At 33.2% G+C, this 72,089-nt stretch overlaps 3 protein-coding genes and 1 pseudogene across 4 annotated transcripts in view; 3 read left to right on the forward strand and 1 right to left on the reverse strand.

Annotated features, from left to right (window-relative positions):
* LOC136271695 (uncharacterized) overlaps positions 1-5,372 on the forward strand; it is a 20,880-nt gene extending 15,508 nt beyond the window's left edge. The window contains exons 5-8 of one of the 2 annotated variants that reach the window (XM_066072120.1): positions 911-1,032; positions 2,185-2,247; positions 3,537-3,599; positions 4,339-5,372. In XM_066072120.1, coding sequence (XP_065928192.1) covers positions 911-1,032; positions 2,185-2,247; positions 3,537-3,599; positions 4,339-4,400 — 310 coding nt within the window. In that variant the 3' untranslated portion in view covers positions 4,401-5,372. The remainder of the gene's footprint in view (positions 1-910; positions 1,033-2,184; positions 2,248-3,536; positions 3,600-4,338) is intronic. The other variant, XM_066072121.1, reaches the window with a different exon arrangement.
* Positions 5,373-25,394: 20,022 nt separating this feature from the next.
* LOC136271886 (uncharacterized) lies at positions 25,395-29,365 on the reverse strand (annotated as a pseudogene).
* A 2,645-nt stretch (positions 29,366-32,010) lies between these two features.
* On the forward strand, positions 32,011-32,679 carry LOC136271887 (uncharacterized). The gene has a single exon (XM_066072463.1). The coding sequence runs from the start codon at positions 32,011-32,013 to the stop codon at positions 32,677-32,679; it is 669 nt and encodes a 222-aa protein (XP_065928535.1).
* A 391-nt stretch (positions 32,680-33,070) lies between these two features.
* Positions 33,071-34,402, forward strand: LOC136271888 (uncharacterized). Its single transcript, XM_066072464.1, has one exon. The coding sequence runs from the start codon at positions 33,071-33,073 to the stop codon at positions 34,400-34,402; it is 1,332 nt and encodes a 443-aa protein (XP_065928536.1).
* The last annotated feature ends 37,687 nt before the right edge of the window (positions 34,403-72,089 follow it).

Raw genomic sequence — 72,089 nt, forward strand, 5'->3', positions numbered from 1 at the left:
CTACCCAGAGGATCCTTGATTTGAACAAAATTTAATCTACACTACCTGAGAATGCTTCCATTTTAATTTTAGCTTTTCTGGCCTGATAGATTTTGAGAAGAAGAGTTTTAAAGATTTTCTCTATATATTCCTATGTAAAACTTGATCCCCCTATTGTGGCCCCACCCTACCCCCAGGGACTATGATTTGAACAAACTTGAATCTACACTACCCGATAATGCTTCCATTTAAATGTGAGCTTTCCAGGCCTAATTGTTTCTGAGAAGAAGATTTTTAAAGATTTTCTCTATATATTCCTATGTAAAACTTGATCTTCCAATTGTGGCCCCACCCTACCCCCAGGGACTATGATTTGAACAAACTTGAATCTACACTACCTGAGAATGCTTCCATTTTAATTTTAGCTTTTCTGGCCTGATAGATTTTGAGAAGAAGAGTTTTAAAGATTTTCTCTATATATTCCTATGTAAAACTTGACCCCCCTATTGTGGCCCCTCCCTACCCCCGGGGACCATGATATGAACAAACTTGAATCTACACTACCTGAGAATGAATCTACACAAGTTTAAGCTTTTCAGGCCTAATAGTTTTTGAGAAGAAGATTTTTGAAAAATACCAACACATTTTCAATAATTCTAAATCATCTCCCCTTTAAAAAGGGCGTGGCCCTTCATTTAAACAATCGTGAATCCCCTTCACCTATTGGTGCTTTGTGCCAAATTTGGTGAAATCAGCCCAGTGGTTCTTGAGAAGAAGATGGAAATGTGAAAAGTTTACAACGACGATGACAACGCCGACGACGACGACAACGACGACGACGACGACAGACAACGGACAAATTGTAATCAGAAAAGCTCATATAATATATTGTCTCTTAATCTTGAAAAAAAACGTGCATTTACCTTTCTAGATTCAAAAATGAAGATAGGATTGGGACCCCTCTTGGGCTAATAATTCCAATTATCATCATATCTGTCTTGATTTGTGCGAGTCTACTGATTTACTTCAGGCACAAAAGAAACAAAAATAAAGGTGATTTTAAGAAATGTCAATTTTAACTTTTAAAGACTCGGAAAATACTTAAGATTAAAATTTTACCAAAATATTTCCAAATAAACATTTACTTTTTATTTATCAGTTTCATTAAGTAGTATTTTACTATTATTTTTTTTTAATTATGTGTTGTGGAGATCTTGACAATTCAATTGGTTAAATAACCTAGACATTATTTAAATCATGAATTTTATACTTGTTATTGACATATCGACGCATGGTTAACGTGTATTATTGTTACTCTCAAATTGTCATGTTGTGGATTTTGAATCACCTTTTCCATATGTTTGTCTTTCTATACTCTGTTCAATTGATATAATCTAGACACACATAAAAAAAACTAATGCATCAGTTGCTTATGTCATCTTTTAATGCAAGCGTTTATGGACCAGCTACAATGTATCGTAACAAACTTGCAGAGATCCCCATTTGCTACAAATTTGCTGTAGACTCTCTATAACTTTGATAAAATAATGCGTCGCCTGAAAAGCTGTAAAATTTATATATCCTTGCTGTGTTAACATATGCGCACTTAACGTTACACATTTTGTTTGAATAACTTTTAGTTTGCACTTTTTACTTGTATTGATCATTATTTAATCGTATATGATCACGTTAACGTTTATAGTGACATTAAAACAGATTTTCAGTGGATGATTGAGAATTGAAGTAGTACAAAATGAAATAGCATTTGTTTCTAATTTGAATTTGATATATTTTGATATTAAGCGCTATCTAACCAATGCAAGCATTTGTATTTGGCTGCACAGCAAAGAAATAGAGGATTTATTTTTAGCGCTTTGTTTTTTTTTTGGTACTAGACAAACATTTTTATGTTAATATCCACTTACAAAATTTAGTCACTCGCTGACGATTTGGCGACTTGAAAGGACTTGCCAGCCTTTAATTCACAAAATGCATAAATGCACATCAAAAGAGTTCGGCTTTCAGTACCTCAGTTGTTTGCTTAAACTTAAGTTTTCTATTAAAATGTTACTTAACATTTATGATTTAACAAAATGTTAGAATATTTTCCTTGTTCAGATAAAGACAAGATGTAATAAATCTTAAGCTAGTAACTAACATTACTTCATTGTGTTAATAATTCTTTTGTTTACTTTGATTTGAAAGATGAAATTCCAGTAAAAGCAAGGGCTGAAAAAATTTCACCGAATGGAATGGACCAAGAAAAAGGTTAAATATATGTATCAAAAATCTATTTTATGTTCTTTTTGTTAACCATATTGTCATCACAAAGGTTACCCTATCAACCGATTTGTTGTTTTTTTGTTGTTTTTTACTCCAATGCGTAATGATGTATGGAATATTCATGAAGTACAAAGCAATTTAGTGACTATACGTGATCAGACCACTATGTACATGTAAATCTTTGATTCTTACATAATTATAAATATTGCGGAAAAATAATAATAAATAAAAACCCGATGGTTCAAGTTAGCTTGTATGATCACTTAAATTTTGTCCGTCAGTATGTCTGTATGTACATTTAAGGTCTTCTTTTAGTAACTTCGATTTTACAAATTGTTATAAAACCATTTAAACATGGATCCTTAAGTTGCTACAAATGTAACTCATTGATGCAACTACTATTGAAATAAGCTATTTAAGGGTTGAACATGTATTTCATTATAGGAATCACTTTTAATTCCCTTTTAAAATACAACCATTTTTTAAAACTATTTGTTTTTGAAGAAAATAGTAATAAATTATAAATAAAACTTTTAAATCACTATTAAAGCACAGGTAGAAAGAAACAAAAATGCATGTCACCTTAATTTGTTTGCAAACGATTTTTGAATAAAAAATTAAAAGGATTCATATAAAGTACACGATCTATGCATTGATATAGACTCGCGTTTTTTACAATAAAGTATGACAACTAAGATTGTGAAACGAATGTAAGAATTTTCACTGCTGAGCAAGAGAAAAAAATGTTTCTCGCAAATTTACATGTACATACGGAATATTTTTTTAAAGATTTCATGATTTCTTAAAACACACACACACACACACACACACACACACACACACACACACACACACACACACACACACACACACACATATGAAATATTTCTTGCATTCAAAAATCGCTGCAAACAACAGCTTTTGATTCTTTTGAAATGTTGTTCAATAATGAGTAAAAAGTAATATTTATAACGTTAATAATAACCCCTAACTCATAATAATTAATAAGTTATAATAAAATAATAAATAGTTTTCAATTCTCAAGAACTACATCATTTTATAACACAATGTACTAGTTTCATATACCTTATATTAGTTTTTTCAATATTCGAGGAAAGATTAATTTTGAATTTATATTGCTTTAATCAGTTAACGTTAAACCAGCTGCTAACATTGGTTTTAAATAAGTAAATAAACTGCATTCATTATCAGCATCAAATATGTGAGTATTTATCATTTTTTATAAGACATGTGATTTCATATGTATATTGAAGATATTGATCCTTACAAAAATGAGAGTGAAAGTCTTCAACTGAAAGAAACATACACAGAAGAAGGTAAGATATGGACCATTTAGTAAAATAAAATCTAGGTTATGGCATCCATGAATCATGCCAAAGGCACAAAGAAACCCCGAAAATAACAAACAAGAACTGAGAAAGAAACAACACTAAATCTTGAGATTCTTTGGTTAATAACAACTGTATTCATAACCTCATAGTCAATGCAACTTATTTAAAGTTGAATCTAACAATTTAAAATTGCCATAATGTTAGATAAATATGATAACATCGTGTGTTTTTTTTTTGAAAATTCACTAGCGACGTATTTGTAATGTACGTACTTTTGAAGACTAAACATGAATCATAAACATAGTATCAGGAGTATGGCATATTTTCTGATATATACATTACCAATTAATCGGTAAATCGGGAATAATTAATAAGGCAATAGCAATGTGTGTTTTAGATTTCTAGTTTCGTATATATAGAAACTCGATCCCTTGGACTCAATGTCTCGTAACATCACAGTTTGAGAAAGTTGATAGCAAGTTTATTCAACTATTTGGTATAGAGCATGGCAACTTAGAAGTGTGGGTTGTACAGCATGAGCTTATTTCGTGTACTTTTAATGCATCAGGTTATTTGTGAATATCTTGGTTTTATCAGTTAAAATAGAGAAGTTAAAATTGTTACTTAGGGACTTCTTCACAACATTTGTTTTTCATTTGTTATTGGTTTCATTATCGATACATATATTTAATAATATAATGTATGTTTTATTTAAATTCTATAGATGATGCTCCAGAAATAAATGAAACAGAAATAATCTTAACAATGAAAACAGCTAAGGAATGATCCTAGCTATTGATGAGAGGTACAGCAACCCCTTGCTACTTTTCAGTGGATCCAATGCGAAGATGAACAAAGAATCTGAATATTTTAGATCTTTCATTAACAAATATTTTAAAAGGTTGCGGAATACTACTACCAAATAATTCAAACTTACACGTAAAAATGAACATTTGGGTATTGTGTACATCATTTTCTGTCCCGACCATACGAGTTTAACTTGCGGTTTACTTTACGTGCATTGCTGTGTTGAAAATAAGCCTAATTCTTTAATGGTGTATATATGAAACAAGTGAAAAGCTGTCAATGTGACAGCAAACCCGGTTTTCTTTTATGTGAACTGTATCCACAATCCATGTCAACCATGAATTGATAAACACTACCTACCGTATCCAGTGAAATGGAGAACCCTATATGTATAATTGATCTGCAAAAGAACAACATCTTATCTTGAAAACTTTATGAGGAGTTATCCGTACTATAGGGGTACCCTATATGCAATATTTTGCTAAAAATGACTAAGTTCAACAGTTGGTATTTTATTTATAAATTACCAGAAATCAAAATCCTAGCAATATGCACACCTCCAATATAGGTACAATTGATCTGCAAAAGAACAACTTCCTATCTTGAAAACTGCAGAAGGAGTTATTCGTACAATAAGGGTACCCTTTTGGCAGCCGTCCGCCCACCTGCCCGCCATTTTCACCATTTTAATAACCGGATTGGAAACCAGGTTTAAAAAAAGACTAAAGTTTTGTTCACTTAACTTTATTTTTGTAAATAGGTATGAATTGTAGCACCTGCTAATGTTGCATTTCGTAAATGTTATATTGTGCATATAATAACATGTTCATGCTTTTAGTTATATTCATTTGTTTCTTGTTTTTATTTTCACCTCTTTATACTTTTGTGGTTAAATTTCATGTACATTCATTTACTAAAATAAAACAAAATAATCTTCACATATCTGACTTACATGTTGGATTTTTCAAATTTATTCATTGAGTGTCTAAGTTTAGAGTTGGAATTTTTAACTTTAAAGGGGAATTTTTAACCTTTAAGTTGGAATTACCAGCTCTAGTTTTGTATTTTCTAATTTTAAAATTGGATTTTCCAGCTTTTTAATTTTTACTGATTTCCTGTAAATAAAACAAGTGGTCAATTGCAGGTAAACAGTGCATTAAACTCACAGCTGTATTCGTCTAAACTAGAAGTTTTCACATAAATAAGATTAAACCGTATACATGTATAGTATCAGACATCATAAAAAAGAAAATAATGAAAAACAACGTTTGTTTAATGGGTGATACCCCAATGAACCCCAATGATACCTCAATGAACCCCAATGATACCCCAATGAACCCCAATGATACCCCAATGAACTTTGAAATACCCAAATGATACTAAGTATGTTCATAATTGATACACTTAATGAATTTTATGTAACAACATGTTACACAAATGAAATTTCAACTACGTGCCGTTTTTTCACCGATAGGGCCATATCTTGTAATGGGAAATGATTAGAATATTTTAAGCTAAAATTTGACTCAAAGATTGTGACCTATAATTATGTCCTGATGTGAGCTTTGGTCATTTGTGCTAGTTCAACATAACTTTAAGAAAAAAAAGACGTATCGATTCTTTTCCATTAGAGAAAGACTTCAGTTTTGATATTTTCATTTGTGACCTTGCTCGCAGTACCTCAAGTTTCGTAAAAAAAAACACCAAACATGATCAAAGTACGTTGTATAGATGTATTAAATTATACAAAACATATCCCCAATATTAATAACACAAGGCACCTTTAACGTGTCGGGTCTAATGTATAGATACTAAGCCAGTAAATTGAATAAATAGAGCACTGAAAATGGTTAACAACGCGGATTTTCACAATTTCAATTTTTCGTGTCGCTAGCCATTTTTAGTGCTTTATATACGAGCGGACCCATATACGAGGGTTTTTCAGTAATTATTGAGACATGTTCTCTTATTCGTTTAGGAACAAAGATTAACCCTTGAAATTTCACAAAAATCGAAATAAGGATAAAGTTTATTGATGTGAAAAGTTTTCTGTCTACGGCATGATAAGATCATCCCTAGTTAGCTGTTCAACGTGCCTTGGACCAGTGACCCGGCGCAAGTTCTGCAAATTTTTCGCAACGTCATTTTAACGCTTCTCATTGCTCCTGTGTTTTAAACACCTTACAAACGAACAGAAAGAAGACTTGTTCTTTATTTCTCATCTTTTGTTTTCATTTCAAGATGTCATCATTTACATTTTCTCTCATTCTTGAATTTTTGTGGAAAAAATTTCGGGTTATTTTTAAACAAAAGTCAAATTACTGTAAATGTCTCCTTCAGTCATTTTGTACATACATGCAATTATTTTAGAACTGTTGACAAAGGTTATCGTGTAAAAATGCTTGATATTTAGTCCCTTTGTTTTAATTCTATTAAAACCATCAGGAAAAAAAATATATGACGAACTGAAGCTCTCTATCCCTTGTCATCGTATAGTTTTTGTTTAAAGCCTGTCTCACACAGAACACACGGCTTATACGGTTGGCCACCCGTGTAAACCGTACATACAACCGAACCAACCGTGGCCTTATCCGACTTACACTCGGGCCATTCGAGTGTATCCGTGAAAGCCGTGTATGATTTTTTAAACTTTTAAAAAACTGGCACGGGTGCCATGTCCGTGTATGATCATATTAGCGATCGTACAAGACCGTGTGAGACCGTACAAGACCGTATATACAACCGCACATGAATCTCCATTCCACGAGTGAGCTCAACCGGGTCAATATCGTATATAAATCGCATGGAATCGTGTGAAACCGTTCCCAAGTCCTACAATCAACACCCGGATTAACACTCGAATGTCACACGATCACCGTACGATTCACACGAGTGTACACACGGTTTTATACGACCAATACGGTTTCATACGATTGCCATACGACCAATACGGTTCAAGTACGAATTATACATGGTCAAGTACGACCAGACACGGCCTCTACGTCTGTACAAAGCTCGTGTATGATCATACAGCACTCGAACACAACAGAAAACACAACTACCTGCTGACACCTTAAAACAACAGAGTACTTGCTACGTAATGCCTTCAAAGAAGAAGAAGGTCCCCAAAAGAATCCCCACCATGGAAGATTCTCCAAGAGAGAATACAAAAAGGGCCACCAAGGCCCTCCGACCACTTCAACCTGTTGACCCTGTCGACCCTGATGAGCTGAAGGACCCACTGACACTACCTGACGAGATACCCAAAGATGCAGACCTGGCCAAAATAATCTCAATGTCTATCAGTCTTATCATGATTTCTAATTCCCTTATTCTGTCATCTGCCATTTTTATAACTTCTCTGTTGAAAATTCGAAAATATATGAAGCCAAGCCACCAAAACGAGTCAATTTATATCAAAACATACACAACTGTGTGATAATTCGAGCATAACTCGAACAAAAGTCGGTGGGACCGTATGTAAACCCTGTAAATGTCCAGTTAATCGAGTAAAAGTCGTGTTTAATTGTACTAGGCCGTAACAGACCGTACTAGACCGTACTTGGAACCGTACAACAATCGTATGAAAATCGTTTGCAAATCGTGTTCAAACCGTGACAAACCTTGCTTGACCGAGTATATCCGTGCTTTGTTCGTACATACTCGTGCTACATTCGAGTCTAAATCGTACCAACTCATCCCCAGGCACGGTTGGAGCTCAATACTCGTACCAGTCAACCCGTGTATAACCGAGTATACCGTATTGGAACCGTGTGCCCAACCATGTTCTGTGTGAGACAGGCTTAAGCAATTGCTTGGCCTTAAAAGGTCTTCTTCTGATATTTCAACCAGTTTGAAGTATATTCGCTGCGCCGCCTTGACGTCAAAATTCAATGTAAAGTCGTCAGATTTCTATTGCTTGGTAAATATATTTGTACCATATTCCTATTTCAACTCAAACATCAGTGAAACTTGGTCAAAAGGTAGTCGCAAAAATTGTAAAATAACATATATTATTTGATTTCTTATAACATTAACTGTAGGTGTACGGTCACTTAGAAAGGGGATGTTCAAGTTTTTAATCTTCAAATCCTGGATCCGCCCGGCCATGGAAGTTGACGTCGACTTTTAAGGTCAAGATATTAATATAGTAAATGATTCCCGAGAATCTTTTTTGGTGCTGGAACCATTATGACGTCATAATTGATTTGAGGAATCTTTTCCCGGATTTTACGGCTTTAAAGTAATTATGTAGAAAATAAAATTTTGACATTCAATATTAAATCACGGGAAAAGTAATCCCGGTACCTATATTCAATTTGACATCATTTTAAAGAGGAGGTCAAGAGCTCGTTCAATGCCGTTTTTGGAGAGACTGTAGGCATTCTATATATAAATGGACAAAACTCCTAGATATGTTGCTTTTATCCTTCATACTTCATAGAAAATGGTTGTTTAAAACAAGATGTTTATTGCGCTTACCAAAAATCTAAGCCCCGGTACACCCTATGAAACAAAGATATTGTTATGAAGCATCATTAAAAGAATTTATATCTTGAATTTCATGAACCTGTAGGCACCTTTCATTTACTAGATCTTGACCTTAAAAAAATTTTACGACATGCAGTCGGAGATCGGAGTTGAACGTCGCATACCGAACTGTACGTCATAATAGCCAATGCTTAGTGGAAAGGGGTGCGTAATAACAATTGAAGATTGTCGGTGGGGTGTGTATAAATTTTCATGAACGCGGATGTTTAAGGCGAGCTAACAATTGGACTGATACTTTTGATCAAGCAAATCTGATGCAAATAAACACGCATACGCTAGCGTTTAATAATTTCATTTTTATACCATTACAGACATCGTCCCAATTCAAGAGTTTCTGATCCGCTCCGCTATAATTGATTGCGCCCATGAGAAAAGGGTGCTTATGGCATTTTTCCACATTTTTAGATTTTTACAAAATTGAATTAAACACATCTCAAAGTTGTCAAATCTAAAATTTTATGGCTATACGCTAATTCTTAGTAGAGTTTTTTCCCATTTAGAGTGATGCTATTTCATAAGGAAAATCACGACGTCGTGTTTCACATACGCAACGTCAACAGTTTTCAAAGTAAAGGTTATCGATCATTACTGTGAATTAGTCATTTAATAAACGTAAAATACAGCACTTTGTTATCAGAATCTTATCACATTGTTGCATATAGTTATATGCTTGCATCTATGTTATTCATTTATTTTAAAAACAAAGGTTTGTTTTTATTGTTTTTTTAAAATCATAAATACCCCGGTAAAATGTTTCTACTGACAGCGTAGTTGTCTGCCAGTGAAAAGCGATTTTTCAAAAAGAAAAGAAAAAAAGAAACGGCGGTTGTTTAGTTTCAGTTTCTTTTGGGATATCAACGAGAAACCATTAAGTGGAGTAATCTATGTGAACGTATTTCATTTACATAAACACTGTCGTTTCCATATAAACAATGAATAGCTAAAACAGAATAGTCGCTTTTGTTCCTTTAAATAAACAACATATACGATTTTCGTGACATTATTAAATATGTCATCTTTTAAACTTGAACTTTGAAAACAATATCAGAAGTCCCGTATCATACAATTGTGTTTATTCATGATCCATTGTACAATTATACATGTAGTAGCAGCATTGAACTATTCTTCTGAAGTTTTAGAAATTATTTTAGAAGTAACTAGACTTTAACCTGTGCATTCACATATAAACACAATTAAAAAGTAGTTAATCTACCACTGCCGGGACCATGCCCTTTACACCACCCTTTCTGTTCAAAAGATTTTTCCATTCGACCTAATGCAGAATTTATGGAAAAGAGTGCCCTTTCCCTGGATCGGATGGTATTCACCCCCTTCCAATACTGATAAATTTCACATAATACAAAATGGTTTTGTGTGTATGTGGAATATTTTTACTTTCGATTCGATCACTTCTAGACACATTTTTAAAGCGCTAAGCATAGCTGCAGCGCTTTTTTGTCGCCAGATTTCTAAACATACTTTCACTTTCGTTTTCGCGTTTCCTATATACCGCCACCTACTGGCGGATGCTGGAGAAGTCGTATCATGGAGAAGTGGTACTCTGGAAATATCATAACTATGCAGTAGGGAGAACTTAATTATCTTCAAGTTATCCTGCATGCAGATGCATTTGTTCTACCAGTATTAAATTAAAAAAACAAATGATCTCGATTCCCTGAAATTGCTAGAAGTTTAATATCAAGCATTTTTAAACATGTTTTAAGGCAGATTGTTATATTGTAAATTGTAAATTTTGACTTTACAGTCAAATGGATAAATCATTCTATGCTTCAAAATAAAGATACACTTACATTTATTGCGAAATGCTTTTATCATGTTTATTATGATTTTTTAAAAAGTCATCAGCGTTTTGTTTTTACTGTAACACGACAGCATGCATTAATCATTAAAAAAAATTACGCATTCTATAACCGAGACATATCCAAATTCTACATCATTTCAGATTTCTGAGTAAGTGCATTTTTCTCAGTTACTAACAATATGATTCTTTACATGTATTTTCATATCAATCGATATATTTTTAACACTTTCTTCCCGACTTAGCGCTTTTCAGTACTTTAAGTACTTTGATTTCAAACTACCGTGATTGTTTTTCCACAACAGTTAATAAGCCCCCCCCCCCCCCCCGTGCTTACACATTTCGGGCGTGCCCACACATGAAAAACAACATCCGGACACTTACTATTCCACGGCAAATATGTAGATTAGTATTATAGAGAAAACACGCAGTTTGCAGAGATTGATTCCGTGTTTTGAATGTACACATGTATATTTCACCTTTAGTTTTAGATAACTCTCAACCGTTCATTACCCATAACCCAAAGCTTCTGCATGCATTTAAATACACCGTCAGTGCGCTGTGATTAGTCTCTAAGTATCCTACATTCCAAAATCATTTGTAAATCTTACACACTTATATTTACATTCTACTGTGTTTTTCCATTAAATTCCGTGATATTTAAATGCCTCTAAATGCAACACCTATTCACTGCGTATGAATTTACGAGTAATTTACATAAGTAGTTCTCAAACAGTGATTTCTATGTTATCAGTTAAAAAATGTATTTCATGAATGTTGTAAAAACACCATGTTTTATAATTATTCAACAAAAAAGTTGACTTTATTGTTAAAAGCAACATTTCAAGAGTTATTAATCATGAATTATATTTTCATGCTCGTCGATCTTATGGCAACAGTCTATGTGAAAACCAGTTTAAACCGGTTTTACAAACAGCTGTTCTTGCTGTTACTTATTCACTCCCTCCGTGATCTGCAATTTATATCGATTTATTTAAGTAAACAAATGATTTCTTCAGTAAGGGAATGTAAATATAAGCATTAAATGATTTATCTTTGACGTCGTCGTGTCAATAACTGCCGTCAGGTGAGCAGACAAATTATCATAACGCGCTAACGCGCGTTATTCAATTTGTCTGCACACCTGACGGCAATTATTGACACGACGACGTCAAAAATAAGTCATTCAATGCTATAAAATCAGTAAAATAATTTTATGAATCCACTCCATCGACTAAAATAAATGTGAAAATAAAATTCAGGTTCGGACGGGATCGTGAAACTGTCTGAATTCTCAAGTTCTTCAGTAATGGTCAGAAGAAAATGTCCGTCATCAAGTTTTAAGATTTGTCTTGACGATTGCAAAGTTATTGATTTATTAATGCTAATTGAATTAAAAAATAAGTCCCGATATAAAACATGAGGTAGGTTCAACGTTTTTGATATTAAACATTTTCGATCATGATTTATCGGTATTAAAGTAGAAAAGAGCGAGTTGTTAATTTTATATATGGTAGTAAAAATATGTTTTAATTATGATGTCAAACATTTTTTGCAATACATTATCACTAAATACCTATGTTTGGAAAAATATTCCGAACTCTTGTTTCACCGTAGGTACCGACAAGAAAACATTTCCCCCTTTTTTAAGCATACTGCGTGCGTCGTCGTAAAGAATCTTGGTTTTTTTAAATTTTTATTTAGAAATCAGGTTGGAGTTAACCTGTAATTATATAATAGGAGTCACGTCATGACTATTTTGTTGTTCTGTCTCTTTATTTAAATTTATAACTTGAAATAGGAAGTTTTAATTTGAGTATGATTACATCATTTCTGAATCATTCGACTGTTTAACACCTTTTAAACATATACAACAGTATTAAAAACAAAATCGACGTAATAAGGACAGAATTACAATCAAAATTTAATATTAACATAGCAATTTTCAATTTAAAAAAATAGAATAAATCGTCTGTTTAAAGCATCCTTTTTAACAAAAACACGGCCGATAGGAACATTAAGTGGTGTTTTGATTAAGTTGTACATTGAGTTAACTTCTCTGTTTTTATTTACATCCACCAAGTATGATTCCCTCTATTTCTGAAGAAAATTAATTGTAATTCAAATCTCTGTAGAAACTGACAGGACTGAAATCTACATTCGATTATCGATTGGTCGAAACATTAATCGACTAGCTTTAGAAAAATCCTCGACTACACGAAAGATTCATGATGATTTTAGACTCAACCTCCCACTTAATATGACGTAGCGTTTCCGTTTATTTAACGTATTGATGTACATTAACAATAATAAAGTTAATTTTACTTTTTCTTTACGACCAATTCATTAATCTGTAAAAAGAAGGATGTAAATATAAACAATAAAATACTTTCATTGATGATTCATGTAGGTTATGACGGTAGCGATCATCACAGAAAAAAATTACATAACCCGCTAGGGCGTGTTATGTTAATTTTTATTTATTTATTTATTGCAATGTTGCCATCTTCACATCGTGCATTACTTACCAGAGAAAGCATTTCATTGTTTGATTCGCGATAATTACACACACCCATTTTTGCCCCTCCAATTCATTAAAAAACCAGGAGTAAATCATACTTGTAGCTCTATAGAAACGTACAGAGCTGAAATCCTCACGATCTACTTCTAGACATTAAATCAATCGGTCGAAAAAAAATCGTGGACAGAGGTACAAATAATATGAGGGGAAAATAAGATTTAGCGCCTTTTCAACAAATTCCCATATGGACTTCTAAAGAAAATTGATAACATTGAAGACTATTGAAGGAACATTGAAGGAAATCGGGGACGCTAATTTTTTTATTTAAAGATAATTGATATACCAGTAAAACTTCATGCAGGAAATTTCATCAAAATAAATAGGGTAGAGATAATTAGACCTGGTCTCGTTAAGAATTAAAACAATGAATTGAGTTTTTTATGGGCATATCAGATTCATTTTGTACATGTAAATGCAGCGTTCCTAACATTAAGATGTGCAAGGAAACACAAACACATGTTATCTAAACTAAGGACAAATTAAACAATACAAGTGTTTACCGGATCGGTGACATGGGTGCAGAACTGCAGACTTTAATTCTCTTATTTCTAAAAAGTTTTTTTTACTGTGATATTTTCAGCTAGCTGGTTCAACCAGAAATTTTTCTAGTTACTGCATTTGTGTAATCTATCAGGAAGAGTGTTTATTGTACATGCAGCGTACATTAAAAAGTCGTACATCGTTAAAACAATACCGACAACGGTACTTACTGAATAAAGACGATACAAATACATGTATTTGTTAGGTTCATTTTTTTTTTGCTTTCTTAATCCACGCACTTTAAGCGTAGATTCCTATTTAAACACGATGAATTAATATCCGTGTCAAATCGCGAGAAGTGCATCTTGCGAATTTTACAATCTCGCTTTTATTTCTGGACATATGTATTAACCTAATAATTAAACGTGTACTATGATAAAAAATCGACATTCGCGATTTTATGTTCTAGCGATTTGATGGAAAACTGCTGAATTGCGGAATTAATTAAGAACCTGCGTAAAAAAAGGAATAAACAGTATGTGCATGGTCTGAATATTTGAAATAAGATTTTTTTAAATTAGATGTAATTGGTGTAAATATGTTAATATCAATGCGCTGTATAAAAAAAAAAGAAAAGAAAAAGGTGAAGCACCTAAAATTTATAAAATATTTCTATAATTCTTCTCCAAATCATAGCCAAGTTGGAGCATTAAGCTCAGATCGGGAAAAACAGAAATGCATGTAGTTCATTAAATTTGTGTTCAAAGGAAGTATGATAAGAGATGATTTATAATGATGTGAAAATTAGATTTAAAAAAAAGGTATAAAAACTAAACGCGATGAAAATGACGCGTTATAAAATTTACGCTTTTCAGACGACGTTATGACGTAACGTCATATGTTTGTGACGTTATTTCTCTGTTTTGTAAAAAATGCCATTAGCAACCTTTTCTCATGGGCGCAATCATATATAAACCGATTTTTGAGAAGCTTTGCGGATCAGAAACCCTTGAATTGGGAAGATGCACGGCAGATTGGTAGTTAATACTTATACTTTAGTTGTAAACAATGAACAGATTGTATTCTACGTCTTCACGAATAAATGATGAATGGAGAAAAAGGAAAGTTGAATGAGATAACCCCCTCTCTCCCCAATTGCTTTTTAATTTTGCTCCCCAATTGCTTTAAATTCTTATTTGGGACAGTAATAAATAATTATAGAGAAATTTGACATTGGAACAAATTGTATATATCATCCATTTCAGTGTTTAAAACCCTGCCAGCTCCTCTAAATATTCAGCCATGGTTTGGATTTTTTATTTTAATTGTAAAGAATAGTTTTTAAAAAAGAATTAAGAAAACTTTCGGTCAAAAGTGAACAAAAACAAAAAGGAAAAAAAGCCCCTTGATATTAATTATATACATGTCCGGTGTTTATTCACATGCTTGCGCGGAAGATCTTTTAACTATGCACACATTTAGTTTCATTGGGGTATTAATGTTTCAAAGTTCATTAGGGTATCATTGGGATATCATTTGGTATCATAGGGGTATCATTAGGTGTATTTGGGTATCATTGGGGTAACATTGGGGTATCATTGGGGTTCATTGGGGTATCATTGGGGTTCATTGGGGTAAAAAGACGCACCCAACAAACACCGTTGTTTAATATGTAAAGCAAGAGGTAGTCATAAATAAATTGCAGTATAAAAATAAAACCTCAAAAGACAACTTAGTCAAAACAAAGCTTTGCAGTTGGCATATTTTATTCGTATCTTTATTATTCAAATGGCATCCATAAAAATCAATTGCTAGCATTAAACAACATCAGTCTGAAAAAAAAACAAAAAAAAAACAAACTATTGTTTTACCGAGAGAAAAAAAAATTAAAAAATCGAACTTAAAAGTAAAAATATATATATATATATATATACCTAATGATGCAAATAAACCAAATGATGCCTGCACCAGAGTTACTGCTTACATCTACACTACTATATTAAAATGATAGAATCGAATTTTTGGGCTTTAATACAGAGAAATTGTAAGAGTACTGTCTTTTGTTTTCCATATTTTAAACATAGTTGGTATCTGAAGATTACCAATTTTTTTTTCATAGTCAAGCTTCGCTAATTAAAAATCAACGAAAATTCTTTAAAAAAATCCGGAAATCATCTGGATTTTTTGGATTTTACAATCTTGCGCATGCGCATCACATTCACGCTAAATCACGGGAGGCTCTTTAGTTTATGGTTTTTACATTATCACATTTGGATGGATAACCTCAGAAACGGTGTTACAAATACGTGTAAATTTTGATTGAAAAGTTACAAATTATGTTCATCAAAGGAAATAAGGGAGATAGCTCTAACTCAATGCTTTTAATATGAAACATCCCGAGGGTTCCGAATGTCAACATGATGTGTAAATTCGAAGCGAGTAGAAATCGTTGGTGAAACAGTGTTGAAATCTTCATTAATATAAATTAAATATTTAGATGAAAGGTATTTACAGCCTCAAAATAGTTTGTAATGAATAAAGTAACTGTCATTTTCAATGCAGCTTCATTAATTAATTAAGTTTTAACTGTGATGAAGGTCTGTTCCGAGACACAGGTTATTCTAACTAAGCAGAGTGTAGTGAAATTAATAGCATTATTGTAAGCTTAAAGCTTAGGTGTGTCAACACAAAACGGTGTGTCGATGTATCTATTTCGTAAATGGCCGATATCATATGCAATGTCAACCCGTGCAAAGTCTAGTTTTTGGTATTTCAATACGTGTGATTTGATGTCCATAAAATATAATTGAATTTTATTTGATTTGTAATAAACGAAACACTAAAAGCGTACATTCATTTTTGATAAACTAGTCCGAAATAGCAAAAATTGAGAGTTAGGTGGTACACGTTTTGGCGGATCCAAGTAGGTGGGAATTTACATTAAAATGACATTGAACGATTGCGTAAAGACTGAATAAATAATCTGGGAACTTATAAAGATATGACAAACGTTCAATAAATAAATTCAGCAATTAATTTGTTTCTTCAATGCGCCATTTTATTTTTGATGGATATATTGAACTCATTCGCTTCCGTAGCACGAACTCTGGTGATATAATTTAATAGTACTCTCCAAAACAGGGTACATGTAACTACGAACGCAGGTTTACTAATGCATTCATCATGCATCGAGCAGACACCTTGGATCAAACATCTTGGTTTACATATACTACAAAAAAATTTGATTCGATTTTAGATTTGATAGGAACGCATATTGACTATAACAGCAGGGCGGAAACAGTATGGCGAGTCGACAATCGGGCACATACTTTGGATCAGACAACTTGGTTTAAAATATGCAAATAAATATGCGTACACAAGCGTTTTTATTTTGATTCATTTTTATACCACGGTAGATTGGTAGTAAATTAAACATTTTTATATTAATTAGTATATGAAATCAATGATCTAAGCAGACCGTGTTCTACGTCTATATTTCACACAGAGACTTTCTCTGTTTGTGAATATGATTAAGTTGGGGAATAGCTTGGTAGGATGCCACTCGGCTTTCTACTGGTTGCTAATGGAAAAGAGAAACAATTCCGTAAAATTAAAACAAGTTCTTTATTCTTTAGACGTCGGATGGAAAGTGAATTAAGTAAATTCACCAACCATCCGGCTTAATTTGGAATTGCTCTCATTGACCAATCAGGATACTTGATTTAAATGCTAGCGGGCTAATTTCACAGAATTTCTTCTACGAGCTGACACTGATTACTAAAGGCCAAAAAGGTGATATAGTCAATTAGATGAATTTCGATGTACGTATGATAACAAAGAGAAGATTAAGTAAAGCCGAAATGAGTAAATAAGTTTTCTGACGTAATGAAAATAGAATAATCTTCGCGAGTCGCTAAAGTGTCGCTCTGATAACACCAAGAATTTATCTTCAAAGGTTTGCCTGAACGAGGAATTTGTCAGTTTATTTAACAAATTAACTTATTGTCCGACAATCTGTCGTAACTAAATAATTTCCAGAAAAGTGTCAAATTGTTTAGATGCCATGGTTATACAATTAAAAAGTAAAACGCTACCAATAAATTTCCTCGATTAAGAAATAAAGTTTAACTTTTAACAGTGAGAAAAAAAACAAAGCATTTAAAATAAGTAAAATTTAAATGATTTTGAAAGAAAAATTGTAACTCTAAAATGCTAAAAATAGAAAAATTAACTTGTGCTGAGTTAACACTCAGAAATTATAACCTGTTACATTAAAGTTTTAAAATTCAGAGAATTTAAAACTATCTATAACAATTTCCCCCCTTGCCTAAATTGTTATAGATAGTTTTAAATTCTCTGAATTTTAAAACTTTAATGTAACATATATAATCAAATGATGTAGGCATAAAAGCGTAAAACGGGGAAATTGAACGGAGGGATGACTCCTTACTAATTTCTTTTCAAAAGTCTTTTATCTGAAAACCATATTTAGGACTGATTCAAATTTTAGCGAAATTTGGCATAAAGGACATTATTTAGAAATACAAGGACTAAATACACTCTAACTGGTGAGATGAGATACAAAATAGTATGTTATTTTTCCACTCAGCTGCAAGAATAAGGGCCATGTATATATCGTATATATCATTAATTTCAGTCTGCTTGTTCCTCTAAATATACAGCCTTGTAGTTGTTTTTTTTTTAACTTTAAAGAGACCAAGACACGACTTAAAATGACAGTTATAGATTTAACTTTTTATGTTGAAAATTGTTTACTTGTGCATTTTGAATAGCTGAGCATTTAAATGTTAAAAGTCAAGTTACATGCGTTACAGAGGTCAGAATCATTGTTATGTAAACAAATAATCAAAAATATAGAAATTTTTCATTTGTTTGACAAAACGATTCGTGTCAAACAGACAAACTCATTTAATTTGTACATAAATAATATAATTAAAAGCAGCATTTGATTAAAACGAATACCATTACCACACATATGTAAACAATGACAAGACTTGGGCTTTATTTACAATTACAAGACTCTGGCTTTGTTTACAATGACCAGACTCGGGCTTTGTTTACAATGACAATACTCTGGCATTACAATAATAAGACTCGGGCTTTGTTTACTATGACCAGATTTGGGCTTTGTTTACAATGACAAGACTCGGGCTTTGTTTACAATGACCAGACTCGGGCTTTGTTTACATGACAAAGAATTTTGAACTTTGTGTCATGTTTGTAACTCAATAATTGACTTTCAAATTTTGATGAATCATTAGAAATACCTATAGTAAAGTGCAAAACAAATCCGGATTTTTCTTGTTATATCGTATGCATGCATATTATTTAAAACATATAATTTCTTTCAAAAAATTTTCACATCGACAAATGAATAGGGTGCTTTTAGAGTTATTCCCCTTGTATCTATGTGATGTCACGTGAAGACGATTTCAGCAGACGATAAGCTTCCGGGCTTCAGTGATGTCAGAAATTGACAACAGAAAACGTCTTCTTAATCTTTATGAAAGCGGAATCACTTCAGCACAAAAACTGTGTGAAATAACAAACATACCAAGGACTACAGTGTATGACAATTTGAAAAGATTTTGTGAAGGGAAGTTCGAGATACGGTGTCCGGGATCTGGCAGGAGGAACATTTTTGACGTGAATGACAACAGACGGGCTGAACAACTTGCTGCTTCTCATCTGCAATGGTCAGCACAGCAAATTGCCAATGAATGTGCAAGAAGAGGATCAGCTTTAGTGTCAAAATGGACTATGGGCCGGACTCTTGCTCGCAGTAATTATTTTAAATCTGTGCCGTAAAAGGTACCACTAACGACCGCAGAGCACAAGCGTAAAAGAGTGGCATGGTGTATCGCTCATTAGAATTACAATTTTGATAATGTGATTTTTACGGACGAAAGTCGATTTCAGTTCTACATATGTACTCGGAAAAGGTGGGCAAAATTTGACATTGTCAAAAAATGGTGCCGAAGATCTCACCAGCTAATACGGTGTGGGGTGGAATAAGCAAATTGGGGTTAACTCAACTTGTTTCTGTGAATGGAAATATATCCGTTAACAAGTACTGTGAAATTTTAGGGGAGGGATTGCTGTTGTCTATTGTGACAAACGATTTACCGTATGTTTTACAACAGGACAACGCTATACCGCACACAGCAGCCTATACCCGTGGCTTGTTCACACAGAATCACGTGACCGTAATGGAATGGCCTGCCGCTTTCCCGGATTTAAATCCGATAGAAAATTTTTGGCAGATCATAAATGATCGTGTGGAAAAAATTCAGCCAGTAAATATCACAGACTGGAAAGTTACTATCATGAAAACAAGGATAAGTCTGGATCAGAACTATATAGACAGTTTATTAGACAGTATGCAACGACGCATCGCTCAGTGTATAATAGAGCGACACGGGGGTCTGACTGATTATTAACTTTACGTATTTTAAACTCAGTGGTTCTATATTCATTGTTTTCTTTCAAAATGATGATATTGTTGCAAATTGAACAATGAAACTACTTAAATTGAAATCCGGATTTTTTTGCACTTTACTATATATTTACCAGTCTAGAAACTAAAAATGGAAAACATTAAATTTAATAATTTTGAGCTCCAATCGTGTCTAAATCCCTTTGAATAATATGTAAAAAAAACTATGAATAAAAATACAGTTCGGATACAGTATATACAAAACTGAAGAAAAAAATATGGTTCTACATATTAAACATTGTATCATATCAATGCGTAAAGGTGTTAATTTCCGCGCTTGCAAGTGATATCTTCTAATCTAATGTTTAAGTTGGAGTTTCCAAAATTCATGTTGAAAGTTCCAAGAAAGTTCAAGATTAAAATGGAGCATTCCAACTTTAAAAAAGTTTTTTTTATATCTTTTATTAAAATCAACATTCATTACAAACAATACATATTTTGCTTATTTTGATACATATATCGTATAAATATAACTTCTGCGCAATTATCGTATAGTTTTACAAACATTAAATATATTGTATATAAATTTATTAAACACTATAATAATAGGTTTTCCTCATAAACAATACATATGTTTATCAAATATATTTGTAATTCATAAACTATTTTGAAATAATAGAGACTTTCCAACATTTTTATAAAAATCGTTTTTATTTTTACCAATACTGGTGATTATTATATGTCCATTCTGGGGGAAAAGTGTATCTTTAAGTTTGTGCCTTAGGTCTTTCTCTGTGAATTTTACATTTCATTTTATATTTATATATAGTAAAACTTATGAATAAAAAGTTATTAAAAAAGCAAATTGTCTCGCCAATTTCTTTGTAAAGACAACAGTTTTCCATGTGATGTCAAATTTTGTTGAATTGTTTATTGTCTCACAAAAATGTTTTACAATTTTGGAATCATACACAAGGTGTTTTATATCTTCGTTGACATTGAACACTTCGCACAATGGAGAGACAGCTTTGTTTCATTTACTGACACATAAATTATTGTTTAATATACCATGACGGAGTTTGTAATTAAATTCTAAAATTCTATTTTTTCAAAGATTTTTTTGATTATTTCAACATTCCCATTTTCCAATCGATATAGTGTGTCGTTAAAAACATTTCAACATCTATTTTCATACATTGGTTTATGAAACTTTGTCAATATACAAGGAATAATCAAAAGAATTTTTAACATTGTTAACTGAATTTACGATATTGTTTCTAAATAAAAAAGAAACACATAGTTTGATTCTGACGTATTTTGAATAGCTACAGTCAAATGTTTCTTTATATACTTTAAATACTATTCTTAGCATCATATATTCACATAAAATACTGTTTTTAAACCAGTTTTCGTGTAAAGTAATCAATTTCATACAACTCTCAATTTTAATCAAAATATCTTTAACATACAAAATTCGACTTCGTCTTTAAAAAGGAAGAGTTTGTTGTTCCATATAAATTGACTCAGCAATTCATCTCTATTAAGCGTATATACATTTTTTACATGTATTAAAAGCTGATAATAAATTTCTCTAAAAAGCAGGAAGTTTTGGCATTTTGAAAAATGTTGATTCCAAAAATTTTATTCCGTTGTTTTTAAAATGTCGGAGATAATGAGTTTATATTGTCTCGTAATTGCACTAAGTGTTCTATGTGTAACAATGTTTTCATCTAATATTCTACTTATCCACGACGCTTTGGCTGTGTAGATTATGCTTTCGAAATCAGTAACACTTATTCCACTCCGTTTAATTTTGCCAATTAAAGTATTTTTATTATTTCGATCTCGCTTTTACCAAATAAAGTTATATGTTTAGAAGCAGCGTTACAAAAATCACATTTAGGGTTTTCTAAAATATAGGCATTATATAATATTGTTGATATTGCTAGGGTACTGACTACTGTGCATTTACCAAATATGGTTAGATTTTATCTTTTCCAGACACTTAGTATTTTTTTCAGTTTTTTTCAGTTAACCTATCCAATTTTTTCATAACACTCTATTTTATCGAGCGATTTTATGCAGGTCTTTGTTATTTTTATTCCATTTATATAAGAATCGTTGGAATAAATATCGACAAATGAACCAGTTAACAGAAACTCTGTTCTTTTTCTATGTTAAGTCTAGGTCTAGCAACCTTACTATATTCGGTATATTAATTTGTTTCTATTGCTTTTCTCAAAGAGTTTGTATATATTTAAGCATGTTGGTACAATCGTCTGCATGTCAAACAATTTTAAACCTAAATCATTGCAGGTATCTTTTTCTATTCAGAGGCAAACCCTTAATATCGTTATGATTTTTAATTTTAATGGCTAATATTTTAATTCCAAATATTAACAAAAGAGCGGATACAAGACATTCCTGTCGAATTCCTCTATACATTGTCCATGATTTCGATATCCAACCATTTTCTTTTTAATTTTAAAGACATGGTCATTATAAAGTGGTTTGATTATATCTATGAATTTATCTCCAAAGTTAAAATTTTCTAGCGTTTTAAACATAACATTATGTTCTACTGAATCAAAGGGCTTCTCGAAATCAAGAAAGAAATATATTTCATTTAATTCGTTTTGCATGTAATTTTAAAAAAAGATCAAGTATTAGTCTGGCATTTTCTCCGATATAGCGTCCATAAATATATGCACTTTGATCACGTCCTGTCAATCTACTTGCTATTATTTGTTTAACATTCCTTTAATGTTGGTTTATTATCACACATTTTCTTTCGATTATCAGTAAAAAAAAATTACAATTAATACTCCCGGGATAGTTTCGAATACTCAACAATATCACTATCATTGCTTGTATATAGTTTACCATAAAAATTTATAAAAAACATCTATTATTTCTGTTGTCGAGGTATATTCTAATCTATTTTCATATTTTATCTTGTTAATCGTATTATTTGTTTGAAGGTTTCTTTTCTAGGTTTGGAAAATTAGATGTTATTTGTGTTTCCTTTTTGTAACCATACAAATCTGGAGTGAAGGTTCACTACATTTTTCCGCATGATAATCATCTATTTCTTCCTATAATATACGTTTATAGTTCATATTTATTTCGGAGTATTGCTGAGATTCTATTTTCTTCATTTGCTTTTCAATGAAATGTGTACGATTTTTCTTACTTTAAGGTCAAGATCTAGTACATGATTACAGAATTTCATTTTAGTGTTAGAACCATTATGGCGTCATAATTGATTTGATGATCCCCCCCCCGTATTTTACGGCTTTGAAGGAATTATGTAGTAAATAAAACAATATTTCGACATTCTTTTTTTAATCACAGGAAACGTAATCCCGGTACCTATGTCCAATTTGACACCATTTCAAAGAAAAGGTCAAACGCCTGTGTATTGCCGTTTTTTGGAGAGTCTGTGGGCAATCTAGATATATTTAAGTAGTCAAAAATGAACAAAACTCTGAGATTTGTTTCTTTTGTCCTTCATATTTCATAGAAAATGGTTGTTTAAAACATGATTTTTCAACGTGTTAATCAAAAATTAAAGCCCCGGTACACCCTATAAAAGAAAGATTTTGTTATGAATCATCATTAAACAAATTATATCTTAAATTTTATAAACCTGTATGCACCTTTCATTTACTAGATCTTGACCTTAAGTCAAGTTTTTAGAGTAGTTTATATAAAAATGTTTGATTTGTATTTTAAGGTTTTCCCATTTTCTTATAGGGTTCTATATTTCTGTTGTCTCTTCTCGGGTATATCCTTTTAATTGTTTGCAAATATTATCATTGTTTAGCAATTAGGTATTTAGTTTCCAATATCCTACACTGCTAGGATTTTCAGATGTACATATTTCAAAAGTTATCCCCATGTGATCGGTTATTCTATTATTTTCTGGCTTGGGAGCTTTTCTTATTAAAATATCATTAAGTAAGGAACATAGGCATTCTGATATGAAAACATAGTCTATTCTTCTCTTTGGGACATAATCACACCAAGTTAAACCTTGTTTGGGTTTTTTTCTCCTAATTATGTCTTTTAAACGAAAAGTTTTGAAAATTTTCCTTTGAATGTTTATATTTATCATTTAATTCATTGTCTTCTTGGCAATTAGAATCACCACATAGTACCATGTTATCTAAATTGATGGAATGTTTATTAATTCAAGCAATTAATTGATTGAAAAAATCAGCCCTCTCTTTTTTATTATTAGGGGCATAAATATTCACCAGAGTGACCATCTTTTCATGATATCTTATATTAATTAATAATATTCTCCCATCTACTGATCTATGGTAATTGATCATTTCTATATTGTTATTTTTCCTGAGTAGAAATGACACTCCTCTACTGTTTTTATGTTATGTACCGAATTATAGATACATTCTTGATTTTCTACAAAATGCGTTTATTGTAAAAATATTACATCATATACACAGGATGAATGACCATCTTTAAGTCCTCCTTAAAGATAGCCTAAAGGTGTTTAAAGGTAGCTTAAAGATGATCTTTAAGCCACTTTTAAGCTATATGTGTTGCTTAAAGGTGGCTTAAAGAAAGCGTACAGATGGCTTAAAAGCAGCTTAAAGACTATCTTTAAGCCACCTTTAAGCCACCTTTAAGGACAACTTATAGGTCCTTAATGTCCAAACTTCTTTAAGCCACTTTTAAGCTACCTTAAAGCTACCTTTAAGACACCTTTAAGCTACCTTTAAGCCGTTAAAAAAATTTAATTCAATATTGTGCTTGATTTACCAACAAAATGTATAAACGTTATGAAAGGAAAGGTATTAAAAACGGTTTTGTTCTAGAAAATAAAATGAAAAAAAATAAAATAAACAATGCCCACGCCGAGAATTGAGCCCGGGACCATTTGTTTACTAGCATCACCACACTTCCTCTGCGGCACGGCAACTTACATATTTATGGGTGTTTTTATATCCAATATATCAGTGTATATTGAATCAATGTATTGAATGTGTTTACTTGAAACAATTTTGACAAACCATTCAGTTTGTAACAATCATGGCATTGCGCAAAAGGCGATAACTCCCGCAAACCTGTGCATACAGGGACCATGTCAAAATTTATTTTATCATTATAAAAACCACTTTGACTCAAGTCCTGTTACCAATAGAACAAGTAATCGAAGTGGCGTAAAATTTATTGACAAAAAATACATCAAACGCATATACACGTAAAACATGATTAAAGAATATGAGAAAAATAATAGTTACAAAAACCCCCAATCCCAAAATTTGTGGGGAAGATAAGAAAACTGATTTGTAACATATCTTGAATTGGAAGGTTATAAGTAACAAAAATACTAGTCTATTTAGCATTGGGTAGTGATTTACCAAAGAGGACCATGGTATCTAGTAAATTTGAAAAGTGAGGGTCAATGTATCTTAGCACTGCATCACTCGACCAGTATCCAATCGCTTTGATCTGATCCACCGGCACACCAATCCAACTTAACCAGGTGGCTCCACCACGTCGAAAAGAATGACCCTTGATGTTACTGTCATCAATTCCTGCTTGTACAAGTATGGAATGTAGCTTTTGGCGGAAAAAGCTGTAGGTAAAAACGGAACCTTTTCCTGTGAGAAGAAGAGGCCCAAAAAGATCTGCTCCTCTTGTAAGATGAAAGTAAGCCTGCAGGGCTGATGCCGGACACATTTCCCCAGTTACTTGAGGAAGGATAACATTAAGATCTCTTTCTCGAAACTGAATTGTCTTTGTATGTCGTAAGCAAAGTAGGTAGCCCCATGAACAAGGCATCAAATCAACTCTTCTGACATGTTTTGATGTCTCAAAAGGTCCTGTAATTGCAATGGTGCCTGGACGAAGCAGACCATAAAAGGCTATTAAACAAGCACACCAAAAGCCCAAGTCATCAACTGATGAAAAGTCAAGGAAAGATCTCATCCGGAAAAGATGTGATGGTGTTATCGAGTCGACAGGAAATTGGGCGGTACCCAATTCTCGCTTAATACCCATGAGCAAATATTTCAACTGGTAATCTTCTGGAATAGGGTCTGGTAGATCACAAAGTTTGTGCATGTGTGGTATAATATTCAAGTATTGCTGAATTGAACAAAATTTGAAACACTTCACTTTGGCCAAGTAAGTCGCATATAACTGTAATGTTTTTGAAGTTGCTGGTAGTGGGGGCACACTGATATGGTCACATAAATCCAGGTAAGTCTTCATATGAGTGCGATAAGTGGAAGTTGTTGAGTTAGCCCATGCCTTTCTTTTCAAAGCAGATGCTTGGTCTTGTAGAGACTGAACAGTGAATCCACATGGCAAAGATAAATGGTAATGACATATGAGACAACAATGTTGCAATAGAAAAGTTATCGTGTTGCAGGAAAGGCACTAAGGAATACAGTTTTGTAAGTTGACCCGGCTCATGGAGACGGGAACATGCATCCCCAATGTTGTTTTGTTTGCCTGGTAAGTATTTAGCACTGATAACACAATTATACAGGACAGATATCCAGAACAGAATGCGGCACATGAACTGTACAAGGGGAATTCTGGAAGTTCCTTTGTTAATCCACGACACGGCAGAAGAATTATCACTATGTATGATCACTTTACTATTCACAAAGTATTTACCCCACCTACACACAGACCTGAAAATAGCGATAAATTCTTAAACATTAATATGGGCCATGGCACAAGCTGGTAGATCTAATGGCCAATTAATGTAGAAGTAGTCTCCATTGTAGTATCCTCCACCTCCCTCAGAAGAAGCATCCGTCTGGAGTGATGTGATGGGGCGTGGATCCTGTATACGACACGTGCCATTGAATATCGACATAAATGATATCCACCACTGAAGGTCTGCAAAGAAATCCTCAGTGAGCAACACTTTATGATGTCTCTCAGTCACAGCATTCTTCAAATCCAAAACTCGACGGAGAAAGGTACGACCACCACAGATCACTTGAGAGGCCCAATTGAGCTTTCCAATAAGTGTTTCTAACTGTCTAACACTAGCTCGCTTTCTCCGAGAAAAAGTTCCCAGTAAATTGTTGAAATCTTGTAGCTTTGATGATGGCAAGGATAGAGTCATTGTCACTGAATCTACTACCACCCCCAATAATACCAGCTGCTGGGAAGGACCTTCAACCTTGGACCAGTTAATAGCAAAACCTAGCTCTCTAAGTAAGCTAAGAAGGGTATACAATGCTCTTGAACATTCATAAAAGTTTTTCCCAAAAATCAAAAAATCATCAAGATAAGCAATTGCAGTATAACCATACACTTTCTTTAAAATTCTACAGACTGCACTACTAAGCCGTTGAAAAATTTGAGGGCTTTTAGCAGCGCCAAAGGGAAGCTTAGTGTCATACAAATATGTTGGCGTCGTAGCATTTACAAACTGCCATTTTAACCCAGTAGCCCAATAGTTAGAAGGGTGAATGGGGACTGATCTATAAGCAGACTGTAGATCTATCTTTGCAAGATAACAACCTTCACTAATGAGCTAACTAACAACACGTAAATCCATGTATGAACATGAAGTATCCGACTGTACATAATCATTAATAGACATATGCAACGGGCGACTAGCATCATGAATAAGCATAACCTTAGAATGTGATTTAGGGATAGCTCCTAAGGCACTAACAATAGTAGGTTTGACACAAGTAGCCACATAATTTCCATTTGACAATTCATACAGTATCTGTTTCTCAACTTGTTCTGCATATTGAAAACATGACTGATAATTATCAACTTCACATGGGACAAGTCGCTGCTCAGCTCCCTCATCAATAATTCTAAAGCCCTCTTTTATCCCCTCACATAAGAAGTTGCAATCAAAATCATCTTGTAAATAAAATTCCCAAACAGAATAATTTAACCCTGAGGAGGAGTCAGAGCAGTAACCTGTCCCATTCCCTAGTTTTTGGGGTGAGACAGAGCATTATGAGTTTGTGAATAACAAACAAAACAACAATGTTGCAATTTACAGTTGGTAAATTCACATGTTTCCATATTAATTTCCTGCAAATCTCTTTGCCGTCAGGTGTGAATGGACCACGTCGACTTCCTTTCTGCATGGAGGTACCCTCCTTCTTAGCGTTTGTTCCCAATGATCCTTGCAGGGTCTGCGTGGTAAGGCTGTTGGGTTTAGAGATCAGTTGAAAATCCTGAAGGTGAGGACGAGATACACCCCATCGAAACTTTTCCTTGAATTGCAATTCTCTGTACTCACGGTCAAAGAGAAGGACACTACCTTTGACATACTTGTTGAATAAGCGATTAATGTACTTGGTATACTCAAGGTAGTCGAGCACTCCCTGGTCATCCAGTTCCTGATTAATGATCATTTCCTGCATAATGGCAGCATTACCATAGCCCCACTGTTCAATGGACAGTTTATAATAGTCACGATCAAGCTTTTTGTTAATCTTCACTCCAGTGTTGGTAAGTGTGAGAAGATCATCCTTCTCTTGTTGCATAATGGGGTCAAGCCAAACGTAGTTATGAACGAGTCTTACTTTCCCTTTATTACTGGATGGGCATTGTGTAAATGCAGTAGAAACATGAGAGGGGAACAAATTCATAAGATTACTGAGGTCAACCATACCTTGCAGGGGTTGTACATTCGGTGTAGGCTCAACTCCAGAAGCAGTCGCATGATTCTTAGGTGCGCGAGTTGTACTTGGGCTTTGGCCAGGGCTGTCTTTCTCTTGCATTGCCGCTATAGTCTGTTTGCAAGCATCAATATTCTGAAGGAGTTGCATCTTTCGTTTATGTAGTTCTGAGGTCTGGAGCTCCTTCTCTAAAACGAGTATTTCACTAGATATATTTTGGGCTCTTGGGACTGCATGTATTCGCGGCGTGGTGGCCCGCACTTCCTCTGTTGATACTGTTGTTGCCAAGCCGCCGGAGGCCTCTAATTCTGCATGGCTGTCGCTCATTTCGTCTGACGAGTCGTCACACGATCTTATAAAGTCAAGAACAGCCCGGTCTCTGGAACGAAGATCGTATGGGTGACCCTCCTGCATGGAGAGAAAAAACTGCTGTTCGCCGAACAGCTTGCATATATATGGCGCCAAAACTTAACTGCAAAAATTGCGCATGGCATTGCGCAAAGAGCGATAACTCCCGCAAACCTGTGCATACAGGGACCATGTCAAAATTTATTTTATCATAATAAAAACCACAACAAAACACATAGTAACTGTTATGATGAATAAAAAGATTTCTAAATAATTTAGAAAAGTTTAGGTCCAAGGGGCAGGGGCACTATTGTTAGCGTCAATTGATCATATAGGGAATGAGCATTTCTTCATGTTTTGCACGTTCTGTAATTTTTTTTTACTCAAGTACTTACTTTTGTTAACCCGCGATTCCGCTGTTTTTTTTTTTTTGAATTAGAAAGCGACAATATAAAACTACTAACAACATAATTTAATGCATTTATATGTTTCAAACTGTTAAAAAAGCTACCCGTTTGAATCTGTAAGGTGTGCGTTTTCCGTTATTTTTTTTTTTTTTACAAACATATTACCAAAGTGTGTATAGTTCAATAAGCTGGTCAATTTTGACAATAAACCTGAGAACTTTGTACCCTGGAAGACCAGTTTTAAGTCAGTTATTCAGGAGGCATCAGTTTCGCCCTCAGAAGAACTCGATCTCCTCATCAGATGGAACACGCTAAAAGCATCCGAGCAGCATCCGAGCAGCATCCGAGCAGCATCAATAGGAAATCCTACATAAGGCTGTGAGACCTTATGGACTAGACTGGAGGAAAGATACGGCTCACCTGAACTGATCGAAACAGCAATTAAGACCAAGCTTTCGAATTTCCACAGACTCAGTGCGAACGAACCAAGACGGTTGTATGAACTTTCAGATATTTTGAGCGAAACACTGGCGTTAAAGGAAAATCCAAAATACAATCAACAATTCAGTTATGTTGAAGACTCATCAGTAGGAGTGCTTCCCATTGTTCAGAAGTTAACATCTGGTTTGCAGAATAAGAGGACTTCTAAAGCCTAGAAGTACAAACAGACTCATGGAGTTACTTACCCTCCATTTACTATATTATGTGAATTTGTGAAGGAAATGTCAACCATGATGAATGACCCTGGCTTACAAGTGACTCAGGCTTTTGTCAAAGAGACACCAAGATACAACCAGCAGAACTTCAAACCTGCAAAATCAGTGAATGTCAAGAAGACTGATTCTAAAGACTCAGGAAGAGACTTTAAGACCACAGGGAAGAGATGCCCTATCCACGATGCTGAGCATACCTTGAATGAGTGCAGGGCTTTCAGGAAGAAATCCGTTCGTGACCGGAAATTATTCCTCAGAGAACATAACTTGTGTTACAGATGTTGCGGATCAGACACGCATACGTTCAAGACCTGCCGCGCAGATATAAGATGCGAGGAATGTGAAAGTTCATAGCACCCTACAGCTCTTCATCCACCTGAAAGCCAGAGACAGAATGGCGGGGAGGGAGCAAACATCCTCTCTAAGTGCACGGCGGTGTGTGGTGAACAGTTTACTGGACGTTCGTGTGCAAAGGCTGTACTTGTGGACGTATATCCGAAAGGAACCCCTTCACAACGTTTACACATCTATGCTCTGAATGATGACCAGAGCAACACAACACTCGCAAGATCAGAACTGTTTGACTTTATGAATGTGCCTCACTCACATACACATTTCTTTACACTTACCTCATGTGCGGGCCGCATACAGACGAGTGGTCGTAGGATATTAGGTCTGATGGTAGCAACGACTGATGGTTCTGTTGTGATGGAACTGCCTACCATTACAGAATGTAATGAAATTCCCAATGAGAAACATGAAATACCGACCCTTGATGTAGTGAAACATCACCCACATCTTCAAGACCTACCTTTAGTTCCTATGAATCCACAAGCGGAAATTCTACTACTCATAGGACGTGACCTACTGGAGGCCCATTATGTGCTGTCTCAGAGACTTGGACCTAAGAACTCACCCTTTGCGTTGCAGCTGAAACTAGGTTGGGTCGTCATTGGAGATGTATGTATCAACAAGTCGCATAAACCATCGACTATCAATGTGCTCAAGACTAACATAGTTACCTGTGAACGTCAGTCGAATTTTCAACCCTGTCCTAACAGTTTCCATCTAAAGGAGGACATCGCATCCTGTCGAGACGCTGTGGGTTCCACATTTTCGAGCGGAACAGGGATGATGACGAAGTTGGGATCTCTGTCGAAGATCGCCAATTCCTCAGGATTATGGACAATGAGTTTGTGAAAGATGAAGACGGGAGATGGAAAGCTCCACTCCCTTTTAAGCTTCGTAGACCGCAGGTAGGGAACACCAGAAGTCAAGCGTTAAAGCGTGCGCTGATGCTAGACAGGGATTTGAAGCGGAACCCTATAAAGAGGGAGCACATGATGAAATCAATCACGGAAAGCGACGCTTTAGAGATTGCACCACCTGTTCCTCCAGGAAAAGAGTGCTGGTTTTTACCTCTTTTTGGAGTGTATCATCCACGAAAACCAGACAAAATACGTGGAGTTTTCGACTCATCAGTGAGTTATGAAGGTCTCTCTCTCTCAATAGTGTCTTACTGTCAGGACCTAATCTAACGAATGACTTGCTTGGTATACTGTTACGTTTCCGTATGGACAAAGTAGCCATCATGGCGGACATCCAGCAGATGTTTTACTCATTCCTTGTTAGTGAAGAGGACAGAGACTTTTTGAGGTTCTTCTGGTACAAGAATAACGACTCGGATGAAGAACTTATTGAGTACCAAATGAAGGTTCACGTGTTTGGGAACACACCTTCACCGGCAGTGGCCGCTTATGGTCTACGGAAAACAGTAGAGAACGAAGATAGTGATGTAAGGAATTACGTGATGAAGAACTTTTATGTGGATGATGGTCTTATCTCCTTGCCCTCTAGTGCAAAAGCCATTAGATTGCTAAAGAAGACTCAGATTGTGTTGAACAATGCAAGAATCAGACTCCATAAGATTGTGTCAAACGATGTGGAAGTCATGGAAGCTTTTCCATCTGAGGACTTGGAAAAGAACTTAATGTCACTGGACATTGGATCTGATGATTTGCCTGTCCAGCACAGTCTAGGCCTGTCATGGGACATTAACTCGGACAGCTTCACATACAGCACACGCATTCTAGAGAAACCCTTCACAAAGAGAGGACTTCTTTCTGTTGTCAACAGCTTGTTCGACCAATTGGTTTTTTTTGCACCCATAGTGATACATGGCATATTTCTGTATAGAGAAGTGGGTGAGTGCAACAGTAGTTGGGATGATCCTTTACCTAGTAACCGAGAGGAAGAGTGAACAAGATGGAAGGATTCCCTCAGCTCTCTAGAAGACTTGCACATTCCAAGAATGTTTACGCAGCTTTCCTTAAGCCGTACTCACATGAGGGAAATACATATATTCTCGGACGCTTTTGAGAAAGCGATCTCAGCAGTGGTGTACCTGCGTACAATCAGCAACTCTGGTGATGTCCACGTTGGATTCGTCATTGGGAAATCTAAGATAGCCCCACTTCAGACTACAACTATCCCGCGTCTTGAACTTTGTGCAGCAGTCTTGAGCACAGAGTTGGCTCAGACAGTGTTCAAACACTTGGATATCGACCCAGATGCAGCGACGTACTACATGTACACAGATAGTAAGGTAGTACTAGGTTACCTGAACAACCAAACTCGCAGATTTTATAACTATGTCTCGAACCGAGTGGCTGTCATCCACAGACGCTCAGAATCCAGCAGACATAGGGACTAGATGTTTGACATCGGTAGAAGAGCTAGCAGAGAGTGACTGGCTTAGAGGACCACTTTTACTGAGATCTCCTTATAGTAAAGAGGAAGTTCTTACCTTTCCTTTGGTTTCTCCTGAAGAAGACGATAATGTACGTCCAGAAGTAAAAGTAAAGAAAACGGAAATAAACACACCATTTGTGGCAAGATTTGAAAACTTTTCAACTTGGAAAAGTTTGGTGCGTGCTGTTTATAATCTGAAGAAGATTTGCCGATTGAAAAGAGGAGCTGCAGATTCAGCAGCATTCGATGTTGAGGTCATGCAAGAAGCTGAGCATTTCATCCTGCAGGAAGTACAAGCTTTCTTTTATAAGGAAGAGATCAGATCTTTGAAAGACGGCAAACCTGTACCCCCTTCAAACTGCATTGTGACTTTAAACCCATTTATGGACAAACGGGGCACGGTACGTGTTTGCGGACGTCTCAACCAATCTAACCTTCCTGTTGATGAGAAGAAACCAATAATCATCCCTGGAAAATCTCATGTTGCAAGAATTCTTGTGTCCCATTTCCACAGCAAAGTTTATCACCAAGGAATAAACAAGTGCGTTACCTGCAGGAAACTCCGAGGAAAACTGGAACACCAGCGCATGAGTGACTTACCTGCAGACAGACTGACGCCTGGTCCTCCTTTCTCAGCAGTAGGTGTCGACGTGTTTGGCCCGTGGACTGTAGCCGCGCGCAAGACCAGAGGAGGATTATCTCACAACAAAAGATGGGCGGTACTTTTTACATGTTTGACTTCAAGGGTCATTCACATAGAAGTCATAGAAGAGATGAGCTCTTCATCATTCATAAATGCACTGCGACGTTTTGTGTCTCTACGTGGCCCAGTGAAGGAGATGCGTTCGGACCGAGAGACCAACTTCTTAGGCGCCCTGGACGCGATTCAAGCGGATGCCGTTTATAAACTACCTATTAGAGATTACCTTCGCAACAACAGGATAACATGGACCTTTAATCCACCCCATGCATCACACAGAGGAGGATCATGGGAGAGGATGATCGGGATCTCTCGCAAGATACTAGACGCCATGTTGTTGAACCCAAATGCGAAACAGTTGTCCCATGAAGTCTTGTGCACATTCATGTGTGAAGTGTATGCAATCGTGAACTCCCGTCCTATTTGTTTACTGTCATGTGATCCTGACAGTCCTTATGTCATTCGGCCGTCAATGCTCTTTACCCAAAAAGATTTCACAGACATTCCTCCACAGACTTGTGGCGACATATAGGAAATCTACAAAGCTCAGTGGAAACATGTACAACACCTTTCCGATACCTTTTGGAAGCGTTGGAAGGATGGATACTTACAGAATCTCCAAGCAAGAAGGAAATGGTGTGAGGAACGTCCTGACGTGAAGGAAGGTGACGTGGTCCTATTACGTGACAAGGAGTCGCACCGTGGACAGTGGCCGATGGGTTTGATTGCGAAGACTTTCGAAAGGGGCAACGATCAGAAAGTGAGAACAGTTGAAGTTCGGGTGATCAAAGACGGCAAGGACACAACCTACATTCGACCAATAACGGAATTGGTGCTACTGATTGACTAACTTGTTCAGTTTATTAGTGTGCTTTAGTTTGCTCACATACTGTTTAGATTTTTGTGTATATGATTTATAATTTTGTATAATTGTAATATCCTTGGGATATTAGGCGGGGAGGGTGATGTTTAAGAAACAATCTATGTACGACTTACTGAGTAAACATTTTGAGTTTCACATGTCGGCTGGAGCCGAGCTGTTTTGCTACAGAGCATTATGTCGTTTTGTGTGAAGTGTGCAGTGCCATAGTGTAAGTTTTTATCGCATTGTATATGTATCTTTCCAAAGTTTTGAGTGAAATTCTAGTAGGCATAAGCTTGCATTTTCATGATAGTTGAGTATTTCTCTCCAATGTCTATCCGCCGTCATGACCTACTTTCTGCATAGTGCGCAGATTCATATTTTGCATAGCATGCAATTGTTTCATTGTATAAGCATACAATATAAGTCTGTATTTTATCATACAGTATAAGTTCTTGGCAGATTTACGATGTATAAGTAAATGTTAATGTTGTAATTTTGGAAGGTTTTGCAAAACACGCGGTTGCTGATGAAACTTAAATCTATGGAAAGCAGTTCTAGTCAATAATACATTTGTATACGGAAATGTATGGAGTCGCATTATTGTCATAGTTATTTTGTTTGTAAATGTATGTGTATTGTAACAACAATTCATTTGTCTTTTGTAGCTTTTTACTAATAAAGTATGGAGACAAGTATGCATTCTTAATCCAGAACAAAGGACATATAGCATGTTTCTAAAGTATGGGACATTTTACATTTTTTGCCTTTCTTGTGTATCTATTAATTATTTCATAAAGTTTGTTTTGCTTAAAATTGCTTTAATTAGCCATTAAATCAATATAAATCATAGCCCCGGTCATATAAAAACTCAGATAGCGTGTCACATGGTACTGTGACGTCACATGCGACCTTCTCCGACCATCTGATTGTAAACAAATGGTAGGATAAGCATTATCTACTACTATATTAAAATAATAGACTCAAATACCTTAATACAAATAAAATCGGAAGAATACTTTCTTTTGTTTATATATTTTAAACATCATTGGTACTTGAATATTACCAATTTGTTTTTATTTTTTTCTCAATCAAGCTTTGTTTATTAATAATCAATAAAATTCCTCAACAAATTCCGGAAATTATCTAAATTTTTTGCATTTTACAATCTTGCGCATGTGCATTACATCACGGAAGGCTTTTTATTTTATGTTTCAACAATATCACGTTTGCATGGATAAACTTGGAAACGATAAAACAAATGTTTGTTAATTTTTATTGGACATTTTTTTCTGTTTATCAGCGAAAATACAGGAGATAACCCAAAGACAGTGCATTTACTATAAAAAAAAAATCCCGAGAGTTTTAAATGTCAACATGGTGTGTAAAAAAGGTTGTTGAATTCTTCATTTATAGAATTAAACGTTTCGAAGAAAGGTATTTACAGCTTCATAAATGTTTGTTGTGAACAATTTGAGTGTTATTTTCATTGCAACTTTACTAATTTTCTCCAAAATCGTTTTGGAACGATTCTGCAATTTTCCGCTACATTAAGGGTATATGGGAGGCATTTCAACTGTGATGAAGGCATTTCCCAAGACACAGTTAGATATTCCAACTAATCAGATTGTAGTGAAATTAATAGCTTTATTGAAGGCTTGAAGTTTGTTTATGGAAATGTCAACAATAAACGGTGTTTCGGTGTATCTATTTTGTAAAATGCCCGATATCATATGCAAGGTTAACCCGTGCACACGCAGGTCAAAGTCTAGTCTTCGTTAAAATTTTGACATTTATTCACCATCAATGCTGTTTGTTTTATGTTAATTAAATAAAAGGAATTTTACCATTCAGTCTTACATGCATGAGCCACCAGTACAGATAAAAATAAATGTTATAGCCGAAGAAGTGACTATGAAGTCGGCAATTATAATCAGACTGATCGACTAGTAAACATGGTAAACACAACTAGATCAGAATGGATATACGCTCAATAAAATCGGAAGCGGGTGTTTATTTTATCAAAATCTACAATAATTTAGTTGTTTTGGCATTCTTTATATGACTCATAATGTGCATTGTTGTAAAACAATGGTGCAAAAGAATTTTGTTTCTTCGGTCAAGAGGTGTCACAACTTTCGAATGTTCTTTACTTCATATTACACTGTATAAATATATGAAGCAGGAAAAATCATTTTTCTGAATTGTTGTTTCTTCTGTATGATCCCATATCCGTTTTTAACTATTTGCGTATACATAATATCACAAACTTAAACTATTTCTTGCGTAAAAATAGTTAACAATCAATACCGAAAACTCCTTGACGTTCCTGCATCAATAAAACTTGCAGAAATTTCAAATAAAGTTCATATGTTTTCTGCAGAGGTGAACTATGATTGAAGAAATCATTTATACAAATTGATGCATACATGTATGTATAGTTTCACAATTTCAACAAGAAATCATCTTGACGCAAGCGTCAAATGGGCCGCAAAAATATAATTGTTGTATGAATTATTGATTGTTTACATAAAAACACACCACAAAGAAGAAAATAAAAGTTGGTTGTACTAATTTTTATGGTAAATTTTAATATAACAAGTCAGCAACTTGTTAGGAAGTTTAACATTTTACTATTATTATAAAGAATCGAGTTCGTTACTGTAAGCATTTTTAACGGTAATTCTTTGATCATTGCCATAGTATGAAGTAATGGAAAACACATTGATTTGTACAATACAAAGTTCAACTCATCATTTTTCTCTTGGAGTTTATGTATTTCAAACCATTTTGGTTTTTTTTGTTGCATTGTATTGAATGAAAACTTAATGCATTTATTTGATTTCAAGGGACCACATGATAAAATAGAAATTGATCAGTTCAAAGAACAAGTGCACTTAAGCTATAGAGAATGGGCCCTTTTTCAGTGCCGTTTATATGTAGAAAATATCATCAAATTGCTTTTTTCTCATAATAGTTAAGCACTCATGGATACTTCTGATTTATATGCACGCTTAAATTTACCAAAATTAGAATACAATTAAAAAAATTGAGGATTTTTAAATGCCTATAAATAATCTAAATCCGGACAAATTGAACCGAACCTACTTGAATTGTGTCTATTTAAATCAGAGGGAGGAGACATTTAAATCAACATTGCTCTGTTGGTGGATCGATTGGCGCGTTTGCTGAATTATACTTTATGCATTATTTTACGTCTGAAAAAAAATCGAATGAAGCTTTGAAGTTGCATATTACCATAGTGACAAACAAATATTCCTGACCATACAAAGATGAAGGAAAGCGATCTAAAACGTGTCAATGTTTTACAGTGAGCACATTTGACAAAAGTTTACCTGGATAGAAACCACGTGATTGTTTGAAATAATTTATTCCATGCGTGAGTTCAAACATGGGTCACGCAGGTAATAGATTTCGCTTGCTATAGGAAAAACCTTGAAATTTTCATACGTTTTTCATTTTTTAGGTACCAGCCTAACCGAGTACAATCTTCTTACTTTCACAGGAGTTTACTAAATGTATAATGCGTATATTGTCTTTTCCACAAGTTTGTACTCGGTTAGGCTGACAGTAAACACAGGCTTTAAAATGAATGCCTATCCTCGATTTACTATACAAAATCTCGAATGTCTGCTGACCCCTACTATGTTTTAAAGCTTCGTGCTTTTCATAAACAATTATTTCAGCGCTAAAACTTGTTAATTCTTATGGAATAGATATCAATAGATAATGTTAAGGAAAAAAATATGCTTAATTTGATTCTTCATTTTTTCACTTTTCACCGGGGCCCATAAGTGCACTCGTCCTTTTCCAGTCAATTCAAATTTCCATTTCTGTCATATTTTTGCGAAAATAATTGATATGGGTGTCATTTCATGATATTTTCTACCACATTTTACATGGAAATATAATAAATACACACACAAAGTCATTTTATTTGACACGACTTATAGAAATTCAAATATATATTTTTTTTATTTATATACGATTAAATGACATTCAGGTGTTTAGTATTTCACATATTTAGTATGTCCCGCATACCGATCCCGATGCATTGTTTTGAAAAGAATGAAGAACTCCGAATTTTCCGAATATATTATAGTCTCAATAAAACGCGGCAAAATTTTTTGCCAGAATTTGGTGAAGGGATTCAGCGTCAAGTAAATCTTTAACGTATCCAACAGTTCCTTGAAAATTTGCCAAGATAATACTTATAGATCAGTTTAAAGAGGTACTAACTGATTTTGACATGCAACTTCGCATTCAGCAATCCCGAGCATACAATGTACCTCAGGGACTTCCTGGAGCAACGTGTATCATTGATGACATTATCATTAGATGCAAGGATGAAGCAGAAACTTTGTAGAACTTGGATGCTGTACTTAGCAGACAGGCAGAATATGGACTCAGAGTGGACTTGGACAAGTGCCAATTTTTCAAAGACAGAGTATCACCTTGTGGTCCGGAAATAGACCGCTATGGGTTACACAAGACTCAAAAGAAAATAGAACCAGTAGTCAATGCACTGCAGCCTACTAATGTTTCAGAACTTCGTTCATTACTGGGAATTGTAAGTAATATGCACTTTTCTTACCAAACCGATCAACCGTACTTCATCCATTGTACAAATTACTTGAGAATGACCCCCAGTGACATTGCACAAAAGACAGTGACGATGTTTCAGAACGGTAAAGAAGCTCATTACATCAAATGATGTTACTTACTCATTATGATCCCAAACGTTCCGCTTTGTCTTGCGACTGATGCCTCTACATATGGTGTAGGTTTTGAGTCATATTATGCCTAATGGTGAAGAAAGATCGATTGCTTATTCATCACGCAAATAGAGAATAGGGAATTATATATGGAGTAAAACGATTCAACACATATGTTTATGGAAGACAGTTTTACTTATCATAGATAATGAACATTTTACCAAAAAAAAGAAGATCGCAAACACAACAGCAGCTAGGCTGCAAAGATAGCCTATTTTCCTAGCTGGATACAATTATGACAGTTTATACAGTCATGGAATAAAGATTGTTTGTCACGCTCACCCGTAATGTGCGAGAAAGATCAGGTGGCAGGCATGAATAAATAAAAGCTGAAGTGGATGTGTTTCATGTTAGTCAGCTACAACACTTACCTGTCAAACCTGAAGACATTTAGCAGGAGAACAGACGAGATTGTCTTTTGTCCAAAATTTTTGACAACGTCACCCGGAATTTAAATGTAAATTCAGAGACCAAAGAAATGGGGCCTTACTTTACACGCCGGAGTGAACTTACTATTCACCATAGCTGTTAAATTTGGGGTAAACGAATTGTAATGCCGCAGGTTTTGGATCAACTACGTCAAGGTCACATTGGTGTTGTGAAAATGAAACACCAGCAAGAAGACGTCATTCATGTTTGGTGGCGAGGGATTGACCGTGACATAGAGCTGTTGTCAACGAGCTGTGCCGGATGTCAAGAAGTAAAGCATGCATTACCATATGCTCCTATCCACCCATGGGATTGGCCGTCAAGACCATAGTAAAGGATACATATAGACTTTCCTGGTCCATGTCTTAATTCAGTGCTCCTAGTTATTGTTGATGCTTACTCGAACAGGCCAAAAGTGATACCAATGAGGACATCGACATCTTCGCAGACCATTGATGCTTTAAGCACTGTTTTTTTCACATGATGCTTTACCAACGCAAATTGTCAGCGATAACAGACCTCAAATCACATCTGAGGAATTTGCAAAATTCACCAAAGAAAACGATATCAACACATTACCTCTGCACCGTACCACCCTAGTTTGACGGAAAAATGTGTACAGTCCTTCAAAATGAGACTAGTAAAAAGGACAGTGAGAGCGTAGTTAGAAACTGAGCATTTTTCTTTTGGCTTACTGCAATGCTCGTTTAAGGAGGAGCCTCTCATCAATATTGGACGAGATCTAATAAAAAAAAGTGGAGATGAAACAGGCAGAAAAACATGGGAGGAGAAACGGTATGTTGCGTACATTTGAACAAGGACAGACGGTTGCTGTTAGGGATTATCGTCAGGATTGATCAAGTTTTTAAATAATTAATGTTAATCTGGTAATCCTTGGTATACATGTATTTCCGTGAGCCAAATTTGTGCAGATACTCCGTGAAATGACTGAGGGAGATTGTATCCTAAGGGGATGGAATGTTATGTAATACATATATTCATATTCCGAAAATGTATCATTATCGTTTAAACTGTTACGTTTGTATATATGCAGTTGAATACAAAATATATAGTTCTGTGGTGCCATTCTCGAGTTGTTATTTTTTTACCTTTTTTTAAATTCTTTTATACATTACACTTATATTGAAAACTTAAGTTGTTTAGCAGACGAATTGTCATTGATTTTTTTTTCTTTTACATTCTTTTCAAGATTCTCGTTTACAATTTCTTCGAAAAATCTTTTTATAATGTATTATAAACTTGAACGCAAAAATTCCCGTCAAAATATGAGGCGTTTTTTAAAAAGGTTATCAAGTTGAATTAGATATTGTCAATTGTACGTATCTACGTTTTATGTGTATAAAAAGGCAGTTATATCACCGGCTGCTGTCTTATAACGGTAGCCCGTTGGTTATTGAACGTTATGATTATGTGGTCGAAAGTTCGGATCCTGCTCTCGACGCTTACATGATTTTGTTGAAATCATTTGCCGTACTCTATTCCGTCACAGTATACTTACGCTATTAAACATTTGTATACTATGCGAAAATTGATGAGTATTAATGATATAATAATCCACATAATTGCATTCTGCAAATCACATTAGGAGACTGAATGTGTTTGCAAACAAAAATCATAAGTGGTTTTGTTCCACGATGGTAGCTTCTATGCCCTATATATTATAAAATCATTCTTGATGATTGTGTTATTTCTGACACCATCTAGCACCATCTAGCACAATTTTGACAGCTGCGTGAAGCTAAACAATACATACAACCAGTGTTTAAATTTTGTTTGACTCGTTTTCTTCGGCGGATTTCTCAGATCAATTTAACACAAAGTGTACATGTACCGTCCCCCCCCCCCCTCCCCTTGTAAAATAGATTCTATGCAAGTCTGTATTTTTATCCATTTGTCACGGTCTCTCTTTCTCTCTCTCCCAAACCAAACCAACCAAAAAAAGTAAAAATTGATTGACGAATGTTTCCACTTTAAAAACGATATATTTTCTGGTTTATGTGGTAATAAAGTAACGAACATTGCAGAAAATACATAATAAGTTCAAGATTAAATGTAGCATTTTATTGTTGATATTACATAATTATTCTAAAAAAAAAGGAAATGATAATATAAGTTGCAAATTATTTCGACCAATTGGTTTGCGTAAGAAAAAAACAGAAAAAAATGGACGCAAAACCCATTATTTTCTTTTTGAAGTCGATGTTATCTAACTCACAAGTTTTTTCCTTGAATCTATAAAGCTTTTTTACTTTAGCGATAGCAAAGTGCGTATTAGATATTCCACAATAATTACAAACCCATACGTTTTATAGAATGGCCAAGCTTTTAAGTTTTAGTTTACAAAATATTTATAATGTGTTAGTATATCATAAAATATTGTTATATGATAAACATTTATTTTTTTTATTTAATCGGAGGGTATTTGCAGTCTTGTATTTAAAAAAAAAAGTATTTCAGTTGATGAAAACAATCTCAATATTTTCATACGTTGAATTATTTCCGGGAAAGTATCTTGTGTTTTCAATTTCAACATTATCGATCAGTCTACACCGATTAGTCTTGGATACGACTGCGTAGGCGCATATCAAAGCGAAGTCCACAAGGCCAAAAACCAGGATCAAGATACGTAATGAATCATTCTTTGTAGAAAACTGTCCACTGATTGGTATCTCTGTAGAATTCGTCATGTTCATGGTAGTAGTGTAGTTGGCAGTCCTGACAGTTTTAAAACTCAAAAATGGCAAAAAAGAAACATTTTCTTTTTTATCTAAAGGGAAAATAAAGCAGGAATATAAAAAAAAAAAAACATATATTTTGGGAGTTTACATTGATGTTTCCTTACAAATATATCCATACATCCTATAAATGAGAAATAATAAGTGGATATATTTTTTATTAGTTTTCTTTATGTCATGTTGTTCGAAATAAAATTTTTAATTTTGTTTCTTAAAATCAAATAATACCTGTTGTAAGAGATCTACAGCCTGTAGATACATCACACGTGTCATTGTTGCAGTAACAAATTTCTTGACATCTGTTTCCATATGTAGGATAAGGACACTTAGTTGCACAATTTAGTTTAGTGTATCCTGGCATACATTCTATATAGAGAATTTAAAAAATTACAATAGTTAATTGTAGCATTACACCAGTGACTTTCATTATCCTTCTGATTTGCTCAATCTACTAATTGTAACGAACTCTGTTTGTGTTATTTTAAACACACTTACCTTCACAGGTGTTGGTTTTGTTTATCCAGTAGTAACCAAAACAACAGACTATGACGGTGCTGCTGCAATATCAAAGAATAGTAGGATGATTTTTGTATTTTTGGCAATAATTAACTCAAGCAACTATTTACAATCCCGCTTATTTGAAAATAAAGTATCATATAACGTCGTTAATGAATGTAACCGGCAAGAGTAAAGAAGTCTAATTAAAAGAAGAAAAGAATATATATATTATTTTTTCAAAATAAATTCTTAAATATTAGCAATTCTTAAAATCTTGAAATTAAAATCTTGAAATTAAAATGTTTAATGAAATGCATAAAATACATTTACAGGTAAATGGTAGACGAATGCATCATATTGTTGTGATATGTAACATTGTCATTAAAAACCAGAACGTAAAAAAAAATTGAAGATATTGATAAGAAACAAGAGGAATATATCATTAGAATTCTTATTTTATGGCTTCTTTAAAACACTGACGATAATTTTCGCACGATTTTCTAAAAGTGTTTTTATAAGTTAAAAAACCAACACTTTTTCCAAATAATCATTCATCAGCAATTATTTCAAAATAAAAAAAAAACATAGTATTAACGCATTGAGGAATTAAGAGCAATTGGATTTTCTTTGTAATTGTACATCTGCAGGTCATTTTTTTGTTGTTGCTTGTATCGGCGAGCACCATTTCTGTCTCCAGATATTTCCATGAAATTATATTAAGGTATGTTTGTTTCCCATTATAAACCATTCGATGTATCTAAAAGCTTTTTCTCTCTTTCATTCTTCTCTCTCTCTCTCTTTCTCTCTCTCCTTAGTAAATATAATCTAATAAATGTATTTGACGAAATAATTGATAGTTGAAAACAATAAATTGTATGAAGTTGGCACATGATGTTTAATTCTTAATTTTTATTTAATCAGATTTAAAATGAATGAATACAAATGTACATTTTTATTCACCATTTGTTTTCGTAAAAGAACACACACTCACACAGACTTAAGACGGCAATTGATTTTATTTTTCTTTAAAAAAAAAAAATTTACCAAGTTACTAGTAAAAATTAAAAAAAAAATGAATATTACGTAATTTAGTTTAATAAACAGCTTATGAAATGTATTATTTTTACAATTTCTAGTATTTTTAGATCTAACTCTAAATCTGCTAGGTACATGTACATGTTAAACATGGAGAGACTCTCAACTGCCTTTGTTATATCTGGCGGAATATTGCTGCTATATGTATGTTTGCATGGGCATAGTTGTATTCGTTTTTGTATATCTAATAAATGTCTATTGTTTGCTCAACTTGAGAAAACCCCGAAACTAACACAGAATATACAAGATATACAAAACAGATGTGTTTTGTGTCTTAAGATAAGTCCATTGAAGTAATATTTTTATACATTTGTAATTCATTCTCAAATAGTATTTTCTCACCCTAGGTTTTAAAAATATTACGTCTATAAATAAAAAAAAATACATGTATGTAAGAACAAGTTCTAGCGACTAATTAATTACAGTAATAATTAATGGGAGTTAATCAATATATATTTATAAAAGGTAAAATAATAAATTACATACCAGACCCGGTACACCATATGTACATGTACATACATCATTTACAATGAACATTGGCAATATATCACCGGTATTTGTTGATAATGTTTGTAATATACTTAATAGTTTAAAATATTTAAATGTTTTAGTTTGGCGTTTTTTGGCTATACCAAATTTATAACTTTTGATCCATAAACAAAGATAATTTTAAGTGGTTATCTAATAAACATAAAAAAAAACCCACGTACAATTGTTTATCCAGTCCAAGGAATCTTTTTTTTTCAAAAGTTGTCAATTTTCATGCCAGTCAATAACATGCATGAATTATCCGTATTAAAAAAAATTCAAATATGCAGATGCCTAAGTACATGAAGTCTAATTATCACATCGCTTACCTGAGTACATTTGTAAGAACTACCATAACTTTGATCGACCCACATACAACATATTTGTACAATAAAGGAGAAATATCTTATTGGTATTTTACACTTTCTCCACAAATTCTTATGTTAGTAATTTGAACGATCTTATTGTGTATGTTGATTTTAAAAGATTTTCCCATAATTATTCCTCGGTTGATATTCATACCTTTTCATTGTAGCTTCCCTCTTTCCGGGGGAATCATAACTTGAACAAACTTATATCAAAACTATTCAAGGGTGTTTCAACTTATGTTTCAGCTTTTCTGTCTAATCATTTTGCAGAAGAAAATTTCAAATACTTTTCTTTATTTATTCCTACGTAATATTTCATCCTTACCCAATTGTCGCCAAAACTATTTCTCTGGCAATCAATATTTAAACAAACTTTTATCTCTACTACAAGGGTATGTTTCACAAAAGTTTAAGCTTTTCTAGTCAAATAGTTTTAAAGAAGACTGCAAAAGATGTTTTCTTTATTTATTTTAATTTGAAAATCTCCCCATTTGTACCCTACCTTGTTTCAATAGATCATAATTTCAACAAGGTGTAATGAATCATCAGACTCACCTTTAACTGTTGCAAATTTAAACAAAAAATTAAAATTACTGGTAACTTGCTTATAATTGAAGATCCCTTTAGAAAACAAAGGTTGCGAATACACTTCATCCCTTAAATCAAGGTTGTAAACGTAACCATTTATTTTGAATGTCATCCATGAGATTTTTAGAAACAGTAAATGACCACACACTTGAGCCAAATTTGGAACACAAAAGGAAATCACACATACTTTCTAACATTTGCACAATATGACAAAACCATGTTAAAAGATGTATTTTTCTTACTTCTTACAAACTCTACTTTTGTCATCTCTTCCAAATCCGATATCCAGCAACAAAAATGATCCATATAATACAATGTAAGAATTTGTTCTCCAATGCATCACAAACACAAGTATTAAAACAAGATCGTTATTATTATAAATTGCCAGAGCAGATGCATGAAAAAGCTCTGCAATTCTGATGTCCTAAATTAATTAATAATATTTAATTTCCTTCTTCCTGTACTGAGGGTTTGTGTGTATATTTACATATACATAGAAACAAGGTTACATGCAGATATTAAAGAGATAACTGAAACATGTATATGATTAACCCAAAACAGAATTGAAATAATTAAGCAAACTTACTCCTTAAAGAAATGTAAGCTGTAACTACCATAGACAGATTTGTTTTAGAAATCAAAAAGGAAAGTGGGCTTTTTTAAAAAGAAAGAAATATTTTTGATTATATACTGTAATAATTCCAACTCTTACTTTTCTGCATTTGCACGAAGACATTATCCCTTTCCTTTCACTACGTCCCATTTATAAAAAAAATCAATAGAGAAAAAGATAAAATGAACAGATTATAAGGTATACATTACCGATCAAACCTAACTTAACACCAGAGGTATCCCAAATAAAACCCCATGTTTATTTATGTTGTTTACCCTGGGTTTTCTTTGTAAAAATTTGGGTCCACTCGGGGTTTATCCGGGGTTTACTTTGGGTTTACTTGGAAATTGCTTTTGAGGTCAATTGTACACACTGAAGTGTGAAGCAGACCCATCTATTAAAAGTGCTCAATGCGTGATCAATAATGATCTAAATATCTATTTACTCAACTATGGCAATTCAATCTTTACACACAAGTGCTTGTTTGCTAGTTATACATTGTACATGTACGTACCCGTTTTTGTTTTCTGTAGATTTTTGAATTCCTTTTTTGTTTACGTGTTTTAAAAGTGTACTTTGTGAAAAAAATCATTGTAAGCATCATTTTTAGAGCTTCATGCTATACTTGGTAATATTCATTCTTATATGCGATTCAAATGCTTTGTCATGAGATATTAAAATGAAAGCCTTATGCTATGGTATATACGATTTGATGAACGTCATCTTTTAACTTTAAAAAAAGTTCACAATAAAAAAAAATACTACTTCATTCATTTATGTTGTTTATAAACCTATTTATTAAATGAAAGAAAAATATAATATTGTAAAATGATTTTTCAACAACACAAATTACTCAATGTAACACAACACAAAGAAAACAGAGTGCTAATGCAAATAAGTTTAATAAGGTTATAAAACAAATAATACAGAAAATAATATTTCTTATGATTAATAGTTCTGATCTAATTTCACAGTTCTCTCCAATTATAGTTCATTAATAATCAATTGGCATTGGAATCAAAGAAAATTGTAAAAGAATTAAAGTCACTGTCCGATTGTTGTTAAGCACGGGGTAAGCCGGGAGTCTTTGCACATAGGAACCTTGCTCACTGGTGGTGTGTTGAGGACCGACTCTTCTTGACCAAGCACGGGTATTTAATGCGTCCGAGGAAACAATCGGGCGGTGTCTCTTCATATCGTAGTTGACAAGTGTATAGATGAAAGGACATTCAGCAATTACTTTGATGTTTATGCCATGGGGTTCCACGTAGTCTATCTCCCTATCAAACCCAAAAGAGGTACCAAACACTTTTGTTATACTTTCATGTTAAATACTGAAATCTGATTGGTTAAGACGCAGTTAATAATATTTACTATTACCCTCAGCGTTAGCAACGCACTTGGCAACGGGTAACATTAAAAAATGTTACATGCGCGAAAATTATGCGCGTACGGTTCGCTGTAGAATTCAAGTTATTCCTATATAAAAGCAGTAAAATTTTCTTAAAAATTTCAAAAAAGACATTCCGTATAACAAAATAAATAGTGCCTGTTTGGGAAGATAACAGTTGAAATTGACACCCCTCGAAAACCATTGTCAACCTCCGCTTCGCGTCGGTTGACAATGGTTTTCTCGGGGTGTCAATTTCAACTGTTACCCTCCCAAACAGGCACTATTTATATAATAATTCATTTAGGGATCACCACGCCATGGTCAAGAAGTCCATATCAAACCCAAAAGAGGTACTAAGCACTAAATGCTTATTTATGATCACCACGCCATGGTCAAGATGTCTCTCTGGCTATCAAATTAATCCGGCACAAAAGGTATGTTTATTTATCACCATCACGGCATGGTAAAAATTATACTAAATTTTTATCGGGTGTTTGTACTCTCATCCATAAATCCCGCAAATGTATTTATTACTCTCCAGGTAGACGAGATAATAGATAAATGCAACATACACAAAAATTATAATAATAGCACAATTTGTTGTATCTAATTGTGTTACATCAAGTATGAAAAAGGAAAGTATGAAAGTAAATGAGATGAAGTAAACATACGACAAGACACAAAACATGAGACGTGCACTTGGCCTCGGTCTGGTCAACGAAAGCAATAACAGACAGTATGCCAAAATGCGAAATCGACTTTTAAAATTTCACCCGACAAGCGAAACATATGTTACATATATGAAACAAATGTCATATCCTTAATTTCTTTGAATGCGATGTGATTCAATACTGGTGCATACATCAAGTTTAAGATCAAAATGGAGAAAACAATGGTGTTCATTTAATGAACTGGTTGCTTTTAAAACCCATGTGGAATCCTTTTGTATGTCAATATGAGGGTTGTCCAAAAAATTCGTAGACAATCACGCTTTTGTCATTTTAAATGCGTTTATATGTATACGGAAATCTTTGTCATAAAATTTCAAATCAAATAAGTGATTTTGAATGTTTTTCATAAAAATAAATTAGAATTTAAATGTATCAAACGGTAGCAGAAAGTACGCTCGGCCCAGCGTAAATTTTTTAAAAAGATATAACGGCAAAACATGTCCTTAAAAACGCCTGATGAAGCAACGTCAGCTGATTACACGGAACAACGCGTCCATCATAGAGGTCTGTGTCGACTGAGGTAAAACACCGATAGAAACACAACAACTGATGAAGGAAACGGGAAAAACTTCGAAATAGTTCGAGTTTACCTATCTGCAAGTGAAACAAGCGATGTTTTGATGGAGCGTTGGATTGAGGCTTCTGGAAATACGGTGAATGCGGCAAATTATTCTCAGATAAACCCAGGACTATGACGTTTTAAGAACGCACGTCGTTATAACTCAACGTCAGACTGGGCTGTGCGGCCTATATAGGCAATGTATATATACAATGATAACTCCAATACAAAAATGTACATTGCTCTGATTTTTATACATATACATTACTAAACTCTAGATCAAAATATTATAATGCTTTCCTGAAAATTGCTCCCTTAATGTGAATAAAATTACATGTGGCCACAGATTTTGGACAACCCTTGTATATGATACGCGTGGAATCGAATGTAATGCAAGAATATATGTATCAATGATTTGACATTAAAGTTTAATGCACTGATGTTGTATAATATGCATGTTTCTTACATAATATACGCCTGAATTTACTTTATATGATGTTGCAATATTTCAACAGAATCCCTTGTACTGACTGTAGTTTTTTTTCTTTCTTATCCCCACTTTTTCGATCGGCAGAATTTTTAAAGAGAGGAATGGATATACTTACTAAAAATTTTAGGAATAAAAAAAATAATATTACCTATAGGTGCTTTCAATTATATTTCAAAATTCTTTTCCGGTCGTCATTTCCCTCTCCCTTGACAATTCTTTTTTTTCGAGATCACAGAAACTGTTAAGACTTGAGAAACTAAAATCGTGGAATGATAGACATATGTTTGTAAATATGTTTAAATTGGTTTGTTTGACTCGTCGTAACTTCTGGTCGTCACAGGAAGTCCTAAAAATTCTACTTCTTTTATTTTTGTCATTTGGCACGGAACAAGTTCTTTTACTACAAACAATTGCACACGTTAGCTATCAATTAAAAATAAACAATCAAATTCTACTTTCGGTGAGATATCTTTAATTAAATCGGTACCAATCAGACCCAACCTAACACCAGAGTAAACCCCAACTAAACTCCGGGTTTACTTTTTAGGTTTACTAGGGGTTTTACTCTTAGTTTGCTTTTTGAACATTTGGGTCCACTCGGGGTTTACTTTGGGTTTACTTTGGGTTTATGTGGGTTTACTTTTGAATTGCTTCTAGGGACAACTGTACTCACTGAAGTTTGAAGCAGACCTGTCTATTATCTTACCATATTTCTGTCTGTAACTCCTGTCCCTTGTATATTCCGAATCCACATGTAGCGGCTGCTTTCAGGGGTATACTTCTGATCGGGGTTTTCTCTCTGTGTCCCCTCTGGGTTTACTTTGAGTTTACTTTTTGTCCACTCTAGTAAATCTTGAGTAAAGCCAGCATTAACCAAGTAAGTAAACCCAGGGTATAGTTGGAGTTTACTTTTTACTAGGTTGAGTCTGATCGGTACTGTATCTCAGAAGCTTTTACTTTACAAATTAAATTTTGTTCTCGCTAGTTCTAGAAATCTATTGACTTTTATCTTTACGAAGAAAGACATTTGTTTAAAGATGGATTTATCAGGTGTCTTTTTGTCCACCGTCACTTCCGTTTGTAACCGGAAGTCTTTAATAAGTTCAACCTTTGTTTTTTTTTCGTAGAATTAGCCTGAAAAAAGTACATTAGGTTAATGAGCAATACTGACATTCTTTTATTGAATATTTTTTGTTTGTCGGTTTCCGATCTTAAGACAAACAAAAAACAAAAAAAACTCAATGATATCTCAGATACTCTACTTACTAATGTAAACATCTTAACTTTTTGGGATGATAGCAAGCACAGCGAGCTCCATAGACAAAGTATACAAACGGAGATATAATTTGTGTTCAGATTTCCACATTGTTCATAGAAAATTTTATGGGCCCTGTTGAAAAAGTTCTTCATTCCCAATAGTCCTTTTCGGTGCATACCGAGATAATGGAAAAGAAAGCGTTTCTAAGGAAATTTCTGACCTTTAAATCGCATACATCTTTTTTTTAACAATAGAAATACTTAAAAACACTAGCAACACAAATGCTAACGTTAAAAAGAACTTTACCTATCTGAACTTTAGCTGAAATGTGACGTCATTTCATCCCTCGAATTTATTTTACAATTTACGAAAATTGTCGAGAGCAAAAAAAATAAAATAAAAAAAAAATAACTTTAAGTATGACGTCACAGTGATCTCGCACTTTATTTATCGCGAAAAATTTAGAGGTGGATCAAACATATGAACTGCGTGTTACGTGTAGTAAGTACTCGCCCGCGACTCTTTGGCTGATTAGTTTTGTTCTTATATTTTTTGGCTTAAATAAGGGGATAATACACATGCAAGTCACACGCTAAGTTTCCTGCTTTATCGATACACGCGTATATAACATAGTAAGGTAGGTGGGGAAAATTAGATATACTTGAATTCATGTCATTTTGTATTTAAAAAGAAAGAGAAAAAAAAATAAGCAATTAGAATATCGATACGCATACATGTCTACAACGCATATATATAGCATACTAAAATTAACAAACTAAAAAAAGAATATACTTAACAGTGGAAAATAATTAAAAATCAGATATAGCCAAGCATTTTTAAAAATTAAAAGAATGATAAAACATCTAATAGGATAAAAAAACAAGCTTAAGGACTTTGTATTTATCAAAATATTTTATTAGTCTTTTTTTACATTTGATCAAAGCAACTTGACTCCGTGAAAGATGATTTTTGTATCGTTGCAAAAAAACGTTGGTAAACGTATTTAAACGTGTTTTAGGTCGGGACAAATCCATGGTGCGTACGTAAAAATAATGAGTTATATGTGTAGTTCCTTCTTCGCTTGCCCCGTCATTCACAACTGATAACATATTTGGGTTTTTTATATTTTGAAATTCTATATAGAAACAAAATAGGTGCATATATACACCATAAATATAAATGAGAGAGAGATAGAGATAGAGAGAGAGAGGGAGAGAGAGAGAGAGCTGCCCAGGTCTCGGTATTGGTATCTTTGTTGGAATTCGCCCTCCAGTGACGGTAATTCCTGTTATACTCAGTGCCCACTAAGTGCGTCCGCATTCGTAATGTACAGTGTTGACCCGACCATTGTACTTACCCCTATGTCGCAACGTTTATGGAAAGCCGGTACTCAAAGCACCATGCTTAAGACATCACGTCAACTCGCTCTCACGCTAGATTTCGGGAAGTCCTCCACGACCGTTGACAAAACTGTATCGCCTCAAAGAGCTACACTTGGAGACCCCGGAAAAAAAATGTTCAACAAATTTGTTGCCAAAAAATATAAAAAATGCAACCAAAAAGGCTGTCATTCAAAATACAGAACGCTTAAACAAATTACAACCAGTATCCACAGTTACGGCTTCAATAAATAACATCGGTTCACATATATATTGTATTGTATATTAACACGTAACAATTTAACATTAGCACTTATACTAAAACTGAGGTCAGGAACACGTGGCAAATTATACAGTATACTATTCTTTCGCTACCCGACACAAACTTTACACCCCTTATATAGCAACACTGGTTTAAATGCTCGGAACAATGGGGCTTCTTGCAGGGTAATGATACAACTCTACCTGTACAGCATCGAGGCTTAAAAAGGAAAAAATCAAACAACACCAATATTGATTGCGACAATATTAGTTATATGACTGTAGTTTTGTTTGAAATGTTTTGTTTGAATCGGCGTTACTTCCGGTCGTCACAAGAACTTGCAAAAAGCAGTTAGCGACAACATTACAAACACATTATTATGTGATGTGTTTCTCAAATATGTGGGAAAAAACCGTTTTAAACTATATAAAATATAAATGTAAAAGCTGATAGGTTTCTCACTGTGCAATTCATACTTCAGTTTAATTAATCAGTCAAAAGTGTAAGCGTTGGAGAATATACACATCCTTTATTGATGACGCTATGACAAAGAGGATTCCATTATGAAAAAAAGAAATGTTTTACTTCATGAGGTTTGAGGAATAGTTATATACACATGCTGTTTATTCTATCTCAACATATACAGGCCTAGTTAGGAAACATGTACTTAATCTATAAGAAAATAAAATTAATATTCAACTGTTTACAAATCATACTTATACAGTTGTTTGCATAATTGATTTCATCTAATTATTTCAGTGAAAGTTGATTGTAAACAAATAAAATCACATCTTCCTGGAAAATTTTAATAGATTGCATTCTGAAATCAGGAAAATGATCTACTTCCCATAATTTATAACATATTGCAAACAGGAACTTTTCCAAAGTTCTGCCAGAAAAATCGAAGCAGATCGTATTCTATTCTTAACAAGCATTTCCTTTTTGTATCTCATATAACTCATTAAAATTGGAAAAAATATATGTGTACAAGAAAAATAAAGAAATCAAAGTACTGAAAGTACTGGAAAGCGCTAAGCCTGGAAGAAAGTGTTAGAATATACAATTTGTTATGAAAATACATGTAAAGAATCATATTTGAAATGATGTAGAATTTGGATATGCCTTAGTTATAGAATACACAAATCATTTCAATGATTAATGCATGCCGTCGTCTTACAATGAAAACAAAACGCTGCTGATAATGAATAAATGTAAGCATTTCTTTATTTTTGAAGCATGAGATGTTTTATCAATTTGACTGTAAATCAAAGTTACCAATTTACAAATCATAATAATCTGCGGTAAAGCATGTTTACAAAGATCATGATTGATTTTAAAATTTTAGCAATTTCTGGCAATCGAGAACATTTGTAGTAATTTTATAATAGTATTGCTTGTTATTTTTATACAGATTTTGCTAATGTTCATCAGAGCTACAGAACACATAAAATAAAGTAAAATAAGATTGTCGCAAATAACAAAAATCAGACTATGATTATTATTTATTTATGTTTATTTGCTAATTTTCATCATATTTTTATTATTACGTCTGACAACTTGCAAACAAAAAACATGACGAACATTAAAAAATACAGTGGCAAATTACGATACCAGTTGCAAAATAAAAAATCAATAAAGTTTTGACAAAAGTAACTAAAGATAATACTGATCGGATTAGAGATCTGCCTTGCAGGAAATGCCACTTCTTCTAAATGTTAGCTTTGGTATTCAAACAATATTTACAGCCTTCTGCTACAATACCCAATGCAAAGACCATTAATGTATTAAGAGCATGTCTACGAGAAAACCATGCAAATATGGAAAAAAGCTGCGGCAGCAAGTCTCAAGAATGGACAGAATTTTATCATAGATTTAAAGGATACCCATCTAGAGTCAGATATATGATGTTTGTTTTATCACTGGATGTTTCTATTTATAGTAACGGCCAGTATTGCATTCTGGTTAATTAGCCTCTAAAATCCAGAAAAGTTAAGAGAGAAATTGTCAAATTCAGTAATTAATTACAAAATGTATAAACAATGTTTGAAAAAAATAAGACTATATTCTTAAGAGGAAGTTTAAACCTTTAATCGTTGCATATTTTTTTTTCATATATCTATTTACACCATGAAGTCCCAAGGGTGTAAATGTTGGCAGTATGCCAGGAAATGATAATTATACATTTTTGTCAATTTTTCAGAAAGAATTTCTCAGAAAATGGCACATTATTTTTTGAAATTTTGTGTTATTAAGAAACTGTTTGATGTATTCTTACAAATATATAAAATCCATCTTTGGACTCTCAAGGACTAAAAAGTAATAAATTAACAAAAACATCCCATTTTCAAATAAAATAAAAATTTGTTGGTTTTTGAAATTTTATTTTACAAGCAATTTTAATCCACTTAAGTCAATATTTGTAATTAAACATGAAAAAACCCACCCTATTTTGCTTTTAATTAAAAAAAATTTAGTGGATATCATTGTTTCTCATAGAATTCTTATTCATTACATTTGCATTTCATTACTACTGTTAGAATTGTCTCCCCTGTTGCGCTCTTCTGTAGAGAAGGTAAACTAGTCAGAATGTTGACAAAGCAATACAAGTTTAAGTTCAGGCTACATGTGTAAGTATTGAGAAATGCTGTGAGTGTTGTTAATATATATTATGATATTGAATGATTTTAATTGCACAAAAATTGCCCCATCTTGTTAGTGATATTCACTATATCACATATTGAAGTTTGATGGAGACTTGTACCTAGTCTATAAACTGCTATTTTCTGTCCCGATATAATTAAGCAGCACATTTGGACGAAATTTTAATCAAAATATACAAACTTGTGATAGAAGTACAATTAAAATAGATGAAGGGGAAATTTTCCAAGATAATCTCATTCACAGATTATCATATTTTACTCGAAAAAATCCACAAAAATGAGAACTGATTTCTTACAAAGATTTAATTTATAATGGAGTATGACCTGAGCGTAGCCTGGTCACGCTAAGATTATTCTTTCTATGTTGAAATAATTCTGGATTCACTAGGAATGCCTCGTACAATTTTTCATCGTTATCATCGGAGTCTGTTGCAATATACATCACATTTCTATACGTGTACATTTCACTGGCTATCTGTAAACTACCCTTTAGATGTTAAGCTTAGACTTCATGGAATCTTGAAATGACGGGGAGGGAGCCAGGGTTTTTCAAGTTCTTGAGAATGTAGCACAGTAAGTACATCTGGAATTATTAGAGAGGTCTACTCCCTACCTCTCTTTTAGCAGTTTATATCCTCTTGGAAGAAATTAAAGTTTGTACCTTTTCTTAAAATTAAAATATAGTTGTAAACGAAAAAATGAGGTGTTAGGTTACCCTTTCCCCCGGGGATCTCAACCTGCGAAAACCACATATGAATATAAACATAAACTACCGGTATAAAAAGTTATCCCAAATATTAAAATAGACATCATAACTTGTTTTTGTGGGATTGTTATTTGGGATGTTCTTTAATTATAACCCATCATAAGAAGACCTGGTCCCAGAGTTATGAAGCACTCTCTTATTGTCTTGTGATTAAAAACATTGAAAAAATGAAATGCTAATAAAATGTGTCTCTATATTATATTACGCTGATATTCTGCTCATATTTACTAATTTAAAGCGTAATTTATGACGCATCATATTTTTATTAACATTTTTTCAGGCTTGATATCGGGTCCCTCTACCCCTCAAACAATAAAAGTTCAATCCTTTATACTGTCGGACAAAAATAATTACCAAATCTACCTTATTCTATGATCATTTAATGTGATGGACATTCATTGGCAATTGACACCACACCACTTCCACATTTTTAAAAATATTCTGTTAAATCAACAAAGATATGTTTAATCATTTTTTTTTTCATGGAGGTGATCCTTTTGTTTTTTGTTTTTGTTTGTTTGCTTGTTTTGGGGGGTTTTTTTTTGTTTTTTTTTTCTTTTTTGGGGGGATTTGATTTTGGGGGGATTTGAAATTTGGTCCTACTTCCTGAATTAAAAACTTACTAGTTCAAGTATAAAAAATGAAAAGATACACATGCAGAGAGAGAGAGAGAGAGAGAGAGAGAGAGAGAGAGAGAGAGAGAGAGAGGAGAGATTGGTAAACAATATGTAAAATTACACACCAAAAGAGCCCGGCTTTAAGTATTTCAGTACTTTGAATTTTGTAGTTTTGCCGTAATTATTCATTCGTGTATCTAATGGGCACTCTGCTTGTCTAAATGTGTAGCACTGGCAAATAAGTCCACTTCAGCTTACATGTATATTCAAATTCCCATTTTCCCATGATTTCTCGTGTGGTTTTTTTTTTATTGAGTTTTTCACTTTCACAACATATATACATACATACATGACTTATCTTGAACATGTATTTATATAATCATCTTGAAAAGCTTTTAAGTATATGATTATTCTATATTAAACAGTTCTTATGTAGTGAAAGTAAATTTTTGAGAGAGAGAGAGAGAGAGAGAGAGAGAGAGAGAGAGAGAGAGAGAGAGAGTAAATAAAGGGGAGAGAGCAAGGGAAGGTTTGGGGCATTGTTCACATATGGATATAAAACTTAAACAATAATCATGTGATAGATCCCTGTTCTACAGGGATACTTAAGGGAGGAAAAAAGGATAAAACACATCACAGTTCAAAACAAGATTGAGATGAGACACAATAAAGAGACAATTTAACTATATATAATACAGTGCTATAGATTATCACATATTTTTTGCCAATGGCTTTCATACTCCTTATATCTACAATTTTTCATTAGCATATATTTTTCAGTCAAGAGCCTTTCTATTACAACATTTTTTAATCCATGTATATTTGGAATTGTATTACTTTTGTATTTACAAGAAAAAATATATTGCTTCACAATAAGAACCAACAAGTTAAAAAATCTATGAATATCTCTATTTTTATATTTTCCAAAGAGAACTGATTGTTTATCAAATGTTAGTAACAGAGCAAACTGTCGCAAGATCCAGTCTTCAACAGCAGACCATAATTCTTTTACAATAGTACATTCATAGAAAAAATGCCCAATACTCTCTTCATCTCTTTTACAGAAAGTACATACAGGAGACTCTGCTTTTTTTATTTTGAAAAGATATTTATTTGTCGGAACAATCCTATGAAGAATTTGGAACTGTAACCAATGTAGTTTTGATTCTTGTGTAGATTTCTCGTGTTTTAATGACATTGATTTAAAAAAAAAACCTGAAACGTGTTGAAGCAATCCTTCAGTTCAGTAAAATATTGTTTGGCTCGCGAATATGTCTGGTTTTCCCCCATAATATACATGTTACAATGTAAAGCTAATGCCAAACTACAGATTCTGGAGAGTTTTAAAAGTAGAAAAATGTCCAACTTTAAGACAATATATTTGCAATATAATGGAGAGTCCAAAGACAGATTTTTGATATATTGTAAAGATAAATGTCCTTTTATAACTAAAACAGATTTAGTGAATTTAAAGTGCCATTTTCTGACTTTTAAGCATTTAAAAAATGTATATTTTCACAGTTTTACAAAAAATTGGAAACATGCCAGATTTGTGACCTATCTGCACTTAACAGAAATAATATAGGGGAATTCTCACAAAATGAATTACACATGTGTACCTTGTAAGTGTTAACTCTAAATGACTTTTTGAATTCATATTTAAACTAAACTCAGAATTCTTAACAATGATTTGGTGAATTATACAAAATTTTATTCTTAAAAGGGTCAAAATTCTATTTTTAGTAACAGTGCTGCAGAACCAAGTTTTGACTGACCTTATCAAGAACTTTTTTATGGCAAATTAATTCATATAGATGCACAATGTTACACACAAAATATGAAGTTGATCAGAGAACCTTGCTCCCACCACCTTTTGCATGGTTTTCTCGTAGACATGCTCTTAACATTACCGGATGTTAGAATATAAATATAATACAAAATGAAGTCGCTTCTAGTAAATTTAAGTATCAACAAGACAGTCTCATCTGTAGTATATTTTAGGGTATATTATTGAATTTAATGAAGTCTGTTGCTCAAATCTCATCATACGTAAAAAGTAGCGCGTTTTAACAAGTTTAATTTAAAGGGCGTTGTCATGGACGCCGATTCAGATGTCGCATCAGTATTTCACAGTAGGTTCACGTCAAAACAGGTCTGAAGAAAAAGTATTTCCGAATTTTTCTTCGAATTTGGGCCGTTTCCGCCTGCGACAAGGGCTAACCTTTTTTGTTTTAAAAAACATGTGTAAGTTATCTGACCATCCAACTTTTGTAATAATGAAAGATTATTTGATTTTTTATGCGTGTTGTTTTTTTTGAGGAAAAATGGATGAAAAGTTTTTGACTTGTGGTCTTGTGCTTTTCAAGCACACGTATAACTTCGACGTAACAAACTCTCACGCATTGATGGATACACATGTGTTTTTGCTACTAAATCGTAAAAAGGGTTTTGTTTAAAAAGATATCAAGAGGATTTTCCCTGACGTTTGTTTTGAATTTATGACTTGTATCTAGATATGCGCATTTATGGTAGGGATATATAGTAAACTTCAAGCGCCGATCGAGGGGGGGGGGGGTTCCGAACCACCCTTTAAAGTTTAAATTTCTTTAAATTACCTTATAAGATTATCAACAATATGCCTCGGACCCCCCTTGGCCATCTTCGCTAGCCAAGTGTCCGATTCGTTTATTTTTTCATCTCATTTCTGAGAAAAACGAATCGGACACTTGGCTAGCGAAGATGCCCTTTGGCAAAATTTAAAAAAACCCAACACAATTAACACTTTTAATAAGATATATAAAGCAATTTTAATAGTGTCCTCTGGCAAATAAATATTTCCGTCCGGATAGTACTAGCAATAATAATAGTTTATATAAAGAAACATTTGGTCTGGCGGGCGAGAATTTTGGAGACTTAACCGTTTAAAAACACTCGAAACCTATTCACATCACAAAATTATTCCAATTATTGCTTAAAACTAGATACACAATCCAATGCATATAACACCCATTTTTTTCTTTAAAATTCTAATTGGAAAGAAATCATCATCATGAACGTGATATATTTTGGAGCACCCATATCCGATATATAATAATAATATTCATTAAATGAAATTTATTGCAATTTTAATCCTGATAGAAGAAATGTATCTACATGCAAGATAACTTGAAGATATTAAGTTTCCCAACTGCATAGTTATGAGTTCTCCCGAGTATGACTTCTCCAAGGTACGACCTCCCTAGCATCCGCCAGTAGGTGGCAGTATTTCGGAAATGCGAAAACGAAACTGGAAGTAGGGTTAGAAATCTGACGAAAAAATAGGTATCATATAATGTCCATCAACATTTTAAACATAAAGACATCTTATCGATTAATTCAGATAAAACAAAATATATATAATAAGGGAAATAATAATATTGCAAGAAAAAAATGATTATGCTGTACAATGTAAATTTGTTCTCTTGATTAGATTAATGGTTTACAAAATAGAATCATTATTGTATTTTTTGGGGAAAACTTTGTTCATCAAACTGATTTACTTAAGATTCCGGAATTAGAGCCTTTTTTTTTTTTAATTTTTTTTTTTTTTTTTACAAAAGTATGTTTGCAGAATTATTAACTCAATACTCAATACCTTTATCCTTTATCCCTGATTAAGGTACCATGCAGTTTTATTCAGGCACCCTCCAATTACAATTGACAATATAAATCTAATATAAGATACGTTTGCGAGTGTTGGGTAGTACTACAGTATAATTGCCCTACATGTTTACTACCGGGTTAACCATAACTTCAAGATAAAAACTTCAATCATAAACTTAAATATTGACACTTGCAAATGTGTCCATTATATAACACTGTTTGTGCAATCCGCTGTTATTTCTGCATAACATCATTATGGGTCACGCGATCAAAGTAGCGCATGAATTATTTAGGTAACTACTTTTTCTATGTGCTCAAACTAACCGATTTGTGCTGAAACACACCTATTAATATTATATAGATATTGTAAGGAAAACAAAGTTTAGGTATAAAAAATAAACGTATCTGTATTTTGTTATCCGAAGTTTTATTCATTCATTTCAAAAAATAAAATTAACATTAATTGCAGGGGATAGATGATTCAGGGAGGAAAGGCTTGTAAACAGAATAATGTTTATGGATCGACATTGAAACGAGCTGTTCTTGAAAATTACAATCGGAGTTAATCGCAAACGCAATATCACAGACCTCTCGTGTCTAATCCATTCACGGATCACGGTCAAATTTAACTCCTTGTCCTTCTCTGTCCGTTTTGTTCTGTAAAAGAACTTAGAAGTTAAAAAACTTTCCTAAATAATGTCGCAGGAAAATCATAATGCTTTTGAATTTGATTCTGCGATAGAGTTTCCCCTAAAAATGCCTTAGTAGACTCTAACTCAACTTTCGATCGTTTTGTTTTCAAATGTCCAACCGCTTTGCGACTTCAACAGAAGTGGTACTATTCCGCCAAGCTTAAATAGTTTTTGTCGATTAAACATGTGAATTTTTTTTCTGTTTCACTTCATTATAATAAAAAATTGATTTCATGTCAAAAGTAGTGTCCTATTTTTTATCATGATAATCAAATACTTGCAACATTGTTGTTCTATTTTTTGTTACGTAATCTTAATCGAAGCGGCTTTCTAAGTCATCACAAAAAGGTAAGTATGGAGCATTGTTATTGTCATCATTTGCAACAATTTGCAATATTAGTAAATAGAAGAAATAAGGTATCATTTTTGGATGTATATCGGGATATAACTACGGGTTGGTAGTGATTAAATCTTCCATAAAGCCCTTCAGGCTTTATGGGATTTGATCACGTGACCAACCCGTAGTTATATCCCGATATACATCGAGAAATGATACCTTATTTTAAAATAGTGAAACTTGTATTGGCATTCTTTTGTGCCCAAACATGAAATCTAAACGCATGTATTTCCAACAACATGAAAACAATCTTGCAAAATAACCGCATTAAAGAACTCTTAGAACACATCACATATTGTTTGTTTGCGTCTGGAAAGAATTAAATGGAATGTTGAAAATAGAAACATAAGAACATATTTTTTGGGAAAATCAAAACTAGCGATATTACAAACTAGAACAAAGTTTTACGGATTTTGAAAGCTTGCATTTTTACATTATTAAGCATTTATCTTAAGTAAATATGTTATTTGTTTAAAGCCTTATTTAATTGATTAAACCTATAATTTTTTTTCTATGTGAAATACTTAAAATTACTGTTAATGTTCAAAGTGGTGTAAGTGATTGCTTATTAATCAATTCGAACACTCATAATTTGTAACAATCACTTGATTATGGATAATGACTAATAACTATAAAGAAAATTAAGTATAATCAAAAACTCTTCATTAATACGCTTGTTATTCTACTTTAACACATTGGATGGATGTGTTCACAACTATATCAAGTTCTCTCTTCGAGCAAACCTGATAATGTTTAGATAGCCATCTCCGTGTCAATCTTACAAAATTAAAGACTTAACTACAAATGATTTGCAACTGTTATTATTTTTAGGTTAACTATAATCAAATACATAAAATATTATTAACATCGGCTTATGTGAACGCAACAAGAGGCACATGAGGCACATCGCTCACCTGAATAAGTGTTAAGTGTAATATTATTTTTTTAATTTTCAAAATGTTTTCGATATATTTTTAAGTAAAAATTCCGATGTAGTTCTGTTCTCAAAATCGATACCAAAGGAGGAAGACACAATTCAACCGACATCAAACGTTCCACTACTCTGCGTGGTTGCATGACAATCATCCAAACACACTACACTTTTTACTGACGTACGGGATTCCGGCACAATTAACCCAACCGTTCTCTTACTGGTCTCAAAGCATTTCCACTATCCTTTTTGGACATTCATTGCTTTTTTTTTTATCTCAAAAAGATGACACGTAATGGCATGTTAGAATAATAAACAAAGTTAATACATGTATACCGATAACAAATACAGGCACCTGACGTTAGAACTATTGATTTTTACAATAAGATTCAAAGTACTCTAACAATTAAAAAGTTCGTCACGACCCCCATTTTGATTTTTTAGACCGACTTATCTGACACGATTCTCTTGCAGCGATTCATGCAAAGTTAAAAGGTAAAAATAAATCCGTTCGCCACTTTCTAATTTTTTGTGTAAACTCGTGCATCACCTAATGAATTACGATGCAACCGTTCCGTTCATTAAAAACCATACTCCAAAAATCAGAGACAAAAATAACAGAAATTGGCAACTCCGCAATTAGCGTGATAATGTTATGGGACCAACCTTACTTTGAGAACTACAAGTATGTCTAATAGAGAAGATCATGTCGGGAGACAAATCATCGGAATGCAGTGTAAACAATGCCGAAATAAGACTTATTTAATACAGATACCTAAGATTAAGAAGAGTGTCAGTTAGGATATGATCAGGATAATACAGACATGAATATTTTGTTTAATCAGCGAGTGTTATAAGGTAAGCAGATCGACATTTATATGGCTTTACCAGCCTTTCCTCTGTCAGTGTGTACAAAAAAGGCAAAAGTGTAACACTACCCCGGATATTATGAAAGATGACTTTGGTAAATATCAACGGTATATGACCTAAACTACTTGAAAAGTGTTGTTAGAATCTTGTGCTTCGTTGTTTTAAATGAAAAATACGTAGTATTGACAATGAAATTATAGAAGTTGAGAGGGTTTCCGATAAATATTTACAATATGTATTTTATGCGATTAACAATATGATTTTAGCAGTAATACTAATAAACATGAACTAATTGCCGATCGAATTATTGAAGCAAACATACAAATGAACTTTGGGGTAGTGTTACACTTTTTGATTTTTTGTTAAGGTAAAAAATTGATCTATTTTTAACTGTCACGTAATACCATGGCACGGCAGCTTTAAAGATCGAGTCGATTCCGAAGTAGAAAAATAATATCTTGGTGAACACATTCCCTTGGTATTAATTGTCCGCACGGTTTTCTAAAAAAAAAAAAAGCCCAGTTTTTTAATTGATCATTATTTTGACGGTCATTAAACTCGGAGTTGCCTTCACCTAACCGCGTAATCTGATTATCGCAGTGAAAAGAGAAAAAGTAGATTGCGAACATATATATCTTCCTGTTAAATTAAAATATAGTTCAAGCTTTGTTGGAATCAGAGAAATGATCTACTTCCTGAAACTTAAATCATGTTGCCAACAGGAACTTTTCCAGACGTTTTGCCTGAAATGACGATGCAGATCGCATCATATCTATAACAAGCATTTTCTTTCCGTGTCTTATGTAACCCATTTAAAATTCGGGAAATCAAATACATGAAATTGAAAGATAAGGAAACATATGTCGGTCCCATTGAAATCTAACGAAATATAATTGACGAATTATAATGAACCACAAATACAAACGCACCCATCTACCCACCCATGCACATATACATATGCTGAATGTTGACCTTAACTACAGAGTTTTAACCTGTTTTGAAATTGATTTGTTCTACGTGATAAAAAAAGTATCAACTTATGTCAGTTTCAAAATTCTTATTTGTCAAACAACATCATCTTTAGCCACAGTTCAGATTCCGCATATGTATATTCGCCGTGGTTTGCGAGAATTGTCAAACAATTGCCGGTGTAACAAAGAAAATTGACCCGGGTTGAAAATTGACCGGGGGTCTTTTTTCAACGTTGAATGTTAACCCGGGGGTCATTTTACAACGTTGAAAATTTAGACCAATAGTCGAGAAATTTTTATCCGGTGTCATTTTTTAACAGTTCAAAAAAGATTTTTCTAAAATCTGAATACCTCGACACGTTGAAAATTGACCCTGTTGAAAAATGACTCCAACTTCAGTCAACTGAAGTAGAACTTGCTCTACCCGATATAAATGTAAGGTTTTCCGTTGAAAGCTTAAGTTTTAAGATTGTGATTATTTAAATTGTAATTGTTATTGTATTGCTTATTGTCCGTTAGATGTATTGTATTTGGACTTGGTTGATGGTTTTAAATATTGATTTGTCCAATTGCAGTCATTGAGTTTAGAACTGAAAATTTGATATCTTTTCATTTTTCGATGTAAATAAAATTCAGAAGATGACGTTATTCCTTCCGGATGGGACGGGCGAGTCGGGCTAGCATTTTTCTTTAACCTATAATTGATTTTCATTCCCTCGCGAGACAGAAGTTTAAGGTCACCAAGTACAGATAATTTATTAGTCTTAACTGTCCGATTTTTTTGTAGTTTAAAGAAAATATGTTATTTGTTTTCAAGTGTACTAGAACATAATGAAAATTGATGTCTTTATGTCCAAAAGTACATAAATCAACATTATTTCTCAAGTTAGTGTATCGGCTGGCACCTACAATGAATATTTAATAGATCTCTTAAAGCCCTGCATTCTTCCTAAAACTACTTCCTAAAACCCTTAAGGTGGAATAACACACCTGGAAAAAGTCACTCAAATTAATAGTAAACTATTTTATTATGGAAGATATAATGATAAATAAACTGTACATAGGTTAAATAAGTGAAAAAGGGAAAATTGCATGGAAAATATTAATATCCACTGTCAATTAGGATATAGTACTTGAAGTTTAAATGCTGACCTTTATAAAAATTATATTCCAATACTTGTTGGTTTCATATTGAAAATGATTATTTTCTTTCAATGCCCTAAACATGTTAAGGAAAGAAAAATTCTATTTCATTGCATATCAAATTTGGGCATCCAAAAACCTATAACTTTTGACTTATTAATTGCTGTCTGGAGATAATGATATTTCTTATGCTGAGAAATCTGCCTTAATTTTGTATATGAATACTAAATACTAAAAGATTAAATAATAATCAGTTATGTAAGTCAAATGATGTATCTGAATATGGGTTTTGCATGTTTATTCTTTCTCTTCTTACCTATTTACCGTTGTTTTGTTTGTTTGCTTATTTTTTTCTGCTACCAATTATTAATATTTTCATCTACTTTATGATCATATTGAGCATTAGTATGCTATCTTACATCCATTTATTAGATAAGCACTAAATTAAAAGATTCATTGAATTAGATTATATATGTAATTATTATTTGTACCTTGTGGTACCTTATGGTGAAGGTTAACATAGGCATTGCCTGTTGTCTGATCCATTCATGTAATATATTTACATAATAGCATATGTTCTAATCAAATCAGTATCTTTATTTTCACAAACTGACATCAATATTGTCCCTTTATTGATATAAGCTTTTAATATGTCTAACAAATACCAATATTCTTTATAAATTTTAAACAATTTCTTTGAGACATAAATACCACAAAAACAGCTGTAATGTTCGAATTGTAAACTACCAATAAAATAGTTAATACATATTTGAAGGGATAATATGTCACTTCGAGAAATAATCATTGAATTGTTTCATTGTTTTCGTCCGACTGCTAAAACATGTAAATCTATTGCATACATATGAAAAAAAAATGCTAAATAGATTGAAGTTATAGATTTTGATTTGTTAGTTTGTGCTTATTTGCTGTTGAATTTTGAACCGGTTTCATAAACAAAACTCCACGATGCGGGTCAATTTTCAACGAATTGGGGTCCTAATTCAACACCTTTTGTCTCAATATTCAACGTTGAAAAATGGTCCCCGGGTCAATTTTCAACCCGGGTCACTATTCTTCGTTACACAGGTCGTTTACTGGTCTTTTTTGGCAAATTTTATTTCATTTTAAGAAGTCATGGTAATTATCTGATAGCACACTCAGAAACTGATCGTAAACTGTATTGAATGGGTAATTGTTAGCCATCGTCATATTGTAATTAACGGGGTAGGTGTCAGTAGATAAAATAATTAATTCTAATTTCTCTGTGAGTTTACTGGGTGTTAGTATAGATATACAACATTTAACACGAAAAGTTCATTATGATGATAATAGTTATATATTTTTGATGGTTGATAGAATCAATCAAGACATAATCATAAAACGTCTCATGTTTTCAACAGACCGTTTAAAATTTAATACTATTATGTCAAAATAAATATATAGTTCTAAAGAATAGACATGAAAAAACATAATTTTAATTTGAATAAATCAAATAGTATAAATATAAATTCATTAATATTGGTTTATATGTTGCTAAATTTAGAACCAATTTCTTGATTAGAATTCTACGAAACGAGTCAATTGTCAACGAACTAGGTTTTTTTAACACCTTTAATCTCAATAACACGTTATATTAGGCATTGATATAACAATGTTGCTAGAAGAATAGAGAACTAATACCATGTACAAAAAAGATATACTTTAAATCATTACAAAAGTACTTGCACTTATATAATTATGTTTTATTTTGAGGAGTTGTTACGCTTTGATGAATTTACATGAAAATCGGTTTATGATGAAATAAATTGTTGAGTGTAAAGGACTATATTTGGTATGGTCAAATATCTGCCCCAAATTGTAGCCAAATTCTAAATAGTATTAAATAAAAATCAAATCTTCATAAATCATTGTATAAAGGATGCCTATCACTTAAATATTGATTTTAATCGTCATTGCTTATTTGCAAACAAATGAAAATATTCTCATTTTTTCTTTATAGTTTGCAGTTGGAAGTATACATTGTAGAGCGCAGGTATGCGCAAGTACGATTTTAACAGATGTTTTTTCTTCAGATAATTATACACATTTTACTAAACAATGATACTTGAGAAAGCCTGCGCTAGGCGTATCCCAGTCTAAAAACAATCGGAAAAGACCATTATTTTGCTACAATATATCAATTTATCCAAATAAGGCAATCTTCATGACGTCATTTCTACATTATAATCAATTAAACTTTTTTCTTCCAAAATAAGTTGTCGGTCCAATAGATCAAAGTCTATTGACCGACCGTCCAATAAATTACAGTCTACTGACCAGCGGTCTATTGTATCGCAGTCTATTGATCGGCAGTTAAGTGGATCACTTTCAAACCCGAATACACCAACAAAATAAACGAAAATATTTCATTTGTAATAAACAACAAAATTCCTTTGACAAGGTAATAATTATATTTGATGCATGTTGCGTTATGTTTTCGTATCACATTAGCAGGGCTGAACAATGATATTAATTGTCAATCATTCCTTTTATTCCTTTTAAAAGAAATACTTGTTATGTAATTGACTTGAATATTATGCTGCTAATTGGATCTTTGTTTTTCTTCTCCCCGTCCCCAATGTCACTTGATCCTATTCATCACCGTGTTTGCAAATTGAATATAAATAAACAAAATTAATATACTGCCTACCGAATAACAACGAAGTCCAACGAAGTTTGTGACTTAAACATATTTTGAAAGTGCATCATGCGTTTCATTGGGACACAAATGATGAATACTACTCATATTGTTATTTGAAAAAAAAAATACAAATTCGTGTCTGTAATTTGGTTTAAATTAAAAACAAAATCTTCATTTGACCATTATTAGTGCTCTTAAAAAATAACCACTGAATGCTAGTTAATCATACGTAAAACAAATTTAAATTTTGACTGATTTTTTTGTATTACAGATGGTGAGAAACTAATAATGAGGCCTGAAGTAAGTGAAAAACTACATGTAATAACTTTAAGAAAGTATCAAGAATGCGGAACAACATAATGTAGTCTTACAGGTATGCTATGTAATGTAGAGTACTAATACTTCTTTAATGTCATTTTTAGTATATTCAATAAAGGGATTTTTAATAACGACATCAAACTAAACAGTGATATTAATATTCAGCGTGAGAACGAATACATGCCGTTACCGATTTCAAAGAAAGAATTAGTTTGAAATCAACAGATATCAACAAAAAACAAAAAAAAACAAATGTTTAGAAACTTTACAAATCAGATATGGTTTGTTCGCGTCTGAGAAAAATAAAATGGAATATCGCATTTAAAATATTGAAAATAGTTACATAAGGAAATATATTTGACAAAATCGAAACTAGTGGGAACACAAACTAGCACAATGTTTATATCACGGATTTCAAATGTTTAAGCATATATCGTAATCGGTTCGTACAAATCAGTGAATAGTCGTAACGAATAAAAAATTCTAATTTATTTCTATTTTAAATGCATCAAATTCCAATAAATTTTAAGAGCGGTTTAATTGATTGCTTATTAATCAATTAGAAAACTTATCACTTGCATCAAACACTTGATTCAGTATAGTGACCAGTGAATATTAATACATTTAAAGACCCATTTTTGACCGTACATGTACTTAAAAAGTAGGCGGGGCCTAATCAAATTAGGTACTAATCACCTTAAGTGGCCTTGGTCCACTTTGGTGATCGACACTATACGCAGTGATTTACACAAAAAATACATATATTGGAAATAGTCAAATCCGTACATCAGACATTGAGAAGATAAGTACGAATAAAACGAATAAAAAACAATAGCTTAAATTCAAATTCTAAATTATTCAGATACGATCAGCAAAATTTGATGTAAATGTATCATTCCATTTGACTTAAATTATGAAGGCATTAATCATAGGGAGATAACGAAGTAAAATTCAATGTTTCCCAACGTTTCCACCTCTAGCCACGTGCAGGCTTCCTCAATGTTGAACCCTTTTTTTAATATTTCAAATGTCTTGAAACTACTAACTATTGTGATCTGCCGAAGAGTGGAGTAAGTATCCCCAGTGTTCTACTGGTAGCTACTAGGTAAATGTTCTTGGTGGTCCAAAGATTTTCTTCGTTTTCCTAGTTACATACTGATAAGGCTCCGTTGAATGTCTTTCAATATTTTCATTCAAAAAGCATATTGCTAGACCGGTTCTGATGTTGTGCGTTTATCTTGGAACATGTTCAGCACGTTGTTGAATGATTCCATACAGTACGCGTCCACAGCACCAACGACATCATCTAGGGCCATGTGAACCACAAACCGGCGAATGGTGTCACTGAGAAAAGTTTAAAGAAAACGGGGTCCGTTATAATAAATTTGCATAGCTGAAGTAATTGTTATTTACATTTGTACTTTGAAATTGGTAATTTACATGTGGCATTGTCATTTCTGTAGGAAGCCAAAATGCTGGCCTGTCTTGATCCTAATATCTTTAAATTCATATCCAGGTATTTTTATGTATTTAATTAACATCCTTATTTTAACTTGAATGATATTAGAGGGTATACACGTTTTGTTGTAAAATATTTTTCAAAAAGTAGAATGCAGTTACTGTGGATTTTCATTTGATAACTTCAGCATTGTATTCGGTTCTATATGACTAATGATTACAACTATCACAAAAACTTTAAATCTTTTTTTCTGATTTTTATCACATAGGGTGGTTTCAAAAGATAATAATTATTTTTAAGAATCATGAGTGAACTTGATCTAGACCCAAAGTAAAAGTATAAAGAATGGTGTTATTTTTATGAATTTCCTTTAAGTGTAAGGTTAAAGTTATTAGAAGAAACTTTCTATTTTTTTCTTTTATATCTATGCAGAATTTTAATTCCGTGAGGTCGCCAAAAACTGCTTTTGGGTAAAAATTAAAGTAGATCCAGTGTTCTGTGACGTCACACTTTTTTGTAAAACTTTGAATTCTTTAAAAACTGTGCAAGATAGTTTTATTTATTTTATGTGAATATAATCACATGGATGTAATTAGAATTATTGGTAGGTTCAAGATATTTTCGCACTTAATTTTATACTAAATTTCCAAATGTTTATATATTTTATCTATGCAAAGGGGAAATAACTCTTTTTCTGACTTTTCTCTAAGTTGTATGTCTAAATGCTATAGTTTTTCTTATTCCAACGATTAATTTTAAAATATTTTTGTAATTTTAGTTTTCTGATAAAGTTGACATTATAATTAAACAAGAAAAACAAATTTCTGCCTATAAGATTTTACTTTTAACAACAACAAAATACATTTTTCTAATGCTAAAATATGCCTTAGTTTATGTTTATCTGGCATCTCAAAAAGTGCGATGACATGCATATTTTTTCTTACAATTGATGACATTTAAGTCTATTAAGTCGAAATCAGTTCGGTTTTTCAACTTTCCTCAGAGAATTTTACGAGTATGGAGCTACCTTAAATACAAATTAAACTTTCTATATTTATATCAAGATATTGGCAATTTAGTACAACAAAATTATCATTAAACCTCAATATGATCATTCTATATAACATTTAATTTGATGAGTCTAGAAAGTCAGGTAAGAGGGCAAACAAAATATCGTGTCTTCCGAGGAATAAATATTATGTTCCGCCTCTTCGGGAAACTCGGGACTTTTCATTCAAAGAGTATAAAAATACATTATGGAAATACATGTACGAAATAGATTTGAATGAAGTTCTCCTATACAAATAAGCCTTTATCGGTGTTAAGAATAAACAAAAGAAAAATAAGAAATCATTGTCTCAACATATGTTGAAACAAGCTGCCAATTCAATGATGGAAACAGGAAATGGAATTAACTTGAAGCTTCCCACAGCTGAACAGTGTCGTGAGAAGTTCCCTTTTTAGAAGCCATTCATTAATGAAACACAGTGGAGTCATGCGTGCATCTTTGATTAAATTGTTAAGGCATATTTATTTATGCCCCCCCCCCTTCGAAGATGAGAGGACATGTTGCTTGGCTGCTGCTTGTCGGTTGGTCGATCTGTCGGTCTGTCGGTCGGTCCACCAATAGTTTCCGTTCATTTTCTTCGCAGAGGTTAAACATTTTGGAATGACATTTGGTATACAGGTTTATCATGATTATATCTAGGTCAAGTTCGATATTGGGTACAATCGAGCAATTGTTGACAGAGTTATGGCACTTGGACGTAGAAAAACTCCAGTTATTTGCAGTTTCCCCTCATTTTCTTTGCAGAGGATAAACATATTAGAATTGAATTTGGTATACAGGTTTATCATGATAATATCTGGGTCAAGTTTGATTTAGGGTATGATAGAGCAATTTTTGACAGAGTTATACCCTTGGACTTAGAACAATTCCAGTTATTTGCAGTTTACGTTCATTTTCTTTGTGGATGTTTCCAAGGGAGGGGGGCATAAGTGTTTCACAAACATCTCTTGTTTTAATAAATTTAATAATTTGCCAATGAACCATAAAGTCATCAATATATATTTGTTTCTACGTTAGGGGTTGGTACAGTTGTTGGATTGTATTCCGACAGGATATTTAGCCCAGAGTTGGTTTTTGGTAAGTTCCTCTGGACTGTCAAAAGTATGACTAGAAGTCATCCATAGAATATTGAGAGAAAGCCATTTCAACAAACTGTTAAACTCTCGCTACATATGTGCGTTTGTCATATCTAAGGAAATTTTTTCTGGACATTTAGTTATAATATGACTTAATATATCTATAATATTCTGTCTCTGCATAAGGAAACTAAGTACATGTACTAGTTAATTGGTAACCATTGAACCGAATTTTCTAGTTTTTAACAGTATCCAATGGTTACCATTGGTATTCACTGATTACCACTAGTATCCATTGACACCAATGATTCATTTTTGTTTCT

The sequence above is a fragment of the Magallana gigas genome, chromosome 9 (assembly GCF_963853765.1).
Source record: "Magallana gigas chromosome 9, xbMagGiga1.1, whole genome shotgun sequence".
NCBI lineage: Eukaryota > Metazoa > Mollusca > Bivalvia > Ostreida > Ostreidae > Magallana > Magallana gigas.

What these genes read in the sequence shown, in the direction of transcription:
- LOC136271887 (XM_066072463.1), top strand. Translation starts at nt 32,011, where the DNA reads ATGGCGGACATCCAGCAGATGTTTTACTCATTCCTTGTTAGTGAAGAG.
- LOC136271888 (XM_066072464.1), top strand. Translation starts at nt 33,071, where the DNA reads ATGTCTCGAACCGAGTGGCTGTCATCCACAGACGCTCAGAATCCAGCA.